This window comes from Macaca nemestrina, chromosome 8, assembly GCF_043159975.1.
Source record: "Macaca nemestrina isolate mMacNem1 chromosome 8, mMacNem.hap1, whole genome shotgun sequence".
NCBI lineage: Eukaryota > Metazoa > Chordata > Mammalia > Primates > Cercopithecidae > Macaca > Macaca nemestrina.
The window spans coordinates 70,555,278-70,627,366 of NC_092132.1; the positions used below are offsets into that span (position 1 = coordinate 70,555,278).

The 72,089-nt window shown below is 36.1% G+C and overlaps 1 protein-coding gene across 17 annotated transcripts; it reads right to left on the reverse strand.

The window, feature by feature from the left end:
* Positions 1–2,492: 2,492 nt before the first annotated feature.
* On the reverse strand, positions 2,493–46,819 carry LOC105483569 (peptidase inhibitor 15). Of its 17 annotated transcripts, none has more exons than XM_071068076.1 (10): positions 46,693–46,819; positions 45,839–46,179; positions 28,107–28,225; positions 26,966–27,098; positions 26,729–26,844; positions 22,068–23,313; positions 20,946–21,083; positions 6,708–6,789; positions 3,203–6,096; positions 2,493–2,737 (listed from the first exon to the last, which is right to left on the reverse strand). In XM_071068076.1, exons 2-6 carry the CDS (start codon positions 46,109–46,111, stop codon positions 23,178–23,180), a joined length of 777 nt encoding a protein of 258 aa, XP_070924177.1. In that variant the 5' UTR covers positions 46,112–46,179; positions 46,693–46,819; the 3' UTR covers positions 2,493–2,737; positions 3,203–6,096; positions 6,708–6,789; positions 20,946–21,083; positions 22,068–23,177. The 17 variants fall into 17 exon arrangements, with proteins under 17 accessions (XP_070924177.1, XP_070924178.1, XP_070924176.1 ...); XM_071068078.1 differs by lacking the exon at positions 2,493–2,737 and having other exon boundaries at positions 3,202–3,279; positions 6,038–6,096; XM_071068079.1 differs by lacking the exon at positions 2,493–2,737 and having other exon boundaries at positions 3,745–3,816; positions 6,038–6,096.
* Between the last annotated feature and the right edge of the window lie 25,270 nt (positions 46,820–72,089).

Below are 72,089 nucleotides of genomic sequence, written 5' to 3' on the forward strand. Positions count from 1 at the left end.
TATTCATTATTAATTCCATAAAACCTTATCAGGGACTTAACATATGCCAGGCACTATTCTAGGAAGTGGGAATGCAGCAGTGAACAAAAAAAAAAAGAAAGAAAAATTTTTAAAAAATTCATGGAACTTTATTCTAGAAAGGGAGGGAAACTAGAATCCAACAGGATAATATCATTTGTCATGTGGCAGAACAATAAAGCAGGAGAAGGGGTAAGGATGGTCGCCATCACACACACATGATCACTACCCTGCTGTAGTCTCTGTTCAGATAATAATTTTGTGTCTTTAATAATATGGAGATTTTCAAAGATAAGACTGGAATGGAGAAAACCTAAGTGTCTTATACTCAAACTTTTCCTTTCCATTAATGGTAAAACTGTAGACCACAATCACAAATAAGTATGTCAGTATTTCAGTTGTATTTAGAGTTGTATTTAAGTTGTATTTAGTAATACATATATATATACACACACAATATATAATGCAATATATGTTTGTAGTTTTTATATATTATATGTAATGTATGTGCTTATATATTATAGGTAATATATGTAGAAAGTAAATTTATTATGTAATACATCATTTAATTATTATATATCATATATTATCTATAAACATTTTATATATATCTCTCTCTATATAAAATACATATATATATTTACTCTCTAGTGGAATTTAAAGTGTTCGAAAGTCTTACTTTTGGTGCTCTGAGAGTCTGACAGTGAACCCCAACTCACCTGACATTTTTCCCCCGGGGAACATGGATGCTGGGTGCAAGTGAAACGCCAACTGACCTCTGACACCCCAGAGTTCCCAAGTCCAGTATACACTCTGGTCCTGACTCCCAACCACTCCCCAATCCTAGACCTCAAATACCAAGAAGTTCCAAAATTGATTCTTGGCCCTTTCACTCCCTCTCGTTTCCAATATGATTCACAAAGCCTGTGAAAATAGACCTGTACCTAATTATCTCCCATAGTTGTGTAAAGTTCGTTTATTTGAGTAAACGTTCTATGGATTTCCTCTCATTGGGGCAAAATCACTGTTAGACATTTCACAGGCATGTGTGATTGAACACAGGGAGAAAGTGGGTGACAGGTGGCTAAACTCAGCAGGATACTGGCAACATTTCTAGGAGAAAATATCTACTCTTAATATTGAAGAAGTGACATAGATTAATTAATTAATTAAAGTACTTTTTTAATGCTAGTGAATGAAATATAACTTTAAGAAATTTTAACAAAGCATTCTACAAAAGTTTACAAAGTCTAAGAAGAATTGTATCACTGGTTAGGAGATTAATTCTGTAAATTTTACAAATTCATTGTTTATACTTGCTATTTCTTTTGCCTGGAATGCGCTTCCCTTTGACTGGCGAAACTCTTATCATTTGCAGTTCATTTCATGACCTACCTCTGCTTCTTGGATAGCATGGCCATACAAAATTTAATGCACATCTGTGCTCCTATAAAACACTAAGCTTTCCTCTGTTACTGATTTTTCGATCAGAAGCATAACAACTCAGATCTGATTTTCTCTTTATTTCCATTCTTTGTGGTTGGTGGATAATTTGTCCTGAAACCTGTGCAGTTTCTTACTTCTATAATTTAAAAAGAGGCTCATTAGGAGTCACCAATGCTTCCAGGCAGATTTGGAAGTTTTAGGGACAGAAACTATGATCAACATCTTTAGACTGAGATAGGTTGAGATATAATTTGATGATCGTTAGATTGAGATTTCACATTGACTACAGGATTAGTGAATCCAGAGTGGATTAACTAGTTAATTGATTTATGCTTATATATAATCAGTTAATCGGTAGTCATTGAATAGCTACCTGTCAGGCATTGTACAAAGCAGAATAAAAAGTTAGAATAATAGTTACCGTTATTATTATAGGAATACATAATAATTTTAAAAATATCTAAATATATGATATAGGAGTGTAGAATTGCGTGCCATTGAAGAATTTGATAATTTCGATCAGAATATGGAAAATCTGAGATCCACTAAACAGAAATGAAATATTTACAATGAAAAGATTAAAAATGTGTTTTAGTGGGTTGTTCAAGATGAAAGAGAAGACTGTTCTTCCAGGCTTCCAGCAGTTTTATCAGCAGGATTTTTACTAAGAACCTTTTTACACAGAATGAGAATAAATAATTTTCGAAGTCTCAGAGTCAGAGTCAATCAAGACCTTTGGCTCCAGAGTGAATACCATTATGCTATACTGCCTCTTCTATGTTCTGGAGGTTTTAGAAAGCCAGTATGAAGCTTGCTTGGACAGTACTGGGATGGAGCAGAAGGGTTTAGGAGGGGATAAGCTAAAAGTTCATAAAAGCCTCTCTCCTACCTACTCTCCTCCCTTCCTCACCCCTCTCCAGGACTAAGGATAAAGAAAATGAGAGCATCAGGGTTATTTGTCCAATAGATGCAAGTCTGAAGTTGGTCTAAAGTCAGGATATCAATTAAGAGAGAAAAACACATGCGTACACAGGAACTGTTAGGCATTTCACATTCTGGTACCTAGAATTTCATTTATTCAGCAGTGGTGGCTTGAGCCAAAAAAATGCAGTCAATCAACCTTAAAGTTTCAAGTTGAACTGTACATATGTAGTTTCACAGGAGATTTTCCATGATAATGTATACAAAGTCACAAGATGACTGGAGTTCAGAGGTGGAACTTCATTCAGTGGAAGGACTAGAAGAACCAATTAGGAGCCTGGTGAATGGAGACCTAAGGATAAAAAGGAAAAGCCAGCAGAAAAGGCAAACTCAAGTCCTGGAGGGCTAGAATACCAAGGTCCTAGAGTGACTGGTTGGAATGAATTCTTGTAATTTTGAATAAGAGTTGTACTTTCTCATAACAAAAGTAGAGCTTAGTCATTTTGAACACAGTTTCCCGTTCTTCAACTCCTCCCAATTTTCAATAGGATCAATCCAGATATCTGCCTTAGACAACCACCTCCCAGTAAAACCACCTCCCTAAGGACAGATGGATACAATTCTCTTGACTCACCCCACTGATCCCCACACCTTGCATGGACTATTCAGACAGGTCACAGTGATTCACCAAACTTGTGCCTGCTTGCTGTAAGTCAACTAATTAGAACTCCCTGCAGGTAATCTGCTTGGGTAATGCCCTGGACCCCAGTGAAGACTTTGCACCACAGTCCTTCTTTCTCTCTCATTTGCCTCTCACCTTCTGGTTGAGCCGAGTGTCCCCGTTCTCCCCTTCACATTGGCCCTGCAAAGTGTGCTGCCATCTTCTCTCTGAATCTGTTAAGTAATACACCATTTGTGTTATTTCATGTGTTTTGTTGTGTGGCCTTCTTTGCATCTCACCTGTTGGGCACACCCGAGCACAACTCTCCTCCTGCTCAGGGCCCTCCTAGAGAGTGGCTATCTTTGTTGGAATAAACTGAACACAGGCCAGCCAAGAGCTTCAAGGGCACCTGCTAGTATAAACAAGTTTCCTGTAAGAGAAACACCTGATCAGAGGTTAGACACTTAGGTATTAGGCCATCCACCAGGATAAAGGAGCATCCCATGAAAGGCATTCTGTAAACATCCACGACCATCTCCCCTGGAGCCATCAGGTCAGGGCTAGAATTATAGTCACTCTCCGGAGAGCGAGACCTCAAGACCAAATTAGAGGAAAATTTGACAGCAGTTGTGCATTAGTCCATTCTCACATTGCTATAAAGAATTACCTGAAACAGGGTAATTTGTAAAGAAAAGAGGTTTAATTGGCTCACAGTTCTGCAGGCTGTGCAGGAAGCATGGTGCTGGCATCCGCTTGGCTTCCAGGGAGGCCTAAGGAAATTTACAATCATGGCAGAAAGTGAAGGGGGTCAGGCTTCTTAGCTGGCAGGAGCAGAAGCAGGAGAGAGAGAAGGGGAAGGTGCCACACACTTTTAAACGAACAGATCTCATGAGAACTCACTATCACAGGGACAGTACCAAGAGGGAGAATCCTAAAGTATTCATGAGAAATCCGCTCCCATGAGTTAATCACCTCTTGCCAGGCCCCACCTCCAATACTGGGGATTACAATTTGATGGAGATTTGGTGGGGACACAGATCCAAACTATATCATGTAGTCCTATGGAAGTTCACCTAGCACTGATCTAAGTTCTCTTGTTGTCTTCTTGCTTAAGTAGAAGGCCCCAGACCTTTAGTGTTAGCCTAAGTCTTAAGTGACACTATCTGAGAGTTACGGGACTTAAAGACTGAAAGAGCAGTTGGTATTACAGAGCAACACAAAAGAGACTGTCCAATCCACAGGCCTATTTTGCAGCCCACCATGTGGCAGAAACTGGTCTAGAATATGGGATCCTCTGTGGCCAACTCCTCAGACAAGCCTCATTGACTGTCTTTCTTCGAGCTGAATTCTTACAAATAGGAGGAGAAGTAAGTATCATAAATACTGTAGCCAAAAATAAACCAAAACAATCCATGTATACAACATGTTCTGCCAATTAGACATTCCTGAATGAATCGATGCCAAAATATTGGGAACATAGAACAGCAAAAGACCCAAGCATGAGAGATTGCCAGGATATCACAATGGCTCATATTCCTTTGTCTTCACTCACACAAACTCACTTTCCAGAAACCTTCAGTTCATTCTCTCATCACCTAGTCCTGCCAGTGGTGTTGAACCTCTGTGGAAGAAGGGCAAAGTATAAAAGAAAACTTTTCCCACCTGTTACAAAGAAGGTCAGAGTGGCAGACTCCACTGGAAAAACCACTGGAGTGCAGAATAAGAATAAGATTCTTATTCTTCCACAACACCCAAAGAAGGTATTTTTTTTTTTTTGTATTGGTATGAGCTGAGACTGCAGAAGCCTCCATAAAAATGTCCCTGATATACTCATGTGTGCAAAAAGACAGAATATGAAGACAAGGGTGCTACCTGTAGTGTGTGAAAAACTCACATGCTCCTTAGAAAGACTGTGCCAACACTGAGGCCAACCCCAAATGAGAACGAGAGAATGGGTTTATTACAGCCATACTCCCCTCAGTGCCTTAGCAAAGCCTCCACCTCTTGTTTAAACTCTGAACCAGAGCAAATCTTTTAGGCACTGAAACACTTTTCCAATCACTGTTTCAATAAAGTAAATGGCTCCTTAAAAGACACAAAGAGCTAGTGGAACTTTAGAGTGAAGAAGTCGTCCAGTTTTCCATTCAATGTGGTGGAGAGAGTACAGAAAGGGGGCTAGTTATATTAAAATCAGGTGAGCCCATAAGCGTATGTGCAGTGAAGCTGGGTGGGCTTCCCTTGTTTATTAAGGGCTCAAAGTATTAATGGACTTACATACTGAATGCACAGATATGTTATAAATAGGTCAAAGAGAAGGTAATTTGTGTTTAGTTTTTTTGTTTGTTTGTTTTCTTTTCCCTAAGTTCTCTCTGAGCCAGAAATTGGTTTCCTACCTTTTGAAAAATTATTGTGTACAAGCAGGCACTGAGACCTCTGCCCAAGAACAAGCCCAGCTGCCGGCGGTGGTTAGTGGGAATGCTTATTTGTTCTTGGAAATGAAACCATCCGGGTGGGGTGGGGGTCAACTTTTGAACAAAACACTAAAAAGAAACAAATCTGAGGAATCTGGTGAAATTGAAACTTTTCATCCAAAGAAGATAATAATGACTGAATGGAAAATAATTTCATCCTCTCATATTTTGATTTCAAGAAGCATTGGAAGTTCTTTTATGGTCTAGAATTGCTGCCATAGCAGTGGATAATTGTGCTTGATTGGCAGTAGTTTATTGGAGATATTTCTTCTTTTAACCTCAGTTTAACTGATGGCAGTAAAACAAATTAACTGGAGAAATTGCTTTAAAGACAACCATTTTAAGTAAAAAGCCTGTCAACTAATTCTGGGTTCCTTTGGCTTCACATGCAAGAATAATCACATTAAAAAATAAGGACTGAAACTAATTGTAGGCATGGCCGGTTTCTAAACTGAGCTAAACTTGACTCAAGAGGATCCCTTCCAGGGGCTAACATGGTCTTACTAATGAACATACTTACATTTTAGGGGAAACATCAGTGTGGAATTTGTCCATTCATAGTCCATGCCCAGAAGCGCCCTGTTGTTTCCCATTTAGCAAATATGGGTGAAAAAGACAAAACACTACAAATTAGAACAGAAAAAACAGCCTTTCCTACTTATTGCTCGTATTGAATCAAGTGTGTATTACTGTTCTAGTTTCATAGGCTCTTCTTCCCATAGCAATAACAAGTCTTGGTAACATATTTTTTTTACCAGAAATATTTATTTTTTTCTAAAGTTCTCTCAGGATTCCATGAAAATTTCTTTGAAATATTTTTTTCCTTTTTGTTCATGTGAAAGCCTTAAGTGGAAGTGTACTGAAGATTTAATTCACTTTTATAAAATAAGTTAATGTTTTATAACACGAAACGATAGCAATAAAGGTATTTTGTGTTCTTTCCTTACATTGTTTCTCAAATCACTTCTATCCAAGTTTCTGCTGAATGATTCATCAATACAAAATCCGGGGCTTGCAAGGCAAATCTCAAATTAGGCCACTTTCTGTAACTACTTGTGAACCTTAGATAACCAGTAGACAAACTCCATCTTGTGACAAAACAACAACAAAAGTATTCTAAAGAAAAAGTGAACCTCGCTGACAAAGCAAAAGTTAACATTAGCTTATGTTTGTTGTTATAAAAATGTTACCTTGCATATTCTTTGACTTCTATTTAATGTTCCCCAACTTTCGGTCTGCCCTTTGCGCAAATCTGAACATCCAATTCGCCTTCTGGAGTAACAAAATAGCATTTATTCAAAAACCTATACCCATTTTCATTTTACTGCATTGTACTTAAATCACATATTATTTCTATTTTTAAATTCATATTGGAATTTAGTTAACTTCAGCATCTAAAATTGTGAATTAGAAAACTATTCCTACTTGCACAAAATTCTAGAATCAAAAAAGTTATCTAAGAAAACTAAAACCAAGTTTTGTGTGTGTGTGTGTGTTATACATGGTAGGTGCCAGAGGTATTTTAGCTGTACATAAAAGCAAATGCACTTTCATTGTTATATTTAAAATATATATTGGAGTCTTTATCAACCATCTATCAATGAAAACTCGAACTACTGAAACAAAGACTCTTTTAAACTTGAGGAAGGGAATCTCTGTTTGACAAGACTGTTATAAATTTGATAAAATCTCTAAAAGAGAATAATTTAAGTAGGAAAATAACCTACCAATCTTTCAATGGAGAAGGTGGGAAAACTCTAGTGGTTTAATACTTTTATTTACAAAATTAAAATAGCAAAAATGAAACCTTTATTCTGATTTGGAAGAATTAAAAAACTGTAAAAAAAACTTACTTAAAAATTTTTAAGAGTACATCAAAAATTAAATTATCTATAGCAAAACTCCTACCTTCAAGGGAGAATCAAAAACATTAATGCAAAAGTGTTTGATGATTTAGTGTCAAATGTTAGATCCAAAACCAGATCATTTCTCCTCATGTAATTATGAGTAAACATAGCAACCTATGGAGAATTCACCTAAGACAAGATTCCTTAATTTTCTTTACTCCAACTACATTCACTTGAGTTTTATTACATCTCTATGCAGTATTTTCAACTAATTATTCAATATTTAACTAAGGGCAATGTCATTATTCAACATTTATCAAATTTCATTAGTTCACTAGTCATCAGGTGAAGAAATTTCGTATTGGTTAAGAACATATTCTAACACAACTATTCATCCAAACCCTAGTTAGATTTAAAGTTAGTGCAAAGATGCAACCTTGCTTCTAGCCAAATAACAAAATAAATATCTTCAGAAACCCTCATACTTAAAATCATTAAAATTCTGTATAAAATACTTACTTGCTTTAGCGCATCACTGGACTGATAAAAAATGAAGGAATCTGAAGAACAATTTAATAAAAGGGGAAGCAACTGAATATTCTCATAGGAGACTTCAGGTAAATCTGGACCCCAGCAGTATAAGAGCAGATGAGAAATAAACCCAGCACACAGAAACGAACAGCAGGAAATCTTAGTTGACTTGATCTTGGCAGTAAGTGGTAAGATAATAAAATCGTCCTTGAGACTTTATAACCACAAGCTAGCCCTTACATGACCAACGTTTCAGTCTGAATCCACTCTATCTTGGCAGTCTGAAAAATTTGAATCCAGGAACTTAATTTAAAGTGGTAACTGAAGCAAAGCCCTATTAGAGAAACTCAGCTTCAGCCCAGGCCTCAAATAATCTACAGGTAAAGTTCCTGGGGTGCGTGTGTGTGTGTGTGTGTGTGTGTGTGTGTGTGTGTGTGTGTGGTTTGTGTGTAGGCAAAGGAGGGCTTTACGTAAAAAATCACAACTAAAACAAACCTGCAATTAATACAGATATTAGAATTAGCAAATGCAGACTATAAAATAACTACCTTTCATTTATTCAAAAAATTAAAAGAAGCCTATAAAAAATATAAATAGAATAAGATACTATAAATAATAACCAAGCAATTTTGAGTAAAAACCAATTAAATCTTGGAAGATAAAAATTTAAATTTTTTGTCAGATTTTTTAGAATTTGAATATCTTTTTCTTTTTGATTTATTCAACAATTCTGAATATAAATACTTTTTTGGAAGTGCACTATAAGTTTTTTCTCCTGGTTTATGCTTTACCTTTTTATTCTCTTGATGCCATCTTTTGATAGGCAAAGGTCTTAATTTTAATAAAATTCATTTATATTAATAAATAATTCTATTTTTTGAGTAAATGTTTATTGTGTCCTATTTAAGGAGTGTTTGCCTATCCCAAAGTTATGAAGATATTTTCTTAGGTTTTCTTCCAGAAACTTGATGTTTAATTTTTGCTTACAGTTCTGTAAATCACATTAATTTTTGTGTATGGTGTGAGGTAAGGCTTAATATTATTGGTTTGTTTTCAAATGGATAGTCAAATTATAAGGAAGAATTTATAGAAAATATCAACCTTTCCCCAGTGAATTGCAGTAGTACTTATGTCGTAAATCAGGAAACACAGACACACACACACAAACACACATATACATATGAGTTTGTTTCTGGTCACTCTATTTGAATTTGAGTATTCTTATGCCAATACTACACTGACTTACCTACTCTAATTGTAAAATTAATCCTGAGATCTGGTAAAGTACTTTCAATTTTGTTAGTTCAGTTCAAGACTTTTGGCTATTCTAGGTCTTTGCATTTTCCTGTAAATTTCATATTCAGTTGGTCAATTTACACACACACACACACACAGAGTAACTTTAGTAGGTACTACATTGAATTTACAGATCAACTAGGAGGGTACTGGCATCTTAAAAATACTGGGCTTTTCGGGGTCGGGCGCGGTGGCTCAAGCCTGTAATCCCAGCACTTTGGGAGGCCAAGACAGGCGGATCACGAAATCAGGAGATCGAGACCATCCTGGCTCACACGGTGAAACCCCCATCTCTACTAAAAAAATACAAAAAACTAGCCGGGCGAGGTGGCGGGCGCCTGTAGTCCCAGCTACTCGGGAGGCTGAGGCAGGAGAATGGCGTAAACCCGGGAGGCAGAGCTTGCAGTGAGCTGAGATCCGGCCACTGCACTCCAGCCTGGGCGACAGAGCGAGACTCCGTCTCAAAAAAAAAAAAAAAAAAAAAAATACTGGGCTTTTCAATGCTTAAAAATGATTTATAAATTTCAATTGATTTTTTAAATTTCAGAGTAAAAGTCTTACATGTATTTTATTAAATTTATAACTAAGTATTTGGTATTTTGGCATTATTATAAATATTTTTTAATTTAATGTTTAGCTTTTGTTGCTGATAGCAGAAAGTAAAACTTACATTTGCATATTCAATGACCTTGTCAAACATACTTATTAATTCTAATTATTTGTATATTCTTCTAGATTTTATATGTGCATAATCATGTCTTACATTAATAGTGCAACTCAAATATTCCCTTTCCTTTCTTTATATATATATATATTTTTCTTTGCCATGTTACACTGGATAAGACTTCAGTACAATGTTGAATAAAAGTGATGATAATACATATAGTTGTTTCATTCTTGGCTTCCATAGAAAATTGTTCAATATTTAACCAGATTAAATATGATGGTAGCAGTAAGACATTTGTTAATATCTTTTATCAGATTAAGGAGGGTTACTTTTCCAAACAATGAGAGGTTTTTATTATTGTTTTATGATAGTTCATTAATTTTATCAAATGATTTTTCTACTTCTATTTAAATGATATATGAATTTTTGTCTTTATTGTGACAATGATTAGAATTATATTAATTGACTTCTGGATGGCAAACCCACTTCAAATTGGTTTTGGATTTATTGGTTTCAAATTTTTTCAAATTTCTGGAATAAATATATTTTGGCAATAAAATACATAATAAGCTGTTCATATATATATATATAAATATATATATAAAGAATACAGAATCTGTGTGACTGCAATCTTTTGAAATTTGCTTAGTCTTGCTTTCTGGCCTATTATAGGGTCCAATTTGATAAGTGATCCATTGACACACATATAGAACATTGTTAAGCAGTTGTTGGATAAAGTCTTCTATATGTACAAATAAGTCATACAGGTGAGTCCGATCTTCTAGGTCTCTCTTGAATTTTTTTGACTGCTGATTCTGTCAATTATTGAGACAAGTGCTCCAACCTCCCCCGATGATTGTTGAATTCTACATTTTTTCTTTTAGTTCTGCCATATCTTTACATTGAAAATATATGGTTTGTTGCCTAAAACTTTATAATTGTTATATTTTTCCATAAAATCAAGATAAAATAACTTTTTAATGTAATTACTGATATACAAGTTGAATTGTAAAATCCAGCCATTGGTTCTCTGTGTCTCATCTTTGTTTCCTAATTCTTTCTTTTTGACTTCTTTTGAGTAATCCATTTTTCTCATTTTCCTGCTCCATTAGATTTTTATTTTTACATTCTTCTATTATTCCTTCAATAATTGTTCTAGAGATTATATGGTTTCTTAACTTATTACTTAAATTAATACAGCTACCATTTCCTAATCAATGCAAGACACTCTATTTTCCTCCCCACTTTGTATTATTGTTGTCATACATATTATTGTATATACATTATAAACCCCGTAAGACACCATTATTGTTCTCATTTTAAACAGTTAATACTCATTTATATTCCCTTTGTATTCACCTTTCTGGCATTATTTATTTATTCTTATAGTTTACTTTTTTCATCTAGTATCATCTTCCTTGTGTCTGAAGAACACCCATTAGTGTATTCAGGTAATAATTCTCTCAACTTTTTTCTTTCAATCTGCAAATATGTTATTTCATTTTTATTTTTGAATGATAAGGTCTACAGGTTTGGAATTTCAGTTTGGAGATTTTCTACTTTTAATACTTTAAGGATGTTATTCTTTTGCCTTCCATCATTCAAAGTTTCTACTGAAAATCACCCTTTGGTCTACTTCTTGTACCATTAATGACTATTGTCCTTTGTTTCAGCTGCTTTAAAGCCTTTCATTGTCTTTGATTTTTAGTAATATGATGTACTCAGGTGCCGTTTTCTTTTAATATGTTGTGATTAGAGTTTTAAAACTTTAAATATATTACCAAATGTCTTACATCAATTTGGGGAAAAAAATCTCATGATTATGGAGAACAGGAATAGGAAGAGAAGATTTGTTTCAGAGATCATCTCAGTCAGAAAGTCCAAGAGTCCATACCTACCCACAAACCCCAGGTCTTCCTAAGGTATACTTGATATTCTCATTTTATATTGCATTATAGGCCAGACGTAGTGACTCACACCTGTAATCCCAGCACTTTGGGAGGCTGAGGTTGGCAGATCAACAGAGGTCAGGAGTTTGAGACCAGCCCGGCCAACATGGTGAAACCCCCATCTCTACTAAAAATACAAAAAATAGCTGGGTGTTGTGGTGCAAGTCTGTAATAGCAACTACTTGGGAGGCTGAGGCATGAGATTCGCTTGAACTCATGAGGCAGAGGTTGCAGTGAGTTGAGATCATGCCACTGCACTCCAGCCTATGCAACAGAGGGAGACATTATCTCAAAAAAAAAAAAAAAAATGCGTTACAGTACATTTCGTTCTAGAATGTAGCTAGCTAGCTTTTCCACTAGTGAAATGAGTAGAATGCAAATAATGTGGACTGTTTTAATATGTAAAAATATGCATGTATATGAAACACATAGAAGGTGATACCTTTATACTTTTTATTTAATGTTTTGTTTGTGCATTGTGCTTAAGAAAAAAAAAACTAGGAAATAGGTGCTTTGAAATGCCATAAAAAATATTTATTTACTGGAGGGTATTAAGAATTATTTGAATTATAAAGTTATATTTTGCCATAAATATTTACTTAACAAGGGGATCAGCTATTCTATTGTAATTGGTATTTAAATTTATACTAAGTAGAAATGATCTTTGAAAATACTTTTTTGTTGTTGTTTTGTTTTGTTTTGTTTTCTTCTGAGATGGCGTCTCGCTCTGTCACCCAGGCTGGAGTGCAATGGCGCCATCTCAGCTCACAACAACCTCCGCCTTCCAGGTTCAAGGGAGTCTCCTGCCTCAGCTTCCCAAATAGCTGGGATTACAGGCATGCGTCACCACGCCCGGCTAATCTTTTGTATTTGTAGTAGAGATGGGGTTTCACCATGTTGGTCAGGCTGGTCTCGAACTTCTGACCTCAGGTGATCCACCCATCTTGGCCTCCCAAAGTGCTAAAATTACAGGCATTAGCCACCCCACCCGAAAATACTTTTAATTAAAGAAGAGCCTTGAACGATTTTTGAAAAAATGTACAACCTTATATCTGTTTCTTACTCTTATTTAGTCAGTGTTTCTCTTCAACTTTATTCTCAAGCATCTTTGAAAACATCAGCACACACTCACTGGTCCACTTGAAGTATGAATTACATTAGTTTGTCAAAGATTGGAAAACTAAAAACCATTCACATATTCTCTGCATTTGACAGACATTTCTTTGACAAACATTGTCTATTTCTCTACATTTAATATGACTAATGGAAAAAATATATTTAATATTCCTATAATGTAGCTACTCTAAGTTCCCATAAGTTTGCAACAGAAGTATGCCACTGCAGATAGCTACAAGAGTGGCATCTGTTAGTCACTCATGTACCTGCAGGTATATGACTATGGCAGAAAAAATATGACAGCTTGACCACAGTCCTGAACAAAAGAATCAATTCTTTCAATGGCAAATGGCTATTCTGTGCTAATAGTTTGTAATACAAAGATGACCCTAGCACAGACCTTGTTGTGTACTACAGATATTTTTAGGATGTTTATGATTATGCAGTAAGGGAAACTAGAAGGCAAATGCAAGAATAGAGATATCATTCAAGTGCTGTTTGGGCTCAAAGGAAAGTATGCTTGTAAATGGGGAAGTCAAAGACCCCCGGAAGAGGTAAAATCAAAGCCATGACAGATTCGTGCTGTCCCGCGCATGCCCAGGCAATGTCAATTGTATGAGACTCAGCAGAGATGTTGGGAAGTATGGAAGAGGATATAAGTGATACCAGGTATCAGTTTATCCTTAGAAAAAAATGTGAAGCATAGCAGCAATAAGCTGTAAATATAAATTCTGGCCTCAGCATGAGGGTAGTTAAATGAAAATAAAGGCTGTTTGCATTTATTCTATAAGGAGAAAGAAGCAAAGAAAAGTATTTGAACCACAGAGTGACATGTCAGGCTTGGCCTTGGGGATATGGATTCCTCATTAAACCACTCAAAGTCCCAGAGATAATAGAGCTCAACTAGGATAGTACAGAACTGAAAAAGAATTTCAAGAAAAATCAAATGAAAACTGCCTTAAATTCAACAGAAACAATGAAGAAAGACAATAAAAGTTCTAGTTATTTTCAGTGAAATCACACAGTTCTTTCAAGGCACAGTTGCATTTGAGGAAGAGTCAGCATCACTCAGGTATTGGCTCAAATTTTACCTCTTCAGCGAGGCCCTTCTTGACCAGCGCAGGTACCCATGGGCCCCTCATCCTCTCTGTCCTCCCGTTTCATTTTTCCTCCTAGCAATGATCTCCACTGGACATTTTATTATACACTTAGTGATTTCTATATTTCTGCCACCTACCACAACATAAGTTTCTGGCAGGTATACACATGCCTGATTTTTATTTTAAACAGTACCTAACATGTAAAACATGCTAAAAAATGTTTGTAGAATGAATGAATTGCAAGAGGCCAGGGATTAAGCAGGCAATTGGGATAACCTGAAGAATGAGAGAAAATATTTTTGAACTACCCATTCAACAAGGGATCAATAACTGGAATATATAAGGAGCTCAAACAACTCTATAGGAAAAATCTAATAATCGGATCAAAAAATGAAGTCAATGACTATGTGAGGCACATTCATGAGTCTGAGTGGTCAGGGACCAAACAGTGGATAAGACAGTGGCTGTTTTGTGTATGCTCTTCTGGGCTTGGAAGAAGAGTAAAACTACCAGAGAAAGAAAAGATGATTGACAGAGCAAGATCCTAATGAAGGTGACCTCTCTGCCTCTTTACAGTCTATTTTAAGCACGGTGAAAATAGTGATCCTTCTGAAATGTGTCAAATCATGGCACTTTTCTGCTTAAAACTCTCAATGACTTTCTCTTTCACTCAGAATAAAAGTCAAAGTCCTTACAATAATCTAGTCCACACAGTATTTTGTGACCTCCCTGTCCTCATTTTCTTCTTTTCTTTTTAATTGACACATAAGTGTACGTTTTATGGGGCACACAGTGAGGTTTTTTGATACATGTAATATATTGTGATCAGATCAGGCTAATGATCTCAAACATCAGTTTTTGTGTTGGCAATATTCAATATCTTCCTTGTAGTTATTTGAAACTCTATGTTATTGTTAACCATGGTAATCCTATGGTGGTATAGAACATAAAACTTATTCCTATTACCTAGCCATAATTCTACATCCTTTAAGAAATCTCTGGCCCCTTTTCTTTTTTCTTCTTTTTTTATTTTTTTATTTTTTACTTTTTTGTTTTTTTTTTGTTTTTGAGACAGAGTTTGACTCTGTCGCCCGGGCTGGCGTGCAATGGCGCGATCTCAGCTCACTGCAGCCTCTGCCTCCAGAGTTCAAGCGATTCTCCTGCCTTAGTCTCCCAAGTAGCCAAGATTACAGGCACCTGCCACCACGTCTGGCTAATTTCTTGTATTTTTAGTAGAGACAGGTTTCACCATGTTGACCAGGGTGGTCTCAAACTCTCGACCTCAGGTGATCCACCCAACTTGGCCTCCCAAAGTGCTGGAATTACAGGCGTGAGCCACTGCACCTGGCCCCCCTTTTTAATACTATTTTATTCTCCCCCTCTGCTGCATACCTGCGGACCAGATAGGCAAGGTCCTGCCACAAGGCCTTTGCCCTCCACCTTCCACTGCCTGGAAACTTCTTCCCAGCCTCCACATGGTAGATGGCCAGGTGTAATTGCCACATGGCTATCTATCTCCAGCAAATCTTTCGTATCTTTGCTGAAGTGTTACTTTCCTTAGGGCTTTCCTTAGGTAAAATTAAGCATCCTCCTTCCCTGTTCTTCCTCTGCCTCATCCTGCCTTATTTTTTCTCCATAGTGTTGATTACCCTCTGACATATTCCATGTCTTACTTTGTGTCTCTTGTCAACCTCTCCCTGTCTAGAATAGATGTTTTGCTAACACTATTACAAATAGTTACAAATCATGGTATAATGATTCACACTGCACACATACCATTTCATATTTTGCCAGTGTATCTCTGGAATGGATGTGTAGAAGAGGAATTGCTGAGTTAAAGCATAAATGCATACACAATTTTTCAGGATACTGATGGGTTCTAGAGCCGTAGAATTTTTACATACCTTTTCGCTTTTAGAATAAAGTATAGTTATACCATTTTCATATGCATATTGTCAGTAAAAAATCATTTTTGAAATAATTAACTACATTGTTCAATGTGTTATGTAGAAAGTCACAGAATGAATTTCTGTCCGCCCTTAAGTTTGGTAAAGTCCATGTGTTCCTTCATAAGCTGGCATGTTCCCTTCAATTATTAGGCTATCAATGAAGGAAACATGCCAGGACTTCACTTGTCCTTCATCAAAGGAGAAAGTTGGGGTCACACATATTCAACTGAGGATGTGTGCCACCTCTCTATTTTGCTAAGACAGGATCAGGTGGGACCAATCACTCCTGCAAAAGGTAAGCACGGCCCAGGAGAGAGTCAGTGCTCTGTGGGACCACAGTGCCAAGGTTGCTGTCTCAGAAGGACCTAGGGCAGAGTCAAATGACAGCAGGAATAGGTGTTGCTCATAAGAGCACAGTAATGCTGTATCTGGGAAAGCCAGTGTCTGCCTCGTCAGGGGGCATTGCCTCTCATGAGAGCGTAGGCTAATTAGTGATCACCAGTGGGTAAGACTGAATGCGGTCATCACCCCCCGCCCCATTTCTTCACCTTCAGAGATGTCCAAGAATGGAAGGATGAGATTTTGCTAGCATCAGTCAGGCCTCTGCGGGGCTAGAAATTGCAGCACACACACCTCACACACCTGCACATGCATGCATGCACATACACATGCACCGATCAGTGAATGGAACCCCACATCCTCTGGAGATGACAGAACTTCGCAAAATTGTGAGTGGAAAACCAGAGGCTTCAAATAGGAGGAAGTGAAGTGAGCAAGGACAACTAGCAAGAGAAAGAGAAGCTGAGAGAGAGCTGCAGGGTTGGGGAGAGATGCTCTTTGAAAAGGCTTCAGTTTGTGAGGCTCTCTCAATGGTAAGGAAAAATTTAAATGAAGTCTTAGATTCTGGTCTTTCTCAGCTGGCCTGTGAGATCAACCATCTCATTAGAGATGAAGGAGTTACCCCTCTACAAGAAAGAGCCACCCTGGGAGTCTCCAGCCTTGGGCAGATTGGTGGCCTGAGATGGTGCCTCTCCCTTAGAAAGGCTTAGACGCCCTCTCTAGGAAGGAACAAAAAAATATTCATGGTCAACTGCTGCAGTTTTCCTGAGTCAGGACTTCTTGATGTTCTTTTCTTCTCCCTCCATGGAAATATCTTTTATAATGATACCTCAAAATATTTTGGGGGATTTAGTGGCAAAAGAAGGAAAGAAGGAGGGAAGAAAATAAGAAAGGGAAGGAAGAAAGAAAAATAGAAAAGTTGGTGTTCAGTGATGCAGTAAAGATACAATCATTGTTGCTTTAGAAAAGTGAATTATCTCTCATCAAAACTGGTAGATGGTCCATCCAACAGGCCAGTTCATCTAGTGTCTAATCTACTTTAAAATTATGAAAATAAAGAAAACAATTAGATATACTTCAAAAACAACACAATTAATTATACTCTTTTATTGAAAGAAAAGTAAAACGATGGAGTTTAAAAAGCTACATTTGTTATGGTTCATAAGGACAGAGGTTTACACAGGTTTTATATATGTACACACTCACAACACTATATCACAACATCAGAAGCACCGTTTTTGCCACAGCATTAGGTAATGAATACAACAGTATATTTGAGGATTATATAAATATATGAGACATATTTAGATATTTTTAAAAAATAGTGTTTATATATATGCATCACAATCATCTCTAATTCTCAAAATATTATGGTACCAAAATTCTGTTTGTCAAATAAAACATCAGATGCTGCAGTATGTATCCAAGCACCAGTTTAGCACAGTATTTAATTCTCCTCCAAACTAAAAGACTGCTAACACGTACAAACTGAACTGAGTATTTCAAACAACCATTGGAATCATTTAGGCCCTCAAATTTTTTTTTTTTTTCCATTAGCTGATTGTTCTTAGAGAAAAAAGAGGGAGCTAAACCATTTAGATTAATGTTGCTCTGTGTAGTAGAATCAATCCTAGGGCTCAGAGAATATTCCTAGGCACTGGAGAAGGTGCGGGGAACAAGTAAGTCCATTTTATGTATGCTACAAGTTGGAGTTTTGCATGGGATTTAGTTCATAGAAAAGGTTCTACTGCTTTAAAATAAGTTTGGAAATATCAATTTGGAAAGTGCTTCAAGGTAAATCTTACTTGATCATGCTAACATAATTTCAGAAATCTGTCAAAACAGATTACAAAAGACATTACACCCAGATCACAAAAGAGATACACCCAATTATATACCTAAACTGAAGGTTTACAGGAGAGTATTATCTATATTAGTTACAGATGATATAATCCTAAACTTTTACATACATTTTTCAATCTAGAAGGACTTTGAATGGAATATTACGTTAGTTCAATAATATGACCAAATAACATTGTCAAATTATAGGCCAATAATTAAAAGTGGGGAAATAATCCTTTTATATATGAAATTGATTATTTTTCTATATGTTTTTTATCTTATGAACTGTGCTAAATAAAAACAAATGATCACTTCTGAAAGTGAGACAGTTATAATTCTGTTAATTAAATGTAATTCTAATTGTATTTATAAAGCTAACTAAATTTAAAAATATATTTTAGCAATACCTAATTCAAAAAAAAAAAAAAAAAAAAAAGGAGCATTTTAATAAGTGCCTCAGACCTGGAAAATCATGGAAAACATTATTAATTAGGAAAGTGGGTGCCAGAATATATTAACTCGCCTTTCCTCTTAGATACATGTTAATATTATCAAACATTTTTAGGTGCTGTCAGATTTAGGAAATATATGAGAATTCTAATATCGCGCAACAAATTTTTATGGAACAGAAATGGCTTTTGCTGTAAGTCAAGCAGCCATTAAGAATTTGTCCTCATAACCACCAGAGGGCGCCAGTGCCTGCAACATTATTAGTTGTAGACTAACCAGTTTAGGTGATACGTGACTTTGGACATTGCCAAGCTATAAAAAAATTTAAAAAAGAAAATCAATAACTCCCAAAGAAATATATTTACATTCTGTAACACCTAAATAATTTTCGACTGTTGAATTAAAACAAGAGTTAATTTGCCTATTTTTGGTAAAGATTAATTTAACACAGGATTTTATTAATATTTCTGAATCAGGAATTGAATGGATAACACTTTTAACAATGCATAAAAGGAGCATTACTAAAGCCATCAACACTAACAATTCATTTAGCACCATATATTTAGCACCAGAACAGATACTGACAGTTCACACTGAATAAAAAAACTTTAATTGCTAAGAAACTTCAAAACTGATAGCAAGGATATGTGGTAATTGTAATGTGTTTTCAGCACCATTAATCAATGAAGTGTTAAACCTTCTAAGTTTTTTACTGATCTCCCATAAGTCAAATTTAAACAATAACATCATTTTAAAAATTATTTTGCTTGTGTCCCAATGATTGGACGTGATTATATGTTTCACCAACACAAATAATGACAAATTTTTATGAAACATAAAAGCAAAGATAATGTTAGACATTAAGACAAATGTAACTTTATTCTCCCTAATCACTTTGGTAGGTAAGGGCTTCCATCTATGTCAAGATTGGCATCCTTTGATACTGCAGAGCCTGGGTATATGGCTACACAGGAAGAACCTACACCAAAGCCTAAGCATTATTTTTCCTTCATAGTCCCATTCAAATTATGTGTTTAGCTTGTGCATATATTTCACAAGCACGGCATCAACACAGAACAAATAAACTGGCTTAAATATGTATTCGATTTCATTACGTAGATAAGTTGGTTTCACACAAGTGCATATTATGAGAAAAATATCTATTGTTTCAATTCAAATATTCTGTGTAAACTGAACTTGCCCTAGTGTTTGGTCAACTCTGTGCTAAAGCTGCATGGAACTTTCAAATGAATGTTTCCATGAACTTTTCAAATGAATGTTATGGCGCTGCCAAATGAAATTTGTAGGGCAACTCTGTTGGGTGATGGGCCACAGAAGGGATGATGCTTAGACAACTGAACAGAAGCAAAAACAGTAAGAACAATAATGACTTCATCCACATTTTTTGAGCAAACTTATCTATCATAACCAGAAACATTAAGACTGTGCCTACACAACTCACAGATAATTCTATAATAAAATCCATCAGTTTAATTCTAAAATTATAATTAAGCCTCTTGATGATATGGAAGCCCCAAAACCTGTATTGTGGGAATATTAAAATTTTTCTACTGGTCATATAAAAAAATCAACACCATAGAGAGGATTGATGCTATGAAATACGTATGCCAATTACTTTTTTTTTTTTTTTAGTGATACCTTTCCACATGAAAACCTTAATACTGACAATTTAAAGCTGCTCTTATGAAATAGCTTATACCCAGACCCTTTCTGCCTTTGGCAATTACAGTGAGAAATAGTTATCTTAGCACCATTGTTGCATGCTGTGAAAAATATGGCAGGCTGTGTTGATACTAGCAAACTTTCATTTGCTTTAGCCTGGAAAATAAAATATTTTACATGGCCACTTTATATTATTAACTTTAAAAAAAAGAGTTAGAATAACAAATATACCCGTTATATTTTCAGCTGAGTTGTTAAATGATAAATAAACTTGTAGTTCTTGTCATGGTTTAGAAAGGATTGTTGCCTAAGTGTGTAGACCCTAGTCTTAATCTGATATATTTGATGATTTATCTGGATTTTTGATACAATCAAAACTTTGTATTTAAGACATTTTTGTCTTAAGCATGGAAAGATGGGATTTCTGTAAATTGTTGCCATTCTTGGCTTTTTAGTTAATTCTAAAAATCCATTCATATAAGCATTTATTAAACATTTATTATGTTACACCATTTAAGAAGCTGGGATAAATACAAGATTAAACAGAGTTCCTGCCAAAGAGGGGCTCGTGAAAAATTTAATTTAATCTCAAATAAACGTTTCATAATATTAATGAAAATTTTAATTTTCATGAATTTTTATTAATCTGGTAATTTTACCTTCATAAGAACTCCTGTGAAATATGTAGTAAATATTATTCTTCCTTATAACTGAAAAGTGAACTCACGGAAGCAATTCAGCAACAAAACTGGAACTTAGTGTAGCCATCTTCTGTTTAATAGTACTTATTGCTGTTTCTGTAGAATGAATATAGAAAAATCGAAGAAGGAAAAACTTTCTAGATAAAATCAAGCAAATATCCAATGAATGAGCTTCCCCTACAATTGTCTAGATATATTAGAAAAAAGTTGGATTAAGACCTAAATAATGTAATTACTTCTATTCTACATTTTAATCTCAAAATTATTTATCTTTAGTAGCATCTGCATATGTGCCCACAGAGGCAGAGTGGTATGATATCAAAGCATTTGGTCACCATATTCAATTTATAAGAATAATTGGGCCAGTCATTCGTTAAGAAGTAGACTCAATCTCCAGATGGTGTATTTCTTCACCATTGAATGGATTTAATGATCTGTCATCTTTCAAAGTATCCAACCTAAGAAACTGCAAATGTGTATGGAATTTTAAACAAGTAGCTTCCTTCTGTTATTTGCACTCTGGAACTAACCATATTTAATTGTTCTGTAATTCTATGGAAGCATTACACAACCTGAATAAAACACACACACACGTACTTGAAGTGCAATATGTTAAATGTCTGGACCAATATGTTGTATTCTCCTCTCTGAAAGAGATTTCATGATAGGAAAATGTTGCATTTCCAAATTACATGAGGAAAATTTTCATAGTGACTTTGAATGGATTTCCATGATCAGACTCAACGAAGAACTGAAAATGTTTCTTCTACAGAAACACAAAAATAAAGTTGGTAACTAGCCCTTAGAAAAGCATCTGAAAAAGGCTACTTTAACAAAATCATGACTGCGTGTGGTGTGCACGAAGGATCTTTCGTACAATACTCAAAGACCCAAGAAGATACATAGATTGAGTCAATGACAGGCTAAACAACAAAGAGATAGAGGTGGCCTCAGCACCTCCACATCTCTTTCTGAAATCCTTCGCCTCCTGCTGACAGGCCTCAAGATGTACTAGACCCTAAGCATAGCCCATTCTGAAGCTCTCCATCTGGTAGTTAGGTGCAATTACACTTTTCATACCTGTTCCCTGAATTTTATTTCTCTTGAACTTCATTAGTTTTCTGACGGTCTTACTTTCTCTTTTCCAAAGTCACAGCTCTACGATCTGCTCCAGAAATCTTGGCACTTGTTAATTCTTCCCTTCCCCTTCTCATTCCAAGCACCGTAACTAAATTTCCATGAGAAGCAGAAGCCTTATGTATATATTGCACTGCATGGCTTATTACTTGCTCCACGTACAGGTAAATACTGCTGTGTCTGCTTCCTTCAAAAATAATTTTATAGCAAAATCACCAGTCAGCATTATTTCCGGAATATTTTGTGAGCTTCTTGAGGGCAGGAACCATGTCTAATTATCTCTGCATTATCAGAACATAACTAGCAGAGTGCCTTACATGTAGTAAGCGTTCAACTCATGATGACTGATGCAATAAAATGAGACTAAGTGGAAGGCATGATCTGAGAATTTACATAAGATATACGTTGGCATTATCCTTTGGCAGACTCAAATAAGAAAAAATATCTCCAGAATGAAATTCATCGTTACTTGATTAAATTATTATTTCCAGATATCACTAAGTGCTATTTTACAAATTAACATTTTGTGGGTATTATAGAAATGGGTGCTAAAGAAGTCCCATCACCTCATGTATATCTGAAAATAGTTTTTTAAAAATTTCCCTCAAGTTGACTACTGAATCATATTACTATCTACGTGTAACGTCACATATTATGTTTGTGTGCATATATAAATCCATACACATATATATGTATATGCATACATACACACACTTACAGGTCAAATATATACTTATTCCTTAGGAACATAATGATATAATTCCTTTGGAATGTAAATTTTAGGATTGGATGCATCAACTATGTCATCATTACATATACAATATCTTAATTTAGGCTTAGAGGTCAGAAAATAGAAATTGATGTTTCAAATATCTCAAAGGATTAAACAAACATGCTAGACAAATACTAATTTATACAAAGGAATACTAAAAGGAAAACAAGATTAGCACAAAATATGTATAATATGTGCAAAATTCAATATATATATATATACACACACACACATGCCCATGTTCCCAGAAATCATTATATTTCCTGGAGGAAAAGGTAAGCTTATTTAAACCAGTACAGGTAGTTTGACGTAACTCCTGGAAAACACAGATTGTCAGTACAAGATCCCCCATAACTGGGAGGACAAGATGAACATGGTACCCCTACTTTATATGGTGCTTCTCCAATCCAGTTGCCTCTAGAAGGGGGGGGGGGAAGAAAAAAGATAGCCTTAATGCAACCCATCCATTTTTTACAAGTAGATTGTCCTTAAGCCATATGTTCATATGTATTAACATGTGATGATCTGTTTGAGAAGTTGCTTTAGAAAGTCACTGAAAGTTATAATCATTTCTTATTTCAATAGTAACTTATTCTGTATATCTTGCTTTTAAAATGTACTCTGAGTATTGTTGATGCTATGTTAATTTACAGATAAGAAGTTTCTCCCTGCAACACCTGATGACACAGAGTCCTGGGACACCAGGCTCATTCCACTCAAATCGCTCTCCTTCTACAGCAGATTTCTGGAGCACATACTCAGGCCATATTCCCTTAAACTTACTCCTTTTAAACTCATACTAATGCTCATCTAAGGATGATTAAAAAAAGAAGCTAATATTTTCTAGGAGACTTAAAAGTAATGGAATGAGTAACAAGTTATCATATACACAAAATATATATTATCATCAATAAAAGGAGATTTGCTTCTAAAGCTGTAAAGTATTTTAGATTCCCAATCTTCATAAAATGAGACGTGAAAAACCTCATATATGGTATAATGGTATAAACCAATATACCATTATTCTCATATTAAGAGAATAATATCTCTCAGGAACAATTAAAGATGATTTCAAAAGTTTTATTTCATATGCAAATTCATAGCTACTAATTGTTTTAAATTAGTGCTATTAGATTTTTGATAATACTGAGCCTATCTAGTTGAATTACTTTGTGTTATCAATATTTTTCCTTCACTGTGTTGATAACCATTATCATAACAATAAACCAAAATCTCCACTTTACAGTGTTAAACAGCCATAATGTCATACTGTTATTTTGCTCTTTTAATTATAAAGGAAAAGTTAATAAATGTGTTTTCAGTAGCGTGGTGATAAGTAACTAGAATACTAAGAAATAGCAATATAGACAGCAATGTGAAGACAATTGAATGGTCCGGAGAAAATTTGTTTATCGGTGGTAAAAAGTCAGGGTTGAAGATAAGACAACAATAGGTAAGAGGCTAAAACGTAAAACAAGTGGTCCTCATCTTCCTGAAGACCCAACTAAGATCCAGCAGTGACTCATAAAGTCTGTAAGACATGAAAATATCTTGATCAACCAGTCATTAAAAATTCAGACTTTTATCTATAAAAAATCTATACAGGAAAATCTATCTTTAAAATGAAAAACTTTTATTCATATTATAAAACGAGATGGGATTTTAAGACTGCCCACCTCTATTAAATTTATTCTACACTATGCTCTAAGGATAAGCTTCCTCATGCATACTTTTGATGCCATCACAGGCTTGCTCAAAAAGGTTCCAGGGGAACGCATTATCTTATGAGTGTAGCTCGCTCTCTTATTCTAATCCTGTACCATTCATAATCTTATTTCCCTCTATGTTTTTTTTTGTTTGTTTGTTTTGTTTTGTTTTTTGAGACAGAGTTTTGCTCTTGTTGCCCAGGTTGGAGTGCAATGGTGCAATCTCAGTTCACTGCAACCTCCACCACCCAGGCTCAAGCAATTCTCCTGCCTCAGCCTCCTGAGTAACTGGGATTACAGATACACACCACCACACCAAGCTAATTTTGTATTTTTAGTAGAGAAAGGGTTTCACCATGTTGGTCAGACTGGTCTCGAACTCCTGACCTCGGGTGATCACCCGCCTTGGCCTCCCAAAGTGCTGGGATTATAAGAGTGAGCCATTGCACCCGGCCCTCCCTCTATGCATTTACCAAAGGCTATAAAAGCATATGGGCGAAGCCAATGCTATCTTAATTTCATCTTTTTTGTCGATTTGTTTTTCACACATTTTTGAAGCACATATTTTTAGAAACAGAAACTTGGAAATAAAATTGTATTATAAGTAAAATTATTACATATTTTATACTATAAACTTTTACGTAAATGTCCGATTTTATTGAATAGAGGATAATTATATTCAAAACAGTGAATCAGCCAATTTATACATTTATACTATTCATTCTTTCATTTTATGCTATTCTAACTAAATTCTTTCTCTTTCTCTCTCTTTCACTTATCTCTTTGCCTCCTTCAATTCCTTCTTCTCTATCTCTCTCTCTCTCTTTCTCTCTCTCCCTCTCTCTTTTTCCCACTGAATAACAGTTAGACTTGACATAATTTCATATTAGGTTTTGAAGAATTATTCAGCTACCAATCAGGACTTGAAAACCTTCTTCATTACTTAGTTTTCAGAAAAATTGTTCTTTATTACAACTGAAATGTAGCATGTTAATGTAATATCTTAATCTCTTGGACCTATGAAGCAATAATATATCTCACCGATAACATTAGAAAATTATAACTATGGGCCAAAAATGAATAGTTACATAAATGAAACAAAAATCTCTTAGACTATTTGGGTACCAACTGGCCTATTTATGTCAGGGAGAAAGGGTAAAGGTTTCATAGGAAAATACAACGTGTAAAACTAAAACTTTCATATAAATGTACAATTTTAATGCTTTTTTAAATAATGTAGACACAGTCTACTTTCTGAATCTTCCTATTCTAATAATTATGAAGAGGGGAACATAGGGAGAATCACTATTTTTCTGACTTTGTAAAAACACTGCCACTGGCATACTACCATATAAATGAGTAATGCAGTTATTTGTGAAACATTTTCTCATTCCCTCCCCATGTTGGAATAGCTGGAGAAAATCTTTGTTTGAGACTTACTTTGGAAGACACTAGCAATGTCATAAATCCTTTGCACATTTTGGTATTTATTCCAAATGGGAACAGAATTGTGTATAAATATTGGAACATTTTATCATCTGAAGAGTTATTGTAATCAAGAGGCATTTTACCAAATGCTGATAAATGTTTATCCTCATAAAGAATGTTCACGAATATGGCTATATCTTATAATGTTTGATAAATTTCCATAATCCATTTTATGTATGCCCTAGGATTAAATTATGAATTTTTTAAATATAAAAAATAAGAGAAGGAAGAAGGAATTGACTTCCAATGCTTTGCTAAAAAGGTAAGCCAACATTTTTGTACGGATAGATGAGAATATCACGCAAGATTCTTCATTTATTTTATATAGTTATTAAAAGCTTGTGTGGTACAGTGTTTATTTTACAATTGCCATAATTAAAACCTATGGTAAGGAGAATTTAGCGAGCCCCAGCATTTCAAATTGCTTTGCCTACAATTTTAGACTAGAATCCCCATCTTTGTGAAAAGTAATCTTTCAGCTAATCCTTTTTTCAGAAATATTGGAAGGATAGTGGATTTGAAGATTAGAGGCCATTATAGCTAAGTCCTACTCACTTACCTGTCACAGATACCTATCAGCCTAGGGATATTTACCATCTTTAAAGGATCCAGGAAACAGAATCCAAACTGGTACTTACTTTGGGGCATAGTTGCATACCAAGTAAACTGCACGTCGCCAGACAGATCCCCAAACATTCATGTTTTGGCAAGTATGAATTGCACATCCTATCCGATTGGAAGTGGCCCAAACCATCTGTGAAAATAAACCAATATACTATTACAGACGTCAGAGCTAAGACAATGCATGTCCACCAAAATAGTATTAGCATATTTTAAAAGTATGAATCAAAAATGAACAAGGTCATTGAAATAACCTGCGTATAATGTGTGCACATGGGACCAAAACATCTCATAGGACATCTGGGGTTGCAATCCTGCGGATATGGAAAAGCATAATCTTTCACTTCATCATACCATGGCTTGACCAACTGGAGAACAGAGCGATATCTGCATATCAAGAAAATAAAGAAATCAGAGTGCAGCAGTGGTAATATATAAGGGACTCATGTTACACTGTAAATTGATTATTCTTTTTACAGATTATTCATGAATATCCAAGAGCACGTCCACCCCTCACAATCACCATCACCACCTAGTCAGGTCCTCTATTCCTCCAAGTGGGGCCAAGCATGGAAATGGCCAGGGCTGGAGTAAGTGATTCTGTATTTGTCTAAACATGTGTCTGGTCATTCCACAAAGAAAATGCAAATATTTTCAGGAATCATCAATGTCTTGTTTAATCCATGTCGAAAACTTCCTCCATCAGAAATTTATAAGCAATTCAGAATTAGATGTATAAAAGTAGTCACAATAGTAGAACCCAGTGCATTTTTTTCACTTCAGTTTGAATTCCCTTAGTTTTAATAATAGCACAGTTGATTTTCCTTCCTTATTTGGGGGAGATGGGTCTTTGAAATGTTGGATAATGACATTGCACAGTGGCAGAAAAATTATCCTAGCAAATTGGAATAGCTTTTCCCATAGCTGCCTATACCTGCATGTATAGGTGTGTGTATAAATATATGTAAATGCATACATTTTTATTGTATACATTTAGGTATATGCAGGTATATGCAACTATGGGAAAGTTTCATGCATGTACATATGCACACACATGCACACACACAACCTCTGCACAGTCATGGAGCTTTTTCCTGAGATGGAGGGGGCAAGATACAGCACAGGCTTAACCCTTTCTAAGATTCTGTGAGCTCAAAGAAAAGTCCAGGCTAAGGGAAGGTGTTCCAAGGGTGAAAAGGGGAACTGGCCCTTTAACCCAATTAAATAATTCTGGAAGACATCTAAAATATTCTTAGACCAAGCATTAGTACCTGACACATAGTGAGCATTCAATAGGTATTTGTTGATATTATTTGAAACTGATGTAATTCCCTCCTAGAGTCCATAATTAATAAAGCCATATGGATAAACTGCATCAGTGAAACTACTTCCTACCTTCCAGTGCGTACAGATAGATTTTGGCCCAAAAATCTCAGTAAGTAAGAAGGTCCATGGTCCCAAATGCAAGTAGCGGCCCAAGCCTCTGCCGATTTCGCAAGATTTTCATCCCAAACCTGTAGAGGTAAAAAGTCTTCAGCATTACGGGATTTGCTAATAATAAACAAAAAGTAAGATGAAATAAATGTTGTTACTATTTCCTAGAGTGTTTTTTCTTTTCTTTTCTTTTCTTTTCTTTTTTTTCCTGGGCTGGAGTGGAGTACAATGGTGCAAACTTGGCTCACTGAAACCTCCGCCTTCCGGGCTCAAGCAATTCTCCTGTCTCAGTCTCCTGAGTAGCTAGGATTACAGGCGCACACCACCACGCCCCGCTAATTTTTGTATTTTTCCTAGTGATGGGGTTTCACCATGTTGGCCAGGCCAGTCTTGAACTCCTAGCCTCAAGTGATCCACCCACCTCCGCCTCCCAAATTGCTGGGATTACAGGTGCGCGCTACCACACCTGGCTAATTTTTGTGATTTTTTAGTAGAGACAGGGCTTCACCAAGTTGGTCAGGCTGGTCTGGAACTCCTGACCTCAAGTGATCAGCCTGCCTCAGCCTCCCAAAGTGTGGGGATTACAGGCATGAGCCACCGCTCCAGGCCTCCTAGAGTTCTTTTAATTCTGATTCCTGAGACTGCTATAACTAAAAGAAAGCAAATTCAGGCCACTGTTATTCAAAGTTCTGTAATGCAATATGGTTATACTACAAAAAATTACTGCCTTTTCAGTGTCATCTAGATCCAACATTCATACATCAGCTTTAGTAAAGAAAAGGTTAACAAAAATACCATAACTAGTTGTAACTTGGGGACAGCTCATCTTGACTACTGAAGTTTGAATCCAACAAAGTCCATTGGTTTTCCTAGAGATAATTTTCACAGCCATCGGGAGCCATTATATTAATATATTTTAAGAAACAAAGATGATCCAATTTATTCAAACTGATTTTACCAAAATTAACAATGTCTAATTTTATATTGCAACATTTAAGGTCATACTCTATTATGATATAATAAATCCCATAGAGTCTACATACATAATATAATTTGAATCATTAGTGGTAATAACAATAATACTATGAGAATTTAAATTTTTGTTGGCGTAAACTAGAAACAAACTAATACAAGTAACACTGCTACATAGTGTTATAAAAACATAGTACTTCATGGCTCAATTAAATAAATTAAGAAAAATAGCAACTGTTGCTTTCCTTTATAGAGAAAGCTAAGTTAATAAGGATGTTAGTGATGTATGGTAAATTTTCTTTAATTGAAAACTATTGTATGACAAAATTTGAATGAGCCATGGATTTAACATACATTCATATTAGATACCATATGGATTGGCATACTCATTTCCATAGCCACAAGACGAAACCAAGTCGAGCATTTGTGGACCTGTCAGTAATAAATCAGCTCTGAAATGGTAATCTATTTTCCAGCAAGTCATAAGGTGCAAAAATACAGAATAGAGAATATTTATAATTCTTATACATATTATAGAAAAAGAAGTTTAAAAATTTTCTCTTTTAACATAATTTAGTGATGTATTTACCTGTTGAGAATAATTATTTTAAAATTGGTTTCATAGTTCAATGTCATGGCATTATTTCCTAAACTATTTATAATATTTATATATTATTCTACCTGGAAAAATAGTGTTCACATTGTGACTAGACAGTGGTTAGCAGTATATTTTAGAAATTGAGACCTTGTGTGAAGAAGGAAGCAACAGTTTTATAATCACTTATATTTACATGGAGCTTATATGAGGAGGTATGTAAATGTCCTATTGATCTTTTTGTCCTACTTTTCTTCCATCAGATTGTGTTCAGCTAAGCAAGGATTAGTAGCTATGCATTCACTGTAAGTTACAAGCTTTCAAGCAAACTCATGGGAATGCTTGACCATATCACTGAAAAGGCTTCATTTCCCTTGAGGATAATGAATTGCATAGATTTATTTAATATAACAACATATTTAATTGAAAGAAACTAATTTAGCAATTTTAAACAAAATAAGAAAAAAAAAAGATGAACTCTTCAAGAGACCCTGTTACCTCAGGAGGCCTACTTTCAAAAGACATTTGTTAGTTACTCAGAAATAGTTTTAAATTAGGAAAAACAAAGTCATCTTACACATATTGACCTAGGATGGCATAAAATAAACTCACTCACAGAGTTCATGCAAAAATTATAGCACTCTGGGGCTGAAATGAACTTTAAAAAACATTTCATTTGGTTGAAAATTGATTTATCAAATATTTTTTCTTCTGACCAAATATTAACAAAATATGGATTCGTAAAATATTGATTGCAGTTCACCACAATACAAAACACTACAATTAATTTATAAAGGCATTTCAGACATAGTAGCTTCAACAAATTATGTCCCCTACATGGTCACTAACAAATTGTAGTTACTTGGGAAAAAGTACATGCATCCATTCTGTACATATTGGACTAGAGCGCACACTCAGATCTATAACTGCTAAAATCACTTCCTTATAATCCTATGTTGAAATATTGGCACACCACGCACACATAGTGCTGACCTGGATCAGTGACTAATCAAGGATCCTGTGCTCTTACCCTAATTCCACTGCTAAGGTCATCTGCGACTGAGGCCATGTCAATTATGATCTCCCAGTTAACTCATCTGTAAAATGAGATTGAATGAGGTCATCCTCAGGGTCCCTTTCATCTTTAACTTTTTGTGATTTCGATACACTTGAGTAGCCCTAGCGTCAGAGCCAGGAAGATCTATATTCTAATGGCCTGGGACTTCCTCAGTTCTAGTATTTTCCATATCATGGAGAAAGCAAATCTAGATTACTTTCAAAATAATTAAAAATATTCAAGACATTTCTTTTTCGTTATCTCACTCTCTATATGTATATTGAAACATCACATTGTGTACCTTAAATATGTACAATAAAAAATAAGTAATAAAAAATTAAGGCATTTAACAATTTTAAAAGTAATTTACCATATGTAATCCTATATTTATACTCATTCATATATTTAAAAGCTAAATATTGAGTATGTCAAAAAGATAAACTAAAAAGTTCATGCCTGAAAAATATCTTACAAGACCATCCTTTGTTAACTGTTATAGGGAATTTTGATATGAAGAAAATGTGTTCACTGACATCCATGCTTTTAGATATTTCTATGTACAAATATTATATATTAGAGAAGGTAGTTACAGGGAAGGAGGGATAATTGCTTTCTCTCACTGTGTTTGCTTTTAGGAAACTGAGAGGGTTTCTATCTGTCTCCATGTCCCTAAAGGAAGATTCTGGAAAGTCTGGCAGGCACTGTCAGACTCCCACATGGAGACAGGACTGACCTACCCTCTGATGCTCACTGCGGGGGAAGTCAGAGGGCCCCATGCTCTTTCTTGCCTCTCTGTCTCCAGGCAGAACTCACATCTACTCGAGAGAGAGGGAAGGTCTGGCTTAAGTAGTGAGCTCTAAAATTTGGGAATTACATCGTATCCTCTGTTAAAACTGAGACCTACATTTACTTTCTCTGTCTTTCTCCACTGGTTACAATTCCCAGGGAAAGATCAGTAAGTGATTTATCCCCTTAGTCTCCAGTTATTTAAATTTATTAATATGAGTTTTATCATTAATATTAATTATTAATATTAATAACTAAGTTTGAAACTGACAAGCAATGATAACTTTATTTAATAACTATCAGAACCACATGAAGAGAAGTTGATTAATGGGTACAAATATAGAGTTTGTTAGAAAAAATAAGACCCAGTGCTTGATAGATAACTAGACTTTAGTTTACAATAATCTAGTGTATATTTCAAAGTAAATAGAAGAGAGTTATTCAAATGTTTCTAGCATAAAGAAAAGACACAAATTTAAAGTGATGGTTATCCCAATTACACTGATTTGATCTTTACACATTATATGAATGTATTAAATTATCATATGTACCTAAAGTATTTCTATTATGTATCAATAAAAAATTTAAAAAATTAAGAAACAAAAAATATAGAAATTTTCAACAAAAAAGTGGGGTCTGTAAGAACCTATGATTAATTCTTTCCTATCTGGAAGCTTCAAGTTGTAATGAATGTTGCCATTGTAATTATGGGAAACATTTAACAACTTATGAAAGTTCAGAAAATGAAGATGTAAATTATTTAAACATTTCACTTAATTTATTAATTTCCAGATGCTTAATAGGCAACCTATCTGATAATTTCTCTGAGTGTCTGTAGCATTTATTTAAAATGATTTTAATATACTCTACAGATGTATCAGTGGAAGAAAGAAGGGCACAGGTGTGTACTTATTTCTATGAAATGCCTAGTAAATATGCAACATATTGTTATCTATTCTTGAAAAAACTAAACACCTAATATATACGGAGCTCTTATTAAACCAGATTCAACATTCTGATATCTCAGTTCTTATCCCTCTCAATAGATAAGGTATTTTCACAGATAATTTGCTTGTAAACACTTAAAATATTTCAATTTAAAAATGAGGCAAAATTAAGAATATTATGCGTAAATATGCAAAAATATTTACAAGACCCATTAGAAGTTATACATTATGATTAAATTAGATAAATCAGATAAATTTTAATTCATAAAATTAAAATGGTTCATAATGGTGTCAGAATATGCATATGCTTGTAGGATGCTTTATTGCTTCCAAGCAGTTTTCTTCCATTCTTTTTTAATTAAGAGACATTCAGTTGGTCAGCTCATACATTGGTTGATTTAGCTTTGGACTAAAATATTCACCATAAGCTATTGTGCTTATAAATAAAATTAGAGAGTTTGAGGTAGACACAGTACCTTGTCTGAGAAGCACAAGAAGTTGAAACCACATAGTCAAACTAAGACATGACACATATCCAGAATTCACACTGAAGTCATTTAAATATCTAAAAGAGTAGTGATGCCAAGAGATAGAAGGAATATGAAAAGAATGCAGGATTCTCATCAAGTTCAGATATCTTTATAACTTGAGTTGAATACAAAATTGAGTTAAAAATGTTGCTGCATGGGCAAAGGTTGCTGACTTCCATTAGTAGACAGAAAAATTTGATAATACTGATCCAAACCAGATATGAGGCTGTCTTGTCAATTGTTTTTCTAAGTTTTGGGATCCTCAACACAGTGGCAGCCAGGACCATGAAGCCCACTGACATCTGAAGATGTTGTCCTAAATCCCAGCCACTATCTCTGGCTAATAAGAAATGCAATAAGAAATGGAAGGCAACCGCCAAAATTACTTGGGACTCTATTCCTAAACCTGATTGAGATGACTTATTTTCCTTTTTAATTGGGTAAGATCCTCTAACTCCAAATATAAAAATTAAATGTAGAGATGTTTAAAATGATAAAATTTAAGGTAAAAATCCAAATAATGCCCATTCTCACTTATAAGTGGGAGCTAAACATTGAGTACACATAGACACAAAGATGCAAAAAATAGACACTGGGGACTACTTGAGAGGGGTGGGAGGAAGGTGGGAACAGTAGAAAAACTGTTGGGTCTTATGCTCACTACCTGTGTGATGGGATCAATTTACTCCAAACCTCAGCATCATGAAATATACCCAGGTAACAAACCTACCCATATACCCCCTAAAATATGAAAGCTGAAATTACGTTTTAAAAAACATTAAAAAGAATGGGTTTTTAGGGTTAGGACTCTGATCTTATTTGATATTACTAATATATGTAATGGTTACAAAAATGCCCTATTACAGTAACATGTTAGTCTTACATTTTCAATTTAAATATATATGGATATAAATACTTGAATTTATGATTTTACATTGAAAATGATAAGAAAATCTGTTAATTTTTTCTACAGTTTTGCAAAATTTAGGTGAATTGAATCACTACATTTCTTAGAATTATATAACTTATTTAACTATATGGAAAGTATTACTATCAATAAATATATTGAAATACTAAAAAAGAAAATCAAATCTATTAAACCCGTACATGCAGTTTAAGAAATTTAATTTGCAAGTGGTAACAAACATTAAATAAATGTGATTGTCAAAACTTACTATACTTATGAAAAGAACAAAAATTTATAAAGTTAAAATGTTAAGGAAAAAACAAGAATATTAATTTTGAAAATTAAAGTGACCTTTGAGAAGTCTATTCTACACATGGAAACCATTTTCAAATACACAAAATGCTGAAAATAAAAATATCAGACGTTGAATTTTGGGGGACAGATATACAGTTATTTTCTAGATGCCGTATCAATGGCATTGGAGATAGTATGGCATGTCCTATAGACATTTATTTTTTCTTGGATGTTTATGTGTCATTTCACATATATAATATAAAAAGCAAAAACATCTTACATAGACAAGTTTTTATTTTTAAAATAATTTAGCTAGGGCTATTTGATCTTTTTCTTAGATTGGGAAAAGAGTGCTAACCTATAGAAGTGGGAAAAAAAGGCATTAAAAATTAAGTGATGCCAAAATTATTTTCCTTTAGGGCAGCCAAAGGCTTAAAAACACTTCATAGGCATGATTACGGTTCTGTTTTAAAATTAGTGGATTTATCCTCATTACATAGAAATGCTTGTGAAATGGCCAATAAGGGAAGCTGACAGCTGAATACACAAGAACTTGTGTTAAACCAGACAGGAGGGCAGTACTGAGCCTTGTTAGGCCAGGGAAGGGGAGGGTGGTGCAGAGGATGAGAAAGGGCTTTCATAGGAGAATTTGAGAGTGGTGATTAGATTAATTAGATGATGTTAAAATAGTTCTTTGTAAGAGTAGAAGAGGATTAAAGAAACTTGATTTAAAAAGCATTCCCTTCAACCTCAAAAATAACTACAAAATATGACACTATATTATGTATATCAAAATATATAAAGGTGAGATCCAGAGGATTTTTGTAATGTTTGAAGAAAGATAATGAATTATTTCCTTAAATAAGATGAGTATTATCTTTCATGTAAATTTCTTTATCTATAAAGAGATGATGCAAGTTGCACTATTTTTAGGGGCTCTGAACTGAATCATTGCCAGCAACATAAATATCTTAAAAGCACATAGATAATTGTAAAAATCCTCTTTTGAACCCTTTTCCTATTCCAACTGCTATGCCATTCTTCTCTTTTCTTTTACAACAAAATTCCTCGAGAGAGTTGTCTTCCCTGGGAATTTCCAGTTTTGCTTTCCCCATTCTCTCTTGAGCCCACCCAAGGCAGATTTTCCACCCTATCCCCACTCCACCCAAGCAGCTGTCTTCAAGGTCATCAAAGGTCATCTCCTGGTCATCACCTTCCTTGGTCTATCAACAGCTTTTGGCATGCCTGACCACTCGCTCTTTCTGGACACACTTTCATCCCTTGGTTTCATGACTCTACACTTGTCTTTTTTCCTCTGGCTGCTTCTTCTCTATCCCTTTGCTGATTCCTCCTTATCTCCACAACCTCTGTGTGCTGGAAAGTTCCCAGGGCTCAGCCCAAGTCCCCATATCCACTTCTCTTTTTTTTTCCATCCTTGTTTCATTTATATTCACTGCCCAGGTAAACTCATCCAGTCTCATGGATTGAAGCACCAACTATATGCTGCTGGTATTATTCCAAATTATATTTCTAGACTCTCAGTTGAATTTCAGACTAATTTATTCAAGTACCTACTTTTCCAAAATTGAATTCCAAATATTCATAACCTTACCCCCATCCCTCCAAACCAATTATTCCTGCTGTCTTCCTGGTATCCGTGAATGACAATGCCCTTTCTCTAGTCCAGGAATCAGCTAACTATGGTGGACAGGTCACGTCACCTCTACTGCCTACTGCCTGTGACATATTGTCTATGATGTTTTCCTGCTACAGAGGCAGAGCTGGGTAGTTGCAACATAAACCATAAGACCTGCAAAGCTGAACATATTTACTATCAGGCCCTTTACAGAAGAAGTTTACTGGTTGCTGTTCTTTATTGCTCAGGCCAAAAATCTAGTCATCTACTCTATTTTTTTAGTCTATATCTGCTCAGTGAGCAAATCTTGTTGACCCTACCTTCAAAATACTGTATATCTAGACTATAACCACTGATCACCACCACCGCTGAATATCTGGAGCTCAATTTTTGAAAAGTACGTAGGTGAATAAATTAGTCTGAAATTCAACTGAGAGGTCTCTAAATACAATTTGAAATATCATCAGCATATAAGTGGTATTTCAATCAGTAAGACTGGATGAGTTCACAGCAGCAGTGAATATAAATGAAACAACGATGAAAAACAACGAATCCCTTTCCATTATAACAACATCATCTGCATTTGAAACACACGTTTATTTGACCTACAAGCAGCTTAGTTCATGAGAATGTGAATCATCAGGAGAATGTGCCCACTGACTCTGCCAAGTTAGCTTTAGGATACCTCGACAAAAGTAGAGCAATTGGAGAGTAATTTGTCACATAAATTCTAGACATCTGCCTGTCAGAAGAACACACACATGTTGTAACCCAACCAGAAAGTGCAACCCGTGATGGGAATTCCTTGCTCAGGGCTGCACGGCTTCCAGGTCCCAAGATGATCTCACTGTCACTATTCATTCGTGCATATGTAGAGTAAGAGGCAGGTGGGGAGTGCCTTGACTTTCCATTTCCTTAATTATAAACTTCTTACCTTTTCCAGGATCTTCAGAAATCCACTGTCTTTGTGTAGCCTCCCCTGACAGCTTATATTGGCAACATCTGAATGGAAAGGATTGTGTGTATAGGTGTTTAATACAAAGGGTCTTGAGGCTAAGAAGGGGTTTGGTGACAGGATCCACTGAGTCAAGGATCTATGACATAGAGGTTCTCTTCCCTCTTAATATCCATTCTGAGACTGTATGCTCTGGCCTGTGAGTTTTTCTGGCCTGTGAGATTTCCAAGGATATATATAGTACAAAGAGAAATAATTGATTCCACTAGAAGAAATTCTTCCTAGTATTCAGCAATGCCCTCAGATGAAATGCCTGTAGGGAAATTCTCTATCCAAAGGGCTCAGGAACAGGAGAGATGAACATGGGAAGAGGAACAGGTACTTTATATTGCTATTTAAAGCAGTGCTCCCAATGTTTTTGGCACGAGGGACCAGTTTTGTGGAAGACAATTCTTCCAGGGAGGAATGCGGGGAAGGATGATTTTGGGAAGAAACTGCTCCATCTCAGATCATCAGGCTTTAGAGCATTAGATTCTGATAAGGAGTGCACAACCTGGATCCTTCTCATGCACAGTTCACAGTAGGGTTGGCACTCCTGTGAAAATCTAATCCTGCTACTGATCTGACAGGAGGTGGAGCTCAGGCAGCAATGCTCGCTCATCTGCTGCTGTGCAGCCCAGTTCTTAACAGGCCACAGATGGGCACTGGTGTGCAGCCTGGGAATTGGGGAGACCCCTGATTGAAAGCATGCGCTTGTCAGATAGAATTGTGTTCTTAACATTTTTATTTACTTGCTCTATGACCTTGGGGAAGTTACTTATGCTCTCCAAACTTAAGATTCTCTATTTCCAAAGGAGGAAAATTTTCTCATCTCGCAAGACTTGAGAGGGTTAGGTGAGGTAGTGACTGAAGTATATTTAGCATAGCTCTAGCAGGGCAAAGGTGTATTTAATGGTAGCTATTATTATTGTTGGAGATTTGGGAATGGAGGTAGAGTCGGTCACTTAAAATGAAAAGCAGTGAGGTGCACTTTTGATCACATTATCTGACAGTCTGAAGTTTAAGAGACATCAAGAATTAATCTCAACTAAGCAGGCAATCAGCTAAAGTGAAAAGAGATAAACCCTGAAGCAACTAAATAATCAGAAATAGAATTGTAAGGAGATTCTAAGGAGCTTGCTTACAGGTAAAAGAAGCTGAAAATTAGAGAACATTTTAGACATTTTAAAACACATTAATTCACCTCCTCAGATCCTTCTTTAATATATGTTTTATCTTTAAATTTTAAAACCACTTGTTGATAGAGTCTAACAATCATCCCACTCTCCAGGGAAATATAATACCCACCAGCTATCATTTAATATTAAAATTATAAGACAGGAAGAGATTTATACATGTGTTTAATTGTTTTCACCAACTCAATATTATATTTTAATAACTAATTTCTAGATTGTTGAACTCTCCTGTGACACTCTTGCAAACCTCATATCTTGCCATTGCCCACTTGCTCAGAAGGATTCAAATGCCTTTCCGCCTACCTACGGCCTGCTGCAAACATGATCTCTCTGGAATGCAGAGAGACAGATTTGATAGAATGTTCATATTTAACCAAATTATGAAAAGTGAATTCGATGCACTTTTTACTAGAAAACAATATTGTGTCCTTAAGTAACATTTTTGGACTACTTCAGTTTGGAGTATGAGGTGTGAAATTTTAAGAGATTTTATGAAAAGTTTAGTCTAAAAACACAACTTGTTGGGCATTCTTCCATATGTGTGTCAAGAAAAATGACTGGCACCTGATTTCAGATGCTATGGATAACATAGACTGGAAGAATTCAAATCCCATCCCTCCAAGCCTCAGTCTAGATTGCATTTTATGCCAAACATCTTTCTTGACCATTTTAAACTGTTAGTTTATATCTTCTGTGCCCACTTCATAGTCTTTTTCAGAAATTCTTATAGATAAGCAAATACCTCAAGTTCATAGCTATTTAAGGGTAAATGGTTTTCATAAATGCTAAATTCATGACACCACTTAAAAAACAGAGGGGGGTATTTTCTTGCATATTTGTTGAGTAGATTCCCAGGTATAAAATAATGCATCTATGCAGAAGAATGCTCCTTTCCCCACACTAGCTCCTTTTTTCAACCTCCAAAGGTGTGTATCCTGGGTGATAAACCTGCAGCCGCTAATGGCTTCCAGAATTCTGCTCTTTATTTTGTGTTCTCTAACTCAGAGGAACTTAATTGTCTTTGTCAAAAATGGAGGCGTCCTCCTTGACTGCCTCATCATATAAATCCTCATTCTATTTCATCATGTAAACCACTTACTCCTATGGACTTGTACCTTACATATTTCTCGGCTCTAATTTATGTGTGTGTGTGTTTTTTTAATATCCTTATTGCCTTAAGCATAGCTGAGGCTACCTAGACTATCCTAACAGCCTCTTGACTGCATCTTTTCTTCACTTCTTTGACTATATAACTTCCCTGCTTAAAACCTTCAATGATTACCCTGGATCTTAAAATGGAATTCAAACAAATTTTTGAGTGCCTTCCTCAACCTCATCAAACATCAGTCTTTCTTCTCTACACTAATCCAAGCCTCACTGAATTTTTATCCATGTCTCCAGTGTACTACATACCGTCTTAGAACATCCTCCTATACCCACTACAGATCCCTCTTTCCTTAACTCACACCTGTATAACTTTATTTATTTTGTATATTTCCTATTTAAAATCATTCCTTCTGGAAGCCTTCCCTACCTTCTTACTCCCACTCCACATCTGAACTAGGTCTTCCCATGGGATTCCAAAGCACCCTGTATCTATCCTAGTTCAGCATTTAGCATGCTGCCTTGCACCTGACTTGTCTGTTCACAGTACTTCCTCCCAAAGAGAGTCCCTTTGCTCCCCACTGACTCCCTCAGCACACAGTGCCAGACATATGAGTAAAAATTATGGAGTGAGTGATTGAATGTTGTACAACTCTTGCCCCCCAGAGCACCACAGTTACACTCTAACAAGAAAAAGTTAAAGGACCTCATTTAATTGTTCCACAAATAGTTACTGAGTAGTTACTACATATTCTCTGTGGAGCCGACATGATGCTAGGCTCTATAAACGTTCAGGAGAAACACAGTACAATTATTTTTCTATGCTGTTGCATTTGGTCAAATATCATTTTCCACCAAAAAACTGTGTCCAATATTGGGAAGGACAGTCACTACCTATGTGATTCACAACTTTTCTGCCTGCCTCCTGATGCTGAGGTTTCAAATCACATCCTGTTACTGCTTTTACATTTGCATGTTTTAGAGCCTATATTGAAAATGGTGACAAACAAAATGTTCTTACCTTCAGCGGCTGGCTCCCTATGGAGAGAGCAGAACAAAAGGAAAGAACCTTTAAGGTTACTACCTTCTTCAGGCGTATCCAAGTGATACTAAGCAACGTGCACCTTGGAAGAAAATTCCTACAAAATGTGCCCAGTCTCTTTCTGAAGCCAAGACATTGAAAAGGTTTTGCATCCAGGAGAGCAGGAATGCAGAGTTCTGAATGTGCTGGAGAAACGCCTCCTGCCAGCAATTGTTCTCAGTACATTGCCTGCTGGCAGAGGCTCTCAGGAGGCCTTCTAGTGGTCATGAAAGCATGCATTGGAGAGGTTTACATTATACGCATTAAAATTCTCATGTTTATAGCAAGAAAATTGAGTTATCCTTCCCAAAAGACAGGAAATGTGCCATGTGGGATGGTATATGGCTTTGTTAAAAAATAGATATATACGTGTATATATAAAGATAGATACTACAAGTGTTCAATCAACTACTGAAGAAAGAAAAACAAAAAGTAGTTTACCTTATCCACATTCTCTTCCACATGAAGCCCAAATAAAGAAAATCAGCATTTTTCTTTATTCCCAAGTCATAAATTATCATCCTAGGCAAATAGTTCACGGACTCTTTTCAAGCATGGATTAATATGTTCTCCATTCATTCATTTAAGTCATGCTTTCTGTAACTTTACTACCTGCTCTGATTTGGTATCCAGTATTTTTCTTTTTTCCAAAACACTGTAGGAAACCTTATATCTATAGCTCTGCAAATAATATTTGCGGGCACCAAATAAATAATATAGATACTGTATTATCAATATAGTTATTTTGGCTTCTTAAAATTACATTACACATTTTTTTTTTCAGTTTTAAAGTGATCAGTTCATTTCCATCATTATATTCACATTGCCCCTCATCTGCCTTTCCACCACTCCATACCATCTGTAAAGGCTGCCATCTCACCCATGACACTTCAGGGAGTTGTCCTGCCTGCCGCTTTATGTTGGTGCAGCTGTGTGGTTCTTCCTTACCTTTGGCTGAAGGATTGGCATTGCTTACTCAGGAGTCATCACCTCTCTGGTCACTTTCACTGCCAATATCAGCTCCATCAACTGCCAGGATCATCTTTCTAAAATGCATCCCTAATCCTTCTCTAAAACCTTCACAGTCTTCCTAATTGCCTTTGGAGTAAGGAATCCTCAACCTTTTCTCAAACTCCTCAAAAACACAGCTCAAGTGTCATGGTTTTTCTCTGCTGGAGATTTCGTTCATGCATTGCTTTGCCTGCTGTAACAGCCAACCCTGACCCTTCCTGGGCATCTATTTCACATGCCCCTTCTCCAAGGAGCCTTTCATGATCTGCCAACTAGAGATTATCACTCCCTTCTTCAACTCCTCCATGGTATTTGTCTGTACCTCTTTTATTACATCAGTCTTATACAGCAGTATATTATACTGAATTATATCCTTAGTGGATTTTTTTTTCCATTTGTTTTGTTTTTATCGCATTGTTTAGACTCTAAAGACAAAAATTTTGGTTTTCTTTGGATCTCTTTCTCTCATGGAGGGACCTCAAAGTTTTTCAAATTAATTTATTCAATTGACTTGAATTCAGAGAACATCCTACAAATTTTACTCTACGTGTGAGTCTTGCAATTTTATTCTTTTGGAGATAATACTTATTCTAAGAAACTAGTGTGGTTTGTGGTTTAGAGTCATGGTTTAAGCTACCCTCAGGAAGAATAAAAAACAGCTGGTGTCCAAGGAGCTCTGGAAATTAGTCAATAAACTAATTGTAAAACAGAAGCCAAGAGTAAAAAAGTTTTACTTACAAATTTTAAGTTCTATCTATATGTTTTGTTTTTAGAATTTAAGAAAAAGTTTTTAATTCAGGTGTAGAATCAAATATTATTACAAATGATGAGAAAAACTCTATTAAAGCATTTATAATATCAAAATTGATGCTAATTATAAACATATAACAATTCACAAGGATTTCAACTAAATTCGACAGATAATGGTTGATCACTTTCTATACACAATAAATTGCCCAAGAAAACACAGATACAAAAATGAATAAATATAGACACAGCACCCAGAAAGCTCAAAATTAAAGTTTGCAAGAAATGCACGAAGTAACGGTAAGTCACTTCATGAGAGCAAAACATGATGAAAGTAGACATGAAGGGCTACCCCAGCTCAAAACTAGGAGAAATCATCTGTGGTCATGGATATTAGAAGCATCTGACATCAAAAAGCTTGAAGTGTAGTATTATAAATAAAGGAATAAACTAAGGAAGAGACTTTAGAGGGAGAGAAAATGGAGTGGCAAAAGGCTCAAAGAGTTGTAGGTGAAAGGAATTACAAACCAGGCTGGTGCAATTCAAAGCCCTGAGCCAAAGACCATCTTTTATTAAGTTCTCTTGGGTGATATCACTCACTGAGGAGAATTTGCCAACACATGGCTGGTGATCAGAGCACATATATTTGTGAGATATCAAGTGAGGGGTGTCCTAAGTTTCTGAGGTATATAGAACAGGTTAGGAACTCTACTATATTTCACATGCTCACAATCCAAATCAATGTTGAACAAGTATAACTAAAGGAAATAGTGTCAAACTAAGATCTGCATTTTCTATCTAGCCTAGAGAATTCAAGTCACTTACAGTCCCTGCTTCAATCTCCAAGCTACCTACTATACTGTACTTCCCTCCAAGTTCCTCTGGGTCTTCATGGGGGATTTAGATGAACTCTTTCCAGTGATCAATTTACTCAAAGAGTCCTTCTAACTTATGATTTCACTCAATTGAGCACATTTTTCTAACTGAACTGATGGATGTTCTCCCACCTCCAGGCCTTTGTCCAAGACTCCTCAGTCTGTCTCTCTTCCCTCATCTTTGAGAGTGGCTCACTCCCTCGCCTGCCTCCAGGCCCTTTCAGTGAGCTCCTCCTTGACCATTTATTAAAAATCAAACCCTCACCACAAACCACTTTATTTTTCTTCATAACCTCATCATCTTACATCCTATGTAACATATTTATTTACCTGGCTTATTGTCTGATTCCCCACCCCCACCGGGAGCCAAAGATGTCTATTTTACTCATGAACATATCCTCAGTTATGTAGCCTAACATATAGTCAATGCTCAACAAATATTAAATATTTAATAAATATTAAATTAACAAATACAGGTGTGAATGAAGTGTATGCACAGTATTTACATGAGTATTTGAAACAAACCCTATTTTAATTTCTAGCACTTACTGTTCTCATCACTCTTACCGAATTAAGGAGGATTTACAAAGCATCTACTATGTAATCAGCACTGGAACTAGTTCTTACAAAATAAATAAGAAGAAGAATGGAATAATAAATAGAGTATGAATATTATAGGACTTCAGCTAGCATTTTACCTTGACATCTTCAGGGGTCCCACCATGGAGCATTTCCTCAATGCAGCAAATGAGAAGATGCTCCCCAATAGAAGCATGGGCTTTGAAAGTACACAGACCTAAATTCTAATTCCGGCAGTGCCATTCATTATCCTTACCACCTTGGCCTAGTCGTTAGCATCTCTGGGTCTTAGTGATTTCATTTGTAAAATGAAGATCACAATGTTAACCTCACACGGAGAATGTGAGCTATCAGATGAGATCATCTATGGAAACAATTAGTCAAGTCATTGGCATACGGAAGCAATTAAATAAATGCATGTGGAATGAATTAATTCTTGATAAGTGAGGGAAAATTGAGCTAGAAAAAGATGTGGCTTTTTTCAACCTACTTATACTGTGTTTACCTAACTATGCCTTTCCTCATGGTGAACCCTGTGACCTCAATATGATAAAAATAGTGAATTGCATTCTTTGATTGGTTATTACATGTACTGTTATTCTCATTTTACAGATAAATAAATTGGGTCTTAGACACATTAAATAACTTGTGCAAGGCCACAAAGTAAGCAGCAGAGTTAGGATTTGAACCCAGATGAGCTTGCCTTCAAAGCTGGCTGGGCAGTCTTGGTTCTCACTTTAGAGTCATGTGATTGCTACAAATTCTCTAAACTCATAGTTGGGATACTACACCTTTCTGAGCTTGCGTGGTATCTTAGGCATATTTATTTCATCATTTTAGTGATTTTAAAAATGTATTTGTTCCTCTACTTTTTACATATTTACATCACCTTCTAAAAACATCTCTTCTGTATGGGTAACCTTTTGTCTTTAGATCTTGAATGAGTTTTCACTGGGCACCTTTTACAAGAAGTTCAAAGAAACCATCAAAACTAATGTTTGTTGATCATCGAGTTAGTGACAGGTTCTGGTCTGATTACTCCCCAACTCATACACTTATCACAACAACGCTATGTGGCAGATACCACCTTTATCTTCATATTAGAGATGATGAAAATGAAACAGTGTGGTAATGAGTTCATTCAGCATATACTTCAGGACTAGGATTCAAACGCAAGCATTTAGATTACATAGCCCATACTCTTAATCATGAGACTATACTGCTCCTCACACACCAGGACTGATTACGTCTTCTCTTTCTTTATTAATTCTAGGAAAATGCATTTTCATGGAGTCTAAATTTTACTTCTATGAACTACGACTCTCTTACATCATTTAGCAAGTCGTTAGTTTTCCTGTGACGTTGGCATCTGCAACTAGCCAAACTTTTTAATATAAAACGTATTTATATAAAACAAGTAAATCTAGAATATGATAAAAATCCCAAATTTTAATTCAGCACGTATAAAACTGTTAGTGGTACCCCCTCCCCTCATCCCAATTTGGAAATACCATATTCATGGTCTTCATTGCCTTAAACAGGCTCCAAGTTGTACTCTTGTAAGACGCTGGACTTTAAATCATAACCTTGCATAAATTCAAAACCAAATACAAACTTTAACAAGACTTTTTCCTTTCAATACTAACTTTTTTTTTTCCTTTTTAAGTAAAATGATTTAAACATTGTCTATTTTTAAGAGACAGCAAAGAATGTGTTCACGGCAAGTTGGAACAGTGTGGAAGTGAACTGGCTTCACTGTTATCTGGACGGCAAAGCATTAAATCACAAGGAGGGAAAAGTCAGTGTGTTCTCTTAGAATACAAATAGATTAGCGTCAGTAAGAGCTTTGTCCAAGAAAGGGAAAAGACACCTACCCAGAGAATACATCATGAATATGAAACCTATACTTTAAAGAAGTATTTTTAAGAAATGTTATAGCTGATAATATGACTATGAGATAAAGAAAGCACAGAAAAAGTTCATGTGACTTTTCTTTTAAGTGGACCTTCCAAATTTGATCAGTCAACATACTCTACTTTTTATCTATGATTCTTACATAAGATACAATTCACCAGTAGCTATGGAACTCACAGAAGAAAATCTATGTAGACTCTCTCTCTCTCTCTCTCTCTCTCTCTCTCTCTCTCTCTCTCTCTCTGTCTCTGTCTTTGTCTCTGTCTCTCTGGACCTCTCTGTCTCTCTGATTCTATGATGCAACAATACTCAACATTATTAGGCACATAAGAACCTTAGGTTAACATATGTAAAAAGTCCATATACCCGGACATAGAAACACTCATGGTCGTTTGAGATTCTGCTAATGTACAATATAAAACTTCCTCCCTCAGAACTTAAAAGAGAAATAAAAAGAATTCTTCTTACCATATATTCCATATTTGCTGCCGGTGGGAACACTTTGCCCCGAACTTGATTATGATAATCAAGAATGGCGATCATGTCATTCTGCGAAATGTAGCGCTTCCGCCTGGCTTTGGGAATATCCGCCGAATCTAGTTGTGCTTTCAGAGCTGCTTCAATATCAGTGAAATTATTGGTTGGCGGGGATGAGTCAGTGGAATTGAGTAGGACGACGGTACTTGCTTCACAGAGAAGGGAGAACAGGAGTGCACTGCTGACGGTAGAGATTGCTATCATTTTGAGGGGTGGAGAAGAAGAGGCCACCGAGTTTACTTTGCTTTAAAGCAGAAAGGTAGAGTTAGGGTCTATGAAAAAAAAATAGGGCCAGAGGGTATGAATTTACAAAGTCATCATTTGGGAGCATTGCTTGATTTGACTTTCTCCAAAAATCCAAACAAATGTTGAACTCAAGCTTAGGAGATAACCTACAGTAGAATCTCTATTCATTTTGTGTAGTGTCATGAGGCAGACCCCTAAGAGGAACTTTGCACAGCAGAGAAAATAAACAGCATGACCATTAACCCTAAAATGAATGTGAACCATTTGTCTCCAATGTCTGAACCACAAAATGCATTACTGCATATTTATTTTCAGTGGGAAATTTTCAGAAATTGAAATTCACCTTGAGAGTGAAGAATAAATCAATCACAGGTAACAACAGAGAATGTGCTGAAAATGTCTGCCAGACATACAGACACACCAAGTGATAGAACACATACAAAAAAGTCATAGTACTCCAATCTCATTTCTTTAAAAATAATGTGAGCTACTTAAAAATCAATGCATGCAGTATAAACTTGTTGAGCTAAATAGCTTACCTCTGCACAATGCCAAAATGAATATATGGTTCTTCCAAAAATTTAAGGTTCTTTGCTATGTTGTAGCATGAACTCCTGTAAGAGGAGTGTGTCTTATTACAAACTCTCTGAGAGCAAAGCCCTGCAAGGTTTGAATGCTGCTGGCTACAGGAGCAGCTAACAGCTTTTATATGTCACAGTTTGCAACGTCCAGAAAGGGCAGTCTTTCTAAGGGTCTCTCTTAGCCAAAATCAAAGGGGAGGGGTTTGGGGTAGAAAAAAAACAGTGATTGGGTGGCAACCTTTTTATGTGGGTGGTGAGGAAATTGAGTCACACCCACAGCTTACAAAGTACAAGCCATAAAAGACAAATCCCTTTTTCTCTGGGCTTCCACCTTTGCTGTGAGTAATTTCTCTCATTTTATGCTTTCTAGTTCCTGGTTCCCATACAAAAAAGAAGAAACAAAGAAAAAAAAAAAGGCTGTGGGTTCATAAAAGCACAGACGGTTGAGTAACAAGCAGTACATTTTTTTAAGACAGTAAATGACATGGGAGCTAAAAAGAACAAGCTGATATTAAATCAAGAGATCAGCTAACATAGTTAATCTGGGTGGCCACAAATATGATTTGAGAGGGATGCCAGGCAAATCAGTAGTAACCAAACTATAGCATACGATATTAGGATAATAGATGCTCAAGTGGCTGTGTTCTCTGTTTCCATGCGGCTGCATTCCTGTACTCTATAGATTTCTTCTTCTCTCTCATTTTACCTTCTCTCCCTTTTTTCTTTCTCTACAGAATGAAGTCATAAATTACTTGCCTTGTATAAAATGTATAATCTTTTACCTGCCTTGTATAAAATGTGAATAGAGAAGCTCATGGCAAATGACAGCAGCCAAGATAACATCTGTTTCAGGTTTAGAAGCATATAGCTGAAATTTTAAGCAAAGAATAGCTCAGCCTCTCAGGAAACATATTAGAGGGCACAACACAGAGGCCATGAAGAATTTTAACAGCAGCAGCAGCTGCCAACAATTAGAAGTGCCTTGTTAGGAGGATGTCATAGGGGCAAAAATCTGTGTCCGACAAAGCAAAAAGAATGTGAACATTGGTGCTCTGTAATGAAAGGACCCTCCCCCAAATACTTCATGATCTCATTAACAAAATGTGGACCATTTACAGTCAGTAGCAATAGGAATCCTGGAAAATATACACTCTTCAGTTTAGAAACTTATTTAACTTACACTGATTTTTTCCAGCTTGCTAATGTGATTGTCTCCCACATGTTTCAGCAGAAGAAATACTATGTGAATTTACAGTCATCAGAAATGATGGTCATGTGGCACACTGGACAGGGAGCCAAGTTTCCTAGGATATATTCCCAGTTGGATCACGAGTAGTATGTGTGGCCAAATGCATACTGTTTAACTCTTCATTGGTGCACCTAAAAATGGGAGAGAAAAGATTCATGTTCTGTGGTGAGACAGACACCATCAAGTACTTTAAGAGGGCAGTGAGGTATACCAGAAGTGTCACTAAAATTCAAACTACAGTGAGATACAGACTTTACAATAATATGTACCAAAGTTCAAGTTTTGACACATTTTGATGACTATTCAACTCCTAACTAAAGTGAAATCATTTTAGGAGAACCATAGGTGAAATGTTGAGAGCTTTAAACAAGGAATTAACACTAAAATTGAAAAGGCATACACAGATAATATAAACTCAGGAAGTGAGCAAGGATATTATGAAACATTGGAGCAACTAGAGGAAATTCACGTGGTTGTTCACAGCTGCAGATCTTAACAAGTGGAGCTGTCCAACTAGGGTCACACCACTTCAGAAAGTATTCATGGCACCTTAAATGAATCTCAGATATGCTTTATTAAGGACTCCTGAATCAAATCAGAGGTTGGATGAGAAACTCTCTGTAGGCCATCCAGCTCTAAGATCTGTGGGCTTTTTGAGAAATTAGTGGCAGCACACATTAGCCTTTACTCTCTACATATCTCATACAGCTTCCCAGCTATCTGAGGAACTAAAGGACTTTTAATACCTGAACAGCAGTCATGAGCCTTTCATTCTCCAGGGTGACTGAGTTCTTGCTTAGAACCTCATAAGAATCAAAAGTTATATTTAAGACTACACCCTTTGTCATACACACAAAGAGGTATTGTCTACCTCTTGGGGTTTGACTTGAAAGATTTCCATAGAGATAAAAATGTGATGCTTGAGAAACTTGTCTAAACCAAAAATGGATTTCCTGTAAGTGCAGGAAGTGGTGGGATGGAGGAGGAGGAGAAGGAATTTCTGAGATACATCTAAACAGGAGATCACCTCTGAGTCCAATTACAGAAGGGCAGAGCTGATAGTTGCTTAATCCGGAGACCCTGAGGCATGTCAATGATTTCAGATGTCTTTCAGCACACATGGATTATATTGTGGAATTTCGGACTATTAAGGAAACCCACAAGGCTATGGAATCATAAAAGAAAAGACCTGTGGGAGGAGAGTTAAGAATTCTGCTTCCAAGCAGACATTATTGCCAGAAGAACTATTTGAAATGCTTTGGAAGTAGTTTTAATTTTAAAATCCTCGCAAAATTAAGAGGCATACATCCAAGTTGTCAGTAAGAGGACTATTAACGAACAACTAACAATGAGGTGGTTTTTTATGAGGATTCTTCTTGAAAAAGACCATTGACATGTTTTGAAACCTTTAGGTCCTGCTTGCCAACAGAGACAGAAATGGAATTTAGTTATATTACTGAGAAGAAATGCATATGCATTTGGCAGCATCTTGAAACCTGTGAGAAAGTAGTTGAGTGGTTGTTATTTTAAAATGGAAATCACATGTAAGCATTCCAGAATGGTACACCTGCTTAAGCAAAGCTACTTTGATGTGTGTGTTTGTGTGTGTGTGTATGTGCCACATATGCATTTGACTTTAGTCTAATTCTTTTCTAATTGAAATATGTTCTGTGGACTAGTACCCTTGAGATCACCTGGAAACTTGCTAGAAATGCAGAATTTCAGGTCCAGCCAAGACCTACTAAATCAGAATCTTCATTTTATCAGGAACCTCAGATGATTTATATGCACATTAAGGTTTGAGAAGTACTATCTAAATTACTTTGCTTTCAGAGACACAGAAACACAATCTACTACACACATGCCCATTGCATTAGCTATTGGAAAAGTCGATCTATCTAGCAACATAGAGAGAACTAAAGACAATAGAAGTATGCCCAAGTGTCTTTGAAGCAGAGAACACAAGTCAACCTTTATTTTATATGAAAAAAAATGGATTGGGCACGGTGGCTCACTCCTGTAATCCCAATACTTTGGGAGGCTGAGGCGGGAGGATCACCTGAGGTCAGGAGTTCAAGACCAGCCTGACCAACGTGGTGAAACCCGGTCTCTACTAAAAATACAAAAATTAGCCAGGTATGGTGGCAGAGCCCGTAGTCCCAGCTACTTGGGAGGCCGAGGAAGGAGAATTGCTTGAACCTGGAAGGCAGAGGTTGCGATAAGCCAAGATGGCGCCACTGCACTCCAGCCTGGGTGACAGAGGGAGACTCAGTCTCAAAAAAAAAAAAAAAAAAAAAAAAAGACCAGGAAAAGAACACACAGCATCTTACAAAGAAGTTATTTAGCAGTGGTGAGAATCTTTGCAAGATTACTATGTAAGCCATATTTTTAATTTAATACATATTAATTCATCACAAGATTGCTGAAACAACAAAATTCAGTATATGTGAAAGGACTCATAAACTGTGATGTGGCATATATATAAAAAAACTATTATTTTATTCAGTCTCCCTAAGACAAAGGCCCAAATCATCCTTTGTTCCTCACTCTCTCACCTTGTTTCATACAATCAATAACTCTGGAAAACATGTGTATTTTTATCTCTGACCTGTTTTGCCAATCTACTATTTTTATCATCATCATTATTATTGTGACTGCTTAAAGTTAATGCCATTATCTTTTTCTAGAATTAGAATAATCACCTTCTAGCTGATATTTCTCACTCTAGTGACTCTCTTATCCATTATCCACACTGCTTTCAGCTACCTTCCTATAAAAAAAGCTGAATTATTTAACTCATCTACATATAACCCTCTACTGGCTCTCCATTGTCCACAGGCCCAAGTTCATCTGCCTTGACCTGCCTTACAAGAGCCTTGACTATTAACACAAAAGCATATTTTTAAATTTTGAGTGCTCTGTGTAATTCACATTATATATTTTAGGGTATAAATATATTATATATCATTACATATTTACATATTATATATATTACACATTTATATAATAGATATATAATTATAAAATGCCAAAATACTGTATTACCAAAATATTTGAGAAATTTTATAAAATATATATGTATTACAACCTATTACTATGCATGCAGCATAAATGGGGCTGGAGGATTAACTTCCAGGATGGCTCATCCACACAATCGGCAACTGAGTGCTTCTGGCAGGAAAGCAGCATACATGGACCCAACCGCATAGACCTCTCCATTGAGCTGTTTGATCATCCTCACCACATTGAAGCTGGCTTCCTCCAGGGTGAAGCGGGAGCAAGGTAGAAGATACAGTGTTGTATGGCCTGTACAAGTCACACACCAGCATTTTCACAACATCTTAGTGTTAACATGGGTCACTCGAACCTATTCAATGTGAGAGAGTACTACACAAAGCCATGAACCAGTAATTGAGAACTCTTGAGGGTCATCTTGAAGGCTGGCGACAACAGAGAAATTTTGGAAAATAGCTGAAACAGAACTACAGTTAAACCCAGCAATCCCATTACTGGATATATACCCAAAGGAAAACAAAAATCTACAGAAAACACACATGCACTCATATGTTCATTGCAGCACTATTACAATAGCAAAGATATGCAATCAACCTAGATGCCCAACAATGGTGGACTGGATAAAGAAAATGTGGTCCATATACTCCATGAAATACTACCGAGGCATACTCTATGAAATACTACCCAGGCATAAGAAGAATGAAATCATGTCCTTTACAGCAACATGGATGCAGCTGCAGGTTATTATCCTAAGCCAATTAACACAGTAACAGAACACCAAATACCACATGTTCTCTCTTATAAGTGGGAGCTAAACACGGAGTTCACATGAACATGAAGACAGGAATAATAGACACTAGAGTCTACAGAGGAAGAAAGGGAGCCATGGGCTGAAAAATTACCAATTGGGTACGTGCTCACTACCTGGGTGATGGGATCATCCATACCCCAACCTCAACATCACTTAATAGAACCATGTAAAAAACCCTTGCATGTTCCCCCAAATCTAAACAAAATTTGAAAGTATTTTTTAATGAAAATAGCTATCTAAAAAAATAAAGAAATATCTATATTACTTGGAAATATGGAGTTAACCACCAATAAGAAAATTTTTAAAGAGGTGAAAGTGGTTGCTTCCTGAAAGCAGAAATATAGATGGGATTGAGCAACATGGGATTATCGTAATTTTTATTTTAACTTTACAGAACTATTTGACTTTGAAAAATATATGTATTTGCAACTTTAATGTAAAAGGTAATTACTAATTAATAGAAATTAATTTGGTAAACAGTGCAGATTAAAGTATGTTTAATGAACTAATAAACACACAACTGAACTGGAGATGTAGATAAAACTGAAACCACATTTGAGTTTGCCTGGTATCTCTCTCACTGGGTTTGGTTATGTTACAGAAGTTTCTAACTGACTGGAGCTTTAATCTTAATTCAGTCGCCTTACTCTGAGAATAACCCTTCAATGTCTTCAATGTTTTAAATGATCCTTGTCTAACTTCCTTGTTCTACTGAGCTTGAGACTATCCTTTTATCTTCCAGTTCAATGGAGGAAATGAGGCCCTGAATTAGCATGTACATGGCTGTTCCTCAGTACAGTAGCATGGCCCCAGATAAAGAGGGGGTAACCTTCACTCTTCAGTTTTCTAATCAATACTTAAAATGCACACATCTTTTTCTCTCTGTTTACTAGACATCCTTCAGAAAGCCTGGGCAATAAACCAAAGGCTCTTAAAAAGAGCAAAGTGTCTGGTGAGTCAAGCAGAATCTCAAAGCTGAACTAAATTTGATGAATCTGGATTTTGCCAGCCCTGAAGAAGAATAAGCATCAAGGAACTCTTCAAGTAGCTAGTGCATTTGTGTTGCTGTCAGCAAAACAGCCAGTTGGAGAGCTATGCTGTTCTCCACTAAAATGATTGTGGAACCATTGGGCTTTAGTAGGTTTGAAAGACTGTATAATTGAATTTATAATCATCTGGCTTAGAAAATATGCAAAATCGCATTCAGAGTGAGTAGATGAGTTATGGTATCAGTGGACAATTCTGATAGGAAATATTGGTTATATCTGGTGAAACCCACAATAAACCAAAGGCACTTTAAGGGCAGATGGTTGGAGTTGGGGTGTGATTGTTGGTCATATGGTGGAGGGGAAAAGACTAGGATGTTAGGATCATGCAGAAATTATGTGGTTACCCTACAGAAATGATAAGCTGTAAAGTTCTACTCTGGCCTGTGCTTAAGATAAAGTCGATGCTAGAAAAGAAAAGCAATAGTGACACAAGGATAGGGTATTTGTTTTCCACAGGCCAAGAATATGTCAAAATAAAGCCCAATAGGATGTCTATTCAGTAGTCAAGTAGACTGAGAGATGTTAACGCACTTATTCATGGCATCATTTCAGATTTTGCCTATAGTAGGCATTCAAAAGATGTTTGTTAAATTTTATAAATAAACAAAAGCTATATCAGCATGGCCTTTTTCTAATCCAAGCCCTGGGCACACAGCCAGGATAAACTTAGGCTGTCCAAAAGCCATGTGCGTTCTCGCCAGAATCATCAATTCTCTCCAGTCATTTCACTATGAAGAAGGACTGGATGAACTTAGTGGGAAAGTCCCATAAGCTGCCACTCTAGTATTGCATATCTACATATCCTTCAGATTTTATGTCCCCCAGTCTATTTGTGTTCTTACTAGTCCTGATTTTAAATTATTGCTTTTTCTTTTAATATTGTTCTGATTTATTTTTATATGTTACTCAATATTCTTTAATGACAGCAAATAATGATACAAATAATAGCTGCCATGGCATGTTGAGGCTTCCTATGACTGAAACTCTTCTAAGATAAAGTTTCATCCTCATGACAACTCATAACCTTTGAGAAAGTTTCTATACATTTCTAATTTTACTAATAAAAATACTGTGGTTTAGTGAGATTATGCAATTTACTCAAATTCACAAAGCTAGAAAATACTTGAGCTGGGATGCAAACCTGTATCTAAGAGAAGAACCTGATTTCCTTATTGCTATATATACCATTAATTTGGAGCAAAGCAAAATCACTTAAAAATCCTTTTAAGTGATGATTAAATAAATAATTATTAAACAATGATAGATGCTTAATTATTTTAATTCATTTAGCACTAAATATAACAACAATAGTAGCAATAATAATAATGATAACCCATCCACCTGTGTTCTTAAATGTCTTATATATTAGTTGTGGAAATAAGACATATATGGTGAACTGTTAAAAACCATAGAAGAGAATTTATACCTAAATATGTTGTTCATGTATTAAGTCATACAAGAAAGTCATTTGAAAATTTTAAAGTGAAATCTGCCAATATTAAGTCAACTGGGCATTTCTTCTCAGGAGATGAAAGTTAAGCTGAATCTGAATCTGAAGGATCCTAAGAATAAAATTGAAGGAGGTGAAGACAGAGACTTCCACATAAAGGAAATAGTTCGAAATTAAGCACAGAGACGAAAGTAAAATACAGTGTTTTTGAGGGGGAGAGTGATGGGCATATCCAAGAAACAGGATTTATTAAGTAGATTGATAGGAAGGTTTAAATGCATCAAAAGTTCTAAGCCTAGATGCTTGGAAACAAAATTTGACCAAGAATTTGGGTAATAAATCTGAAGAATAAAATGAGAAGCTTAATTTGCATGTGTTCAGTTTAAAATGATACCCAGTTGGAAATACCAAGTTGCAGAGCTGGAGACATTATACTGGGAATTGAGTAATGGTCAGGATTTGTTACACTGGGACAGATGAGACCAACACATAGAATACACTGAAGGTCAGGTTCTGTCTAGAAACCAGTCAACACCAGAGCATTAATGAATATGTGAATAAGTAAGTACATCTTCTTAGCTCAGGCAAGGAAACAGATTTAAAATGTAAGAAGTCTATATGGGTGGGAGAAAGAAGTGGAAATCAATCCAAAGGACAAAAAGCAAAATCAGAATGTACAATCTCTCATCTGAGGCCCTAGTCATATGTTGCTAGCTATAGAGGAGTGATTAAATAAAAGTGTGTACATTTGGAAGCAAAGACTGCATCCTATGAGATTTCAGAAGCTATGATTATTATAGAGAGCATTAGACTCTCAAAAATACTCTTAAAAGACTATACATAAAAATAGCTAATATTTAAAGGCTCATAAAATTCTTGAACAGGTACTAGCCATTTAAGAAGTGATGGTAGAAAGAGAAATGTATAGGTCAGAGAACAGTCCTTGGAAAATGAAAGGAGTTAGGAAGTAAGAAGAAAAGCAGGGGAAATAAATGAAGGAATGACAGAGAAAAAGAAGGAACTATGTTGGCATTTTTGCAACTATGATCGTACTCATTATGTTTCATTTTACCTTATCTGCATTTAAAGATATATAAAAATAAATAAATATAGTATAATAAGCTGTTTAATATAATATCCTAGAAATAATGGCCTTGAATATTGTGAAGATGTCATTGTGTTAGGCTGGTGATCCATGGATATATAGTGACTAATTGTAATGTGTTTTGAAGAAATTTCAAGATTCTACTTACTACCTAATCTCCCCACTATTCACCCCCTCCCTCCCTACCTTTTCACCAATGACAATGCCCAAATTTAGAGTCCCTCATGACATAGTCAAGAAATGCAATGCAAATGTGTACAAAAGGCCAATATTACAATGCATTTATGATACTTTCCACCTTTTTTTCCCATCCATACACAGATACCATAAGTAAATTCTTCCTACATATACCTTGAAAGCCATACATGATTTGCTCCCCGAGGACCTCTCAATCCCCACTCCACCTGCACCTTGTAATTAGCCTTACCTTTTCAATTCTCTTAGAGCAGAGGCTATCAAACTTGAGCATTTATCAGCATTACCTGGAGGGCTTAACACACCATTAACTGGTTTAGAGTTTCTGATTTAGTAGGACTGGAGTGGGCTCAAGAATTTGCTCTTCTAACTTATTCTCAGTTGTTGGTGACACTGCTGGTCTGGGGACCACAAGAATAACTGGCTTAGAAGAATATTGTTGTTGTTTATAGTGAGCGTCACCAGTTAATTTCACATTTACCTCCTTCACCAGATAATATGATAAGGAGAAGACTGTCTCATTTATCCCTGGACTCCCCCTGGGCTGACACATACCTAGCACAATAATAAGCATGGGCTGAATTAATGAATAAATGAACAAATTTACTCTCATTCCTGTCTCACAACATGGTTTGTGTGTGTGTGTGCCTATATCGAATTTAGTATCCCTCATCCCCATTCTTAGAGAAATACATCTTCTTTTCTCTTAAAATTAAATCTTCAAACTTGCAACCTTGATTTCCTGCATTTCTGGAAGAAATAAATGTGGAAGGGAGGCATCTCATTCACAATGAGGCATATCACATCTACAAGTATTCCTTCCCTTTCCAGACTTTTCAGTATATTTTCTCTACAAGTTTTACTTTTCCCTAACTGAAATTTTTCACAAGTTCTACTTATTTCAGAACAGTTTTTGAATAAGTTTAATTTGTCCCTCCTCACTTTCACCTTGTAACTTTTGGTATGCCTTAAATCAGGGTTCCCCCACTGGATCCAGTCCATGGCCCATTAGGAACAGGGCCCCACAGCAGGAGGTGAACGGCAGGCGAGCTGGCAAAGCTTCATGTGTATTTACAATGGCTCACCATCTCTTATATTACTGCATGAGCCCTGCCTCCTGTCAGATCAACAGCAGCATTAGATTCTCATAGGAGTGTGAACCCTATTGTTAACTGTGCATGCGAAGGATCTAGGTTGTACACTCCTTATGAGAATCCAATGCCTGATGATCTGTCACTGTTTCCCGCCAACCCCAGATGGGACCATCTAGCTGCAGGAAAACAGGCTCAGGGATCCCACTGATCCTACATCATGGTAAATTGTATACTTATTTCGTTATATATTATAATGCAATAATAACAGAAATAAAGTGTACAATATGTCCTTGAATCAACCCCTTCCCTGGTCCATGGAAAAATTGTCTTGCACGAAACCAGTCTCTGGTGCCAAAAAGGTTGGGGATCACTGCCTTAAATCTCAGGCCTTGGGTCCCTTATCTCTCAACAGTACTTCTCTAAGAAAGTCGCCTAAAGGTCTTTATCTTTAGACTACACTTTTCACTCAAATCCCAACCTCATACTCCACACTACCTTCTAAGAGATAACTTCAAACTCAATAATACCAGAATAGACTACAGGCATACTACTGAGATATTGTAGATTCAGTTTCAGATCACCACATTAAAGTGGATATTACAATAAAACGAGTCACATGAATTTTTTGTTTTCCCAGTGCATGTAAAAAGTTATGTTTACACTATACTATATTATATTAAATGTTTGATAGCATCATGCCTAAAAATATGCATACCTTAATTTAAAAATACTTCATTGCTAAAAAATGCTCCCTACCATGTAAGCCTTTAGTGACATGGAAAAATTTTGGTGGAGGGTCTTATGTCAATGTTGACAGTTGCTGATTGATCAGGGTGGTGGTTGCTGAAGTCTGGGGTTACTGTGGCAATTTCTTAAAATAGGACAACAATAAAGTTTGTCCCCTCAGTTGACTCTTCCTTTCACAAAAGATTTCTCTCTGTAGCATGCAATACTGTTTGATAGCATGTTACTCATGGTAGAACTTCTTTTATAATTGATGTCAATTCTCTCAAATCCTGATGCTGCTGTATAAACTAAGTTTATGAAATATTGTAAATTATTTGATTTCATTTCAACAATATTCACATCTTTCCCATGAGAGGATTTCATCTTAAGAAATCAGTTACTTTGCTCATCCATAAGAAACAACACATCTGTTCAAGTCTGATCATGAGATTGAAGGAATTCAGTTATATTTTCTGGCTTCACTTCCAATTCCAGTCCTCTTGCTTTTTCTCCCACATCTGCAGCTACTTCCTCTACTGAAATCTTGATTCCCTCAAAGCCAACCATAAGGGTTAGAATCAACTCATTCCAATTCCTGTTAATGTGACTGTTTCGACCTCATCCCATGAATCATAAGTGTTCTTAATGGCATCTGGAATGATAAATGCTTTCCAGACGGTTTTTAATTTACTTTGCACAGATCCATCTGAGGATTCACTATCTACAGTAGCTATAGCCTTACAAAATGTATTTCTTGAATAATAAGATGTGAAAGTAAAAATTACTTCTTGACCTATGGGCTGCAGAATGGATGTTGTGTTAGTGGGCATGAAAGCAACACGAATTCCCTTGTGCATCTCCATCAGAGCTCTTGGGTAACTAGGTGCATTGTCAATAAGCAGTAATATTTTGAAGGAAATCTTTTTTTCTGAGCAGTAGGTCCCAAACGTGGGTTTAAAATATTCAGTCAACCAGGTTGTACACAGATGTGCTGTCATCCAGCCTTCACAGTATGTCTCCCCAGTGGTGTAAACTCATTCTGTCTTCACCTCTGCAGATCTTTTCTACAAGCTATCTAAACACTTCCACAAGTTGTCTCAAGTCCTTTGTTTCAAAACCTTTTTAGGGACAACATGAAGTAGTGCAAACCAATGTTTATCTCACTTCTCTGAATTATCCTATAAATGACACCACTCTATTTTGTATTTGACTAAATACTTTATTATTCCTTCTCTGTTTTATGTGGATCAATCTGCAAACTACCACACAACCACAATTTTTTTTGTTTTTTTTTTTTTCTTGGTGGACAAAGACTATACTCATCTCTACCCCCATAGTATCTAGAAAAGTAATCGGTACATAATATAGACTCAATAAATACTTTTTGGTTATTCAGTTATTTACACATCTAAACGTTAAAGATAATAATGACCATAGTACGGGTGAAAGGAAATGATTTTTGCACAAGTGCAAAAATCCTTGCATTGTGGTTAGACTAAACTCTTAAAAACTCAAATGAAATGTACCTTTTGTGTGTGCCCCTTTAACATCTCAAGTCAAATTGTCCTTTACAAACCACAATGTGTAATATCTCTGATTAACAGTAACTAAACCAAAGAGTACAATTTCCCAACATTGTGGTGGAAAAGTCATCCCATATTACCCACTTTTCTTGTAATTTTCAGTCATTTATTAAACAGAGGTGTTTTTTTTTTTTTTAAGTATACATACTCCCACTACAATGTAACGTCAGCAGTGTAATCTCTTAACTCCCCCAAATTTGTTTACTTGGCCAAAGACCGCATCTTCAAGCCAACTTTTCAAGGATCTGAAAAGTAACAAGTGGTACACAAAGCTGAAAAAAACCTGTAACATAGAAAAATACATTTTTTTTTTCCAGGAGATGGTGGCAATTAAGCCATAATAATTCTTTCTTCTTTTTCCCTAGCTCTAGGATATCTCCAGCTTGTTCAAGTTTCAGCCTCACATTTACCACAACCTTTTCCTATATTTGGGGAGGGAAGTGAAAGGCAGCCCAGCAGGGCAGTTGAAAGCACATCCTCTGGAAACACACAGCCACCTCCAGCATATGTCCAGCCCCACTGCTTCCCAGCTGTAGTCTTGTCAGCAAGTCACCTAACCTTCTAAAACCTGATTTTTTTCCTCTTTAAAGGAGAGATAATAATCTACCTCCCTGGATTGTTGTGAGAATTAAAAAGAAGTAACCTACAAAAAGCACTTAGCACACAATTATACACACATGTACATATGACATAGCACATCTAGGGCATTTCTGCTGGTGTCCAAGAACCCTGATGGGAGGGGGAAATTGTGAGAGTGAGGAGGTGGGAGGGCAAGGGATGAAAGGAAGGAGAATGTCCAGATTTTTGAAGGAAGAGGAAAAGAAACATGTTCTGACAATTTTCTAACTTTAACAATTGTACCTGGTTGGGAAGGTCATCATAAAGGGAGTAATAGAATTACATTTTTGAGAAATGTGAACTTAGTATAGAGAAAGAGAGAATAAAAATGGGTTGAAAGGAAACAACTGTCCATAACTAAGGGTCACAGTCTCCCACACTGTCCATATGCTACTGTCAGCCGCAGTGTGAGTTGGTCAGACCAGCTGCCAGAGGAGCCTATGCCAATTCCTGAAAAAGGTGGATACTTGGAATAGTGGAGGAAGAAACTGATAAAGAGAAGGGAAGAAGGCTTGTGTAGGGTAAATAGGCAGTAAAGAGATTCGGTGGGAACATCTGTGAAATCCCAGATGTCTAGACACATCAATGAGGTCTTGGTGTCACACTGTCCCAGCACAGTGAGTAACATTTAGAACTGGACAAACACAAGTGTCCTTTGGTCTTTATCCTTGCTTCTTTTTCCCACCAATAGTGACTGCCTCTGTGCTCACAGAATATCTGTGCATCATCTGAGCTACATTAGTCCATCGAATGATGCACTTGTTCAGAAAGAGGTCCATGTGATTGTCCAAATGTTCGGGCCAACTTCAGAGAACGCCAAGCAAGATCCACTTCAACAGATCATAATTTATACTGGCAGCTGGACAAACAAAAGCAGAGTGACGCATGAACCAGCTTAAGAAAATTGCCAATCCTCCACCAACTGTTTGTTATATTACTCTTAAATGTTTCTAAATAGGTCAGTTAGAATAACAGCATGTGGGCCATAGTAAGTCAGAAGAAAATAAATGTCACTTTTAGCAAGTTGAATTCTTCTAAATACCTTTACTTTTGTCCTTTTATTTAACTATCATCCAGCTGAGGGTAAAAAACAAAATTGTCATGGTTTTGTAGTGCTCAGCAGTTTCAATGATTCGCATTTCAGTGTGGCCCTGTGACAGCTATGGGTCTTTTCCAGGTGGTTTTGGCTCTACCTACACCGCTGGTCACACAATGTATTTTGCCTTGGAGACTGGAATAATAATAACAATGACCCCATCTCTCAGAGAACCACAACTTTACTCTGGCAGAGGTTCTGAGCCAAAAGCTCTGAGATCCCGAGCTGTAGAATGGAAAGGAGGTCCAGAGTCTCCAGCCTCTCCTTCCTCGATATTCAAATGACAAGATAATCCCTGGAAGTGTCCCAAATCAGTTCTCTGGCTGAGATTGGACCTCATGTCAAAAGTGATCTCTAATGAGATTTTAGCCAAATGGAGTTGTGTTAATGGCCTTGCACATTTGGAAACACAACCAAAAGAAATTTGTCAGCACTGAAAACTGTAAAGGGCAGCTGCCTTTTTTTTTTTTTTTTTTTTTTTCTTGGCTTGTATATACTGTTCTGTCTGTGATGCTACCAAAGGGAAGAAATTAGTAGGATCCGGTTTTGAGGTAAGAAAACAGCAAAACTATAAAGGGGGAAAGAGGAGCTGAAGTTGCATATTTTTCTCTTGATGTTTTGATATGATATGATATCAAAGGTATGATAATCCTTTAAGGTATGATAATCATGCCTTCTTTCCATATAGAAAACAGTGGTCTCTAACCACTCCCAAACATCACTAATATTTGCACAAAGACGAAATATGAACCCATGGAACTAGTCCAAAACCCACATCATGGGCCTGCTCTTGTCTTATCTACAGTAAAGAGGGCACTACGTGTTGGTCGGTTTGTTAGTGGTGGCAGGTATCTGAGTCACCGGCCGTTAATCTGTATGGGTCTGCCGCAACCTCAATTCTTGCCTCTTCAGAAAAAAGAATACAACTGAGGGGCATAAGGTAGGAGAAGAGACCAAGGCAAGTTTCAGAGCAAGTGAAAGTTTATTAAAAAGCTTTAGAGCAGGAATGAAAAGAAAGTAAAGTATACTTTACAGAGGGCCAAGTGGGCATCTTGGAGGACAAGTTCAGGATTTGACTTTTTGACTTGGATTTTATATGGTGGCATACTTCTGGGGTCTTGCATCCCTTCTCCCCTGATCTTCCCTTGGTGGGGTTGTCTGCATGTGCCATGGCCTTCTAGCCCTTGGGAAGGGAGCATGTACAGTGTGTTTATTGGAGTTCTATGCATGCTCACTTGAGGTGTTCTTCCATTTACCAGTGGAATGTCCCCAGAAGGTCACATACCAGTTAAACCTCACCATTTTGCCTCTTAGTGAACAAGCTTCAGCCTACTGGCCCAACTCCTGAGATCTTACTGGGAAGCTGCTGATCACCAGTTACAGATGTTTCTATCTATTATGAAACTGCCTTTCCCTGGAGCTGGCTGCAACCAATTATTATTTTAGACGGACAGTGTGTAAACTGCCTGACCATCACCTGATGGTTACCACACATTCCTAGTGGGGTGGGGGGCAGCCCTCTCCTGCCCTCCTCATGCCAACTAGCTACCTACTCTAACATGTTCTTCACACATCCTTTTAGGTAAAATCAAGCTCATCAGTGCAACTGTTTTTCAATAGATAGCTATCCTTTAATATATTTCTAGCCAAATATATTTTATATGTATTTCAGAATATGATACCTTTGAAAAGTATTTAAATAGCAGTATGAAACCTCTGGAAAACATTTATTGAGACCCTTCTATGAATTTTAAATAAATGCTGGCCACCAAAGATTCACACGTGGATAGACCCAGTGCCTTCCTTCAAGCAACTCATGCTTGAGTCAGGCAAAAGATATACACAGTAGTCATAGCTCAAGAAAAGGTTAATCAGTAAAAATTTTAAAAGTAAAAACATAGCATTATCAAGTATGGGAGTGATCAATTCTAACTAGCACAACAGGAAAAACTTCATAGAAAAAAAGCATTTTATCAGAATCATGAGAGAAAAATAGAATTTCAACAGAGAGGGGTGTGGATCTGAAACCCCCCCACCAAGGGGTTCTTCTTGCCCAAGGTATAAAGAAAAACCACAGCATTGTGGTAGAGAAAGAGTAATTTGTAACCACCCAAGGGGTTCTCCTTGCCTGGTGCATAAAGACAGACCACAGTATTGCAGTAGAGAAAGAGTTTAATGGACATAAGGCTGACCATGCCATATGGGAAATGGAGTTTGTACTCAAATCATCTCCTCCAAAGCTGTTAGGTTAGGGATTTTTCCGAAGGCAATTTGGGAGAAGGGGTTGGAGTGGCCAGGTAACAGGTACTTGCTGCTGATTGGTTGGGATGCAGATGAAATCACAGGGAGTGGAAGCTGTCCTCCTGTGGGCTGAATCGCTTCTGAATGGGGCCACAGGAATGAGGCTGGTGGGTCCAGTTAGAGCCATGGGTGTCAGGCATGCAAAAAACCTGAGAAGCGATCTCAAAAGGCCAATCTACAATAGTGTTATGATTTCCAGGAGTAACTGGGGAAGTTGCATGTCTTATAACCTCTGCAGTAAGGGCTGACAATCATTTCTGTCTGCACCCCAGCAGCACTCAGGCTTCTCTCCTCTCCCCAGCCTGATGGCCTCCCATTAGCTTTACAAAAGCAGTTGAGTTTTAGGCAAGGCCTATTATCATTGAAACTACAGCCTAAATGTTTTCCAAAGTTAGCTTGGCCCAATAGCCCAGGAATAATTAGGGGAAAGGCAAGATGCCTGGTGGGTGGGTTAGCTCAGATCTCTTTCACTGTCATTATTTTCTCATTGACATAATTTTTGCAAAGGTAGTTTTTTTCAGATTGTTACAGGAAAAGGGTCAGGATTCAGACCCCCAGAGAGGATTCTTGGATCTTACACAAGAAAGAATTCAGGGCTAGTCTGTAAAGTGAAAGCAAGTTTATTAGGAAAGTAAAGGAACAAAAGAATGGCTACTCCATAGACAGAGCAGCTCTGAGGGCTGCTGGTTACCCATTTTTATGGTTATTTCTTGATGATATGCTAAAAATGGGGGGATTATTCATGACTTCCCTTTTTAAACCATGTAGGGTAACTTCCTGACATTGCTATAGCATTTGTAAACTGTCATGGCACTGGTGGGAGTGTAGCAATGAGGACTACCAGAGGTCACTCTCATCACCATCTTGATTTTGGTGGGTTTTAGCCAGCTTCTTTGCTGCAGCCTGTTTTCTCAGCAAAGTCTTTATGACCTGTATCTTGTGCCAACTTCCAATTTCATCCTGTAACTTAGAATGCCTTAACCATCTGGGAATGCAGCCCAGTGGCTCTCAGCATCATTTTACCTAGCTGCTCCTATTCAAGATGGAGTTGTTCTGGTTTATATGCCTCTGACAAGCTCAACAGCAGAAATAAAGGCAAGGGGCTTTACAGAAGTTGAAGTGTTCATGGCACAGAAAGTAGAATAATAAGATTAGAAGCTGAACTGTATGGAGGAGGAGAGGATGGGGAGTTGAGGCTGGAAAATAATATCAGGTCCAAATTACAGAAAGTCCTTAATATTATGCTATGAAATTTGAATTTTATTTTATTCTATGTGAGGAGTCATTGAAGGTTTTGATCAGTAAATGGCATGAAAATAATTGTGTTCAAGGAAGATGCCTTGTGACTGTCAGGCATCTGAGCCCAAGCCAAGCCATTGCATCCCCTGTGACTTGCACATATATGCCCAAATGGCCTAAAGTAACTGAAGAATCACGAAAGAGATGAAAATGCCCTGCCCCGCCTTTACTGATGACATTCCACCACAAAAGACTTGAAAATGGCTGGTCCTTGCCTTAAGTGATGACATGACCTTGTGAAAGTCCTTTTCCTGGATCATCCTGGCTCAAAAAGCTCCTCCACTGAGCACCTTGTGACCCCCACTCCTGCTCACTAGAGAACAACCCCCCTTTGACTGTAATTTTCCTTTACCTACCCAAATCCTATAAAACGGTCCCACCTTTATCTCCCTTCGCTGACTCTCTTTTCAGACTCAGCCCGCCGGCACCCAGGTGATTAAAAAACTTTATTGCTCACACAAAGCCTGTTTGGTGGTCTCTTCACATGGACACACATGACAGTGACAACATAAATGATGGACCTAGAGAGAAGGAAACAAGCAAGAGGCATTTTGAAGAATTATTATAATAGTACAGGTGATAGACCATGAATGACTGAACTAAAACAGTAAGAGAATGGTGTTCAGAAAGACAAACTCTAAAAAAATTGGCTTAAGGTAATTGATTTAATAAAAAGTATCTGAATAAAGGAAATAAAGACAAGGGAAGATTTCAAGCAACAGCAGAGGGAAAGACTTCTTAGATGAAATGCAGGAGGAAAAGCTGATTGGGGAAGGGGGGTTACAATTTAGTTTTGATCATATTGGGTCCAGTGTGAAAAAGGGACAATTGTACCTAGAAATAGCAAATTCTTGTATAGTATTTTGGAAATAGCATCAACGAATTATTGGGACAAAAACTAGATTTCGGTGAGTTCACTCAGGGGATGAAGAGAAGATCACAAAGGTGGTAGATGTAGGCTTCTTTTGAGATAGGTACAGCTAACTGGGTTGGTAATACATTTATTAGACCTGTCTGTCAAATATATATTTTTTATATTAAAGAGGATTTGGAGTATGACTGTTAATGTCCAAAAAGTATTAGAAGAAGTTATGGGCTTACACAAAAAGAAGGTAACACACAAAATTAGTATAGACGATGAGTTTAGGCAGACAGTGATAGCAGAATGATAACTGATTAGCTAAAATTATTGAGTTTGTTTGCATGCTATTAAAGATGGAAAATTATTGTACTTTTAGAGAAAGACAGGAGACCTCTTTTGCATTCACCTGAAACAATTATATGTGGCAGGTGGAAATTTTCTTAGGAATTACTTCATCTCATTTTACTTGAGAACATGAAGGCAAGCAAACATCTCTACTCAATTCAATTTAAATTTCTCTTCATATTATAAAAACTACATACAATGCAGGCTTAATAATGTTAGTAAATGGAAAAAGTAAACAACATAGAAGTTTATGAAGGTTTCTTCCATTTTTATCTGTAGGTAGGACATCAATGATAAGAAGGCAATCAGATACATGCATATGATAAGAGACTAGGAGAAAAATCTAAGATACAATCTCAAGCCATGCACTCCAAAGAAACAATAACTTCAAAGAAAACAATGTGATACAAATAAAATGGCAAAGCAAGGTGCTGAGAGACTAATTTGGGCGACCAGAACTTGTTTGATATCATATGATGTTGAAGTTTAATCTAGAAATATTTCACAAAGGGTGTTAACTTACACAGAGTTGGGATTAATTAATTAGGGAAGATTTAGTGATAGGTTAAAGGGACACTTCACACAGAAAAGATAAAATGTTTATAACCCAGATGGGTGGAAAACAAATGAAAAATAGTGAGCAATAAGTTACTAATCTTTGTTCTAGTTTAGAGTGTGGAACAGGATAAGATCAGATGAGAAAAGATTACTTCTATATAGTGTCAATAAACAGAATGTTACAAAGCAGATTTCTGGGTTAAAATTAGATTTGAAAGTTACCCCTAAATTTTCAGCAGAACCAAACTATTTAATATAAAATCCAATTGATGGGGCAACTCTACTAAGTTAGAAGATGTCAAGGGAAATCATCACAGTTAAAAAGGAAATGGTCTAGAGAAAGAGCCCAAAACAGAAAAGCAGACCAGTCTCAAAGGATTCCCAATAAACACTTTGAATAAAAAAAGTTATTTAAAACTATTAACAAAAGAGTATTGGATTTCAAAACCAAGGAACATTTGGCTTCTCCCTTCTTCATTATTGTCATGTTCTGACCTTTTCACAACTCACCCTTAGTCACTGAGAAGTTGGTACTCGATTTATTGTCTTTCTTTCCATTCAGATTTCTGGCACCATAATAGGAGAGTCTTTCATCTTCATAGAAAACTCATTCTAATAATTTGGTATATTTATTCCTTGATCTTAACAGCTTTAACTTTTATTTCACATTCTACAACTTCCCATTTGCAGTGTCACATTTTGGATCTTGCCAATGAAAGGACATCCTTAAAGTGCTCTAAAGAAACCATATCAATCCAAAATTCTGTATCTATTAAAATCAATCCTCAAAAACAAGGTGGAAATAAGGACATTTTCAGAAAAAAAAACTTGAGAAAAATCTACTCCTGGCAGACCTGCTCTGTAAGAAATAATGAAGGAAGTTCTTCAAGATAAGAGGAAATGATACCTGATGGAACCTCAAATTCACAGGAAGGGATAAAAAGCACTGGAAATGTTTAATTTGGTTCCAGAAGTTAAGACTTTGTGACAAGCAATTGTTAAAAAAGAAATTTTTAAGGTAATTTTTCTCAGTTAGCGGAGTTGTGAAGAGCTCTCTTATGAATAAATATGTAATTAATACAATTGATACATGCTGGTGTTCTACCAATAAGTACAAATTTTTAAAATAAAAATTGAAAAGTGACGAGCATTTTTTTTCCAGGCACATTGGGACAAAGCTGAGCAAATTAATTCGGAAGTCCAAGAACCTGTGTTACAGAGGATCTGAATGCAGCCTTCTTAATTTTACTGTGGATGATACCCAAAGCTTCCAGAATTCAAGCAACCACAGGAAAGAATTCATACATTATGCAGATCTCGAAAACCTAAGACATTTTCTTTTGTGATTTTGGGTAGAAAGATTAACTTAAGTGATTGTCAAGAGTCTATGGGAAATGCCCGGGCCTGGTGCAAGGACAACAGAAACTATACCTACTTTGAAATAAGTGCAAAAAATGTCAGGAATGTTACAAAGGCCTCTAAGCAAGCAACTTGGAGAGTTCTTGATACAGAGAATAGACTAGCCACTTATTCCTGGCAGACTGTGAATTCCACTAAAGCCTAAATCTAGCTCCTCCTGTTGTTGACTGTTAGGGAGTGCCAATCTGTTCTAACTCACACACACAGCATCAATACAAAGATGCATTATATAATATGTATTTGTGGAAATGTGCCATCTACTAATGCAATTAAACTAATCAAGATTGCCACTTCATTAGTGTACAGGGAAAGAAAAATCTTCTCACTGAATTATCTATTTCCTGAATCATAGAAGCTTATTCTTATATATTTTAAAGGATGCTTAATAACAATATATCTTCTGTTTAATTATTTAACTAGATAATAATAGTAGAGGTAATGAAAACTTTAATTATAATTAAAACATGAACATCCTAAAAAAAACGAAAAACATAAAACCATGGCACATACACATTTAACACAGAAAGGAAGGTTATGTTTGAATTTTGCTAAATGGTATAGTAGGTTATTGCTGGGGTGTAAAGGCTTAGTTTGGTTTTCAACAAGCCTATCCGGAAAGGTGGTTTTCATGATGTGATAATTATCTGAGCAACTCATAGCTCACTTGTTAATGATCTCCTTCAATTTAAGTGGGAATTCCTCTGCCTCGGCCCACAAGCCTAATCAGTAGTAGTGTTTCATGATCATTTTTTTCTAGGTTGCTTACATTTTTAATTCTTCTCATTAACTGTTCATTCAGAAAATTTTTAGAATATAAAGCATACTATAACCACTTTAGATGTGACCCTCTGGATAGTAATATGTACATCACATACCATTTAATTTCATCCAGATAATCTGGAGAAAAAACAGTATATAAAGGTATTTTTCCCACCTTCATTCTCTCTTTCATTTACTAACTAAATCTCAGATGTTGGTATTTAGTCTTGTTCTCCCTCCATTGGGAAATTACCTCATACCTTCCTGACTCATGAGCTATATACACAGATAATATAGGTCATTTCCTGCTCAAGTATTATATTTTGGGAACAGAATACTACGAGGTTTAAAATAACACAGTACCACAGTCCAAATATATGAAATTATCTTTGGAAAAGTTCTATGATATTTTGCTTTGAGAAAGTAAAAGCACGTTTACCAGTTAATCAACACTTTTATTAAATATTTACATGTACTATGAAGTATAATACATAGACATTGTATTCAGGAGGAGCAAAGAAAACAAATACGAAATATTAATGTAGTAATACATAAAAATATATGATGAAGTGCTAAGGGAGACAGGTTATAAATGCTATAAAAATTCAGAGATGACCAAGAATCTAAATAGTCAAAGAAAGTTTTCATTGAGGCAGAGAGGTTGACTTAATTAATGTTTGGCCTTAAAAAGTGGATTCAATTTGGTCTATGATTAAGGAGGAAGGGCATTGCTAAAGAGCATCATGAGCAATGATAAGGAAGGAAAGTCTATATGCAGAGGTAGAAAGAGGAATTAAGAACAATTGTGAAGAACATGTCAAAGGCTTAAGTTAGTAAGGCTGCAGAGAAGAATAGATCAATAACTGTATTAGTCTGTTCTTACACTGCTAATAAAGACATACTCAAGACTGAGTAATTTATAAAGGAAAGAGGTTTAATTGACTCATAATTCCACATGACTGAGGAGACCTGACAATCATGGCAGAAGACAAAGGAGGAGCAAAGTCACATCTTACCTGGTGGCAGGCGAGAGAGTTCAGGGGAACTCTCCTTTATAAAACCATCAAATCTCATAAGACTTATTCACTATCACAAGAACAACACAGGAAAGACCTGCCCCCATGATTCAATTACCTCCCACTGGGTCCCTTTCATGACACGTGGGAATTATGGGAGCTACAATTCAAGATGAGATTTGGGTGGGGACACAGCAAAACCATATCAATAACTAAGGTCAGATTTTTGAAAAACTAAAAAATTTCATGAAGACAGCAGGCATCATAGGTTTGGCCATAGTAAGCCCTGAGCATTTCCTGGGGCTAAAGGATCACAAGAAAGAAATTGTGCTGTGGGAAGTTTGGTCTGATATTTACACAGATTACCAATAAAATTAATGACACAAGGTTGGATCTGGATGTTGTTATAATAATCCAGATACAGAATTATAAAATTGTGACCTCACATGGCGGGAGTAGGAATAAATGAGTAAATCTGAGATACTTAAAAGTAAAACTTAATACAATCTGGTAGTAGTTATGATCATGGGAACACGAATGCAAAAACTGCCAGAGGAGTTTATAAAGCCAGGAAAGAAAAAGATTAATATTGCCACTAATCAAGATATTGACAGAGATAAGAAGGTAATTACAACATTATTTTTATTTAAACATAAGGAATTTTGAGTGAATAAAGAATATCCACATAGAGGTGTTTTATGGGAAGTAAAGAATACAAGACTGGAATAGAGATGAGAAGTCAGGGCTGCTGAAGTTGATTTGAGCATCATTTATTCAGAGCTACTAAATGGATTACACTCGCTAGCTCACTGGTGGCTCATGGTTAACTTATATATCAGCTCAACTGGGCCACAGGATGCCTAGACATTTAGTTAAACATTCTGGGTGTATCTGTGATGGTGTTTCTTAATTAGATTAATATTTAGATCAGTAGACTGATTAAAGTAATTTATCTTCCCTACTATAGATGGGTCTCATCCATCCAGCTGAAGACCCAAATAGAATAAAATGTCTAAGTAAGAGGGTCTTCCTCCTGCCTGACTGCTTGAGCTGCGACTTTGGTCTTTATTCTGCCTTTGGACTCAAACTGAAACATCTACCCTTCCTTGGTCTTGAGCCTACCAGCTTGCAAACTGGAACTATACAACAATCTCTCCTGGGTCTCCAACTTGCCAATTACAGATCTTGGGACTTGTCAGCTTCTATAATTGCATGAACCAATTACTGATAACTTATCTATCTATCTATCTATCTATCTATCTATCTATCTATCTATCTCCTATGGATTCTGTTTCTCTGTAGAATCCTGATTTATACACATGGTTCCTTGGGTGATACACTTTATTTTTTCTATCAGACTGCAAATACATAGATAACATAAATCATGAATTCTTAATCTTGTCTGTGACATTGCCTAGCAGCAACAGAAAATGAGCAATTCAGTTTCGGAAAATAAGTCAAAAAATGTAGACCCAAAGTTGATTATGTCCTAAGGAATAGATATAAATGGAAATAAAGAAAATATGAAAAAAAAAAGCAGATGCTGTGAAAGTCAGTACAATATAGAAAGTTCTATGTGTTTGTTACTGAAAATTGAAGAAAATAGGAAATTAGTAAAAAGACTAGGGCAGAGAAGAATGGAGTTGGGTGATGTTTGGGGGTTGATTGTTGGTTTCTCTGCACTTATTTTTCTTTATTATGGAGGGGTGCTAGTGAAATTTCTGAAACAAAGAATGAAGAGGAGAGAAAATGTGAAAAGAAAAATTCAAATATTTACATAGACATTAAGTCAGTAACATTCTCTAATTTATTTCATATTCAGGCTTGGCTGTAAGGCCTTCTTTTAAAATGAGAATAGTTTCTTTCCATCATAATAAATAGAATTGCCCTAATGCTATCTGGTGTTAACAATATGACAAATCATGATTCTCATTTTATAATATCATATCATTATCTTAATGATACTGGTCCATTTTTTGTACTGACAATATAGATGCAAGAAACAGAAATTACTTAAAAGCTTCTAAAATTCTGGAAATGGTCATGGAAAGGTTGAAAACAATAGTAATAATTATCTATCTAAAACCCATGGATTTACATATAGATAAAACAAATGTCTACTATTCTTAATACTTAAAATCAAATATAAATAATTTTAATTTTGGAAACAAATATGTTTATGTCTATGAAATTTAATATTTCAATGACTCAAAGTAAATAATAATACACAAAAAATAAGATTGACTATTTTCAATTGCATTTGATATTTTTATTGTGTCAACTTGACATTAGACTAAGATTGAAGTACCATATACTGAACATCTAATATGTGCTTAGACCATCCTGAAAATCACCCTTTAAGGTAAGTTGTTATTCTAAATTTACACTCTAGTGTACTAAAGTTTCAAAAGGTAAATTACCTTGTCAAATATTAAATAAGCTAATAAATTTGAAGCTGGGATTCTAGCCAAGTTCTTTTGACTCCAAGTCCAGTCATTTTTCAGATTATATTTTGCTGAACTGAGTATAACTGAAAACTTTTTAGATGGCTAGGTCTCTTTTGAGACCAGAATGAGAAATTGTTTGATATGTTTTGGATAACTATGAGAACCTTGCTTGCTAATTAATTCCAAACCATCTATCGACCTCTGCACCTTGCTAATCCTAAATCTCCACTATTGGGAAGCTATGTTTTCCAACTGGATTTTTTGCTTGTGGTCACAGACATAGGCAATAGCCAAGCAATAGTATATTGGCTAACCCCAGAAAAACTAAAGGTTGAAGGACAATTATTTATTTGATAAG

Bases quoted from the DNA above. Each gene is read 5' to 3' on its own strand.
- LOC105483569 (XM_011744456.3), bottom strand. From the start codon at position 46,111: ATGATAGCAATCTCTACCGTCAGCAGTGCACTCCTGTTCTCCCTTCTC. The intron at 26,845-26,965 runs GTTATTTCAATG...TTATTTTCACAG, and splicing joins TGTGCACACATTATACGCAG to ATGGTTTGGGCCACTTCCAA. The intron at 2,738-3,202 runs GTGAGAGGCAAA...TTTTATCCTTAG, and splicing joins ACACTCGGCTCAACCAGAAG to GTCTCCATTCACCAGGCTCC.